The sequence below is a fragment of the Molossus molossus genome, unplaced genomic scaffold, assembly GCF_014108415.1.
Source record: "Molossus molossus isolate mMolMol1 unplaced genomic scaffold, mMolMol1.p scaffold_m16_p_5, whole genome shotgun sequence".
NCBI classification, from domain to species: domain Eukaryota; kingdom Metazoa; phylum Chordata; class Mammalia; order Chiroptera; family Molossidae; genus Molossus; species Molossus molossus.
In genome coordinates, this window is record NW_023425388.1 from 2,696,120 (window position 1) to 2,766,171 (window position 70,052).

The 70,052-nt window shown below is 51.2% G+C and overlaps 1 protein-coding gene and 1 long non-coding RNA gene across 4 annotated transcripts; one reads left to right on the forward strand and one right to left on the reverse strand.

Moving 5' to 3' along the window:
- Nucleotides 1-7,955: 7,955 nt before the first annotated feature.
- IFNAR1 (interferon alpha and beta receptor subunit 1) lies at nt 7,956-28,733 on the forward strand. 3 transcript variants are annotated; one of them, XM_036242719.1, is made up of 11 exons: nt 7,956-8,105; nt 14,163-14,295; nt 16,643-16,824; nt 19,389-19,546; nt 19,655-19,796; nt 20,423-20,537; nt 21,914-22,113; nt 22,216-22,358; nt 25,871-26,021; nt 27,175-27,317; nt 28,354-28,733. In XM_036242719.1, the coding sequence occupies exons 1-11, from the start codon at nt 8,033-8,035 to the stop codon at nt 28,606-28,608; spliced, it is 1,695 nt and encodes a 564-aa protein (XP_036098612.1). In that variant the 5' UTR covers nt 7,956-8,032; the 3' UTR covers nt 28,609-28,733. The 3 variants fall into 3 exon arrangements, with proteins under 3 accessions (XP_036098612.1, XP_036098613.1, XP_036098614.1); XM_036242720.1 differs by lacking the exon at nt 28,354-28,733 and having other exon boundaries at nt 27,106-27,190; XM_036242721.1 differs by lacking the exons at nt 7,956-8,105; nt 14,163-14,295; nt 19,389-19,546 and having other exon boundaries at nt 16,676-16,824.
- LOC118617109 lies at nt 22,257-23,666 on the reverse strand. The gene is made up of 4 exons (XR_004956797.1): nt 23,559-23,666; nt 23,278-23,412; nt 22,591-22,707; nt 22,257-22,344 (listed from the first exon to the last, which is right to left on the reverse strand). It is a non-coding gene; the product is annotated as an uncharacterized LOC118617109 (long non-coding RNA).
- Nucleotides 28,734-70,052: the final 41,319 nt, after the last annotated feature.

Below are 70,052 nucleotides of genomic sequence, written 5' to 3' on the forward strand. Positions count from 1 at the left end.
ATTGCTTTTTAATTTTTTTCCTTTGTTGATTTTAGAGAGAGAGGAAGGGAGAGGGAGAGAGAGAGAGAGAAACATCGATGAGAGAAAACATTAATTGGCCGCCTCCTGCATGCTCCCCATGGGGATCGGGCCCACAACCTGGCATGTGCCCTGACCAGGAATCAAACCGGCGACCTCTTGGTGCAGGGTCGATGCTCAACCCCTGAGCCACACCGGCCGGACTCCTGTTGCTTTTTGGAGTGAAGGGGAGAGAAGGGCTGGGAGTGGAGAGGTACCGGATCAGAGCAGAGCAAAGTGCCCCGACTGGGGCCTCTGAGTGCAGTACCTGGAAGACGGGTGCGCAGAGGAGCGGCCAGCCTGGGGAAGCTTGAGCTCCTCCTACAGGTAACAGCAGCGCACTGCTGGGCACCAAGTCTGGTGTGGAGCCGGTGGTCCCCACGAGGCCTGCCTGGCAGAGTCTGTAACTGCCTGTGGTTGGGAATGAAAGATCACACACAGGACTTCGGCTTGGAACCAGACTTCCCAAATGGGGAGCAGAATAACGGGGAAACAGTTCCATGTGCTGGTGGGTGTCAAACCTGGCTATCAGGAGAGGGATTTAGGCTGAAGACAATTTGGGGAGCCATCAGCATAAATAAAAGCCAATGAACTCAGAGAGGGGAGGAGACTGTGAAGGGAGATCACTTGAAATGAGAAGAATGGGTGGTTAGGACAAAGCAGTGAGGGGCCCCGATGTTTAGAGTGACAAGCAGTGGGTGGGTTTGCAGTGGAGACTGAGAAGAATGGCCAGAGAGATGGAAAGAACAGCAAACGAGTGCAAAATCACGAGACCCTGAGATGCAGGCAGCGGAAACCATCAGACTCCGGATGCTATGGAGAAGTCAAGGATGATAAAGGCTGCAGGAGTCTAATGGGTGTGGACACTAGAAGCTAGCTGGTGATCTTGGTGGGAACAGGGTCGGCAACAGGAAGGACAGAAAGTCAGACCTAGTAGGCTGAGGAACACACGGAAGTGAGGTCACAGACAAAGATAGGCAAGGATAAAGGGCAGCTTCTGGAAGGAGTCAAGAATGTGCCTTTTCACAATGGGAGAGACTTGAGCGTGTCTCACTGTTGATGAGAAGGCGCCAAAGAGAGAAGACGAAGTCGTGGGGAAGGGAAAACAATGAATGGGAAGCCACCTCTAAGAGGGGTTGTTTACAGGCCAGATGGAGAGACTGTCCTTCAACTGAAGGAAGGGTGTCTCCCTAATAATAAAAGGCAGGCAGGAAAGAAAGGCCGACTGAGGTCTTGGTGGTGGAGGCTGAGGTCTGATTTGTGCATTGCTCGGATTTTGCAACCAAGTAGGAGCCGGGTGAGAGAGCATCTGTTGAAATGAGAAGTGGTGGGCAGAGATTTGCAGGAAGTTCTGGTTTTCGATTCCAGCCCAGCTGAGGTTGGGGAATGAAGTTTTGACTTTTGGGGTCATGTGATCCTCCAGGTTCTCTCTAGCAGAACTGAATCTTCCCCCTCAGCCTTTCAGAAGTAAAAACAATGACCACTGTGGTCAGGGATAAAAATAGCCAGTGTTTATCGAACACCAAATGCCAGCTACTGAACTGAACTCTTTGAGGCATTGATAAATGTAACCCTCCTCACAGCCCTAGGACACATGTGCTCTTGCGGTCTCTGTAAGGAAACAAGATTCAGTGACTAGCCCAAGGTCCCAGAGTGATGGAGCTGGGGCACCAGCCCAGGTCAAGTCTGATTCGGAATTCACACTTTGTTGTTGTTAATCCTCACCCAAGGACATTTTTCCACTGATTTTTAGATAGAGTGGAAAGGAGGAAGGAAAGGAGGGAGATAACGAGAAACATCAACATGAGAGAGACACATCAATTGGCTGCCTCCTGCACGGGGATTGAACCTGCAACCCAGGTACATGCTCTTGACCGAGAATTGAACCTTTGACCCTTCAGTCCTCTGGCCGACACTCGAACCGTTGAGCCAAACCACCAGGGCCAGAGCTCACACTGTTAACCAGCAGCCCAGTGTTCCGTTCAGAGACATCACCGTGAGCCAGGCGTGGTTGTCCGCCACGCTGTCACTTGGAACCAGATCTTTCTCTCCCTGTGTGCAGCGGGTCTCACCTCTCCGCAAGCTACACTGAACACCGGCCTCCCAAAAGGAGGCTCCCTGTGCTTGGACCTCTGCCTCTCTCTTCTTTTCCTGGCTACCTCCCACTCAGACGGCGGGTCTCCACCTAACCTTTACTCCAGGTCACCTGCCAAAATCCATACTCCTCGCCACCAGAGTCCTGGAGTGTCTGTACTGTCTGCTTTATCTCTCTTCTCACTTACTCATCCGCCTGCTGGGCTGAGCAGGAGACTGAGCTGCTAAAGCACCCAGGAGAAGGCAGTGCTGGAGACTGCAGAATAGGCTGCTCCGCTGCCCCGAGCAGCCTGGACTGGTGTGTGTGCAGCCTGCAAGTGTGCTCCGCCGTGACCCTGCCATCTCTCTGCCCGAAGAGAAGTAAAACCACTCTTCTGAAAGCTTCTAGAGCAGTGGTTTCTAAACTGGGGTACACCACTCTGGGATTTGCGTTGGAAAGAGGGGCCCACCAGGGTGCAATGAAATTCTCCTTGCACCGGTAAACAAGAAGTAATTTAATGTTGACTAACGTTTGACACCTGGTGCGGCGCTAGCACCTCCATGAGGTGCAAACGTCAGAGGGTCGCATGTCACCCTCCTGATGTGGGACCTTCCTGAGCACAGAACTTCCACACGTTCTCTTTTGGAGTTTGTGACCATGTCCAGCTGTTTACTTAGCCCGATTAAGCACATTTACACAGTCTGTAGCTTGCCCAGCTGGTGTGGCTCAGTGGTTGAGCATCGACCCATGCACCAAGAGGTCGCTGGTTCGATTCCTGGTCAGGGCACATGCCCAGGTTGTGGGACAAATCCCCAGTGGGGGGCATGCAGGAGGCGGCCAGTCAATGTTCTCTCTCATCAGTGTTTCCATCTCTCTCCCTCTCACTTCCTCTCTCTAAAATTTATAAAGAGCCCTGACGGTTTGGCTCAGTGGTTAGAACGTTGGCCTGCAGTCCAGAGAGACCTGGATTCGGTTCCCGCAAAAGGCACGTACCTCGGTTGCAGTTTGTCCCCGGCCCTGCTTAGTCGTGCGGGTGGCAGCCACTCGATGTGTCCCTTTCATGTCGATGTTTCTCTCTCTCTTTCTTCCTCCCACTCTATCTGAAAAAAAATGGAAAAATGTCCTCGGGTGAGGATAAAAATAAATAAAGAAAATTAATAAAGAAAAAAAATTTTTTAAACACAGAGTATGGCCCTGGCCGATTTAGCTCAGCAGTTTGAGCGTCGGCCCGCGGACCAGAGAGTCCCAGGTTCAGTTCCCGCTAAGGGCACGTACCTTGGTTGCAGTTTGTCCCAGCCCTGGTTGGGGTCATGTAGGTGGCGACCACTCAGTGTCTCTCTCACATCGATGTTTCTCTCTCTCTCTCTCTCTCTCTCTCTTCCTCTCCCTCTCCCTCCCGCTCTAGCTAAAGATAAATGCAAAAATGTTCACGGGTGAGGATTAAAAAAAAAAGTAAAAAATAAAATAAAGCACAGAGTACGTAGCTAGCTTTAACTAAACTAACGCTCAGGAAATGGAGGTGACAAGATTCCTGCATACAAACCGGGAATTAACGATGGTTCGGTGGCAAGAATAATAAACTTGGAAAATTCTGGGCAAGTGGGACAGGGAAACACAAGAAAATCAAACAAGGCCAAACAATCTGGGCAACTTAGAGGCAGCTGGTGAATCGCAACCAAGGACACAAGGGCAAATGGTTCATGCCTGCCTCTCTAACCAGAAAAGACATGGTTCCAATTGCCCTGCCTGGGAAAATAGAGAACAAAGACCCAATTAATGTCGTCTGTACCAGCTAAACCCAAGGACAGATGAAGTTGGGGAACAAATAACAAAAGCCCCATTAAAGCCAGACCTCCCTAAGACAAAAGTAAAACAGACCAAAGAATAATCCAAAACTCCCCTATGCACTCATTTTGAAGCATCAGCATAGTAAAAATGCACCTGGAAAGCTGACAAATATCCTACTGAAACCCTCCCCTAAGAGTCTCACCTGCAGAAAAAAAAAGGATAAAAAGCCCTTAGGACAAAGACTCAATGCAGGCTCACTCCAGAGCACGCCATGCCCCTTCCGTGGCATGAACTTTTTCTTTCTAAGGGTCCCCACAAGACTTACAACTAGGGGAGCACTGGGCAGCAGCAGCTTGTCCCCAGCCCCACCCCATGATCCTATCTCCAAGGTCCCCTTCTCTCTGACTTCCCAGTGAGCTGACAGCAGCCCTGCCTTGGCTAACGTTTTTCCTGTAGCATTTCCAGAAAAGCCCAAGCAGAGCACCGGCTGTTGTTTCTTCTCCCCTAATTTCTTCCTGTATTCCACTCCCCACATTAATAAACATGCTCTCACACCCACGGGGACTGGCACTGTGAACCCACACACGACTGGCTGGCCTGAGGGAGAATGGCTCTGGGGGGTCCCTGTCTGGTAACACTCCCAGTGACACAGAAGTAAATAAGATAAGCACTGACCTTCTGTTGCAGGTATGAACTTTGTAGAGGTTTTGTGTCACATTCTGATATAAAAACAGTGACTATCTTATCAGACCCTTCAAGAAGTCAGTAAAAAAAAAAAAAAAATCATCACAATGACTATTTGTGAAATGTTTTTACACCCATTATTACTAACCACCTCTCCCTAAATTATAGTGAGCCTTGGGATATTAGCTAATGACAGTATGAAGCCATCACAGTCGGAAGACCGTAAGGCAAACCTCTACAAGCGTATTTCAGAAGTGTTGAAGTCATGATACTTATCACTCTGGTTCTTTACAGAATGTCACTGAAACTGATGGCAATGATTTGATGCTGCTTTTGATGTTCTTAACAGCAATAAACAAAAAGCCACATGTCAGGGGACACACTTGTCTTCTTGCCACGACATGACAATAGACTACAGCAGTTTCCTCTGCCGACAAACACTGTTGGGAGCCGCGGGACAAACATGGCTGAGGATGTGGAGAAACAAGAGCTGAACCGCACGGTGGGGCAGCTTGCCCCGTAACTGCATGGCAGCATTCCCGAAAGGCAGCTGTTTCTGACAGGTCCTTTCCAAAAGTGCGGGACCACTTTCCTTTGTCAGCCACCAAGGACAGATCCAGATGAAGCGGGAATTTTCTTTAATTACAACAAAAAGTTGTAGCTCCGGCCAGGTGGCTCCGTTGGTTGGAGCGTCATCCCATACACCAACAGGTGGTGGGTTCCATTCTCGGTCTGGGCATACATCTAGGTTTCGGGTTTAAGCCCATCAGGAGCATATGGGAAGCAGCCAATCAAAGTTTCTCTCGGACACTGATGTCTCTCTCTCTCTCTCAAATCAATAAACATATCCTCGGGTGAGGATTAAAAAGAAAAAAAAGAGCCGCCTCCTTTGGGCACTTCTTGGAGTCTTTTTTTTTTTTTTTAATTCACCTGAGGATATTTTTCCATTTATCTTCAGATAGTGTGAAATATCAATGTGTCACATCAATTGGCTGCCTCCTTCATGACCCCAACCAAGGCTGGGGACCAAACTGCAACTGAGGTATATGACCTTGACCGAAATTAAACTTGAGACTCTTTGGTCTAACCACTGAATCAACTGGCCAGGGCAAGTCTCTCTCTTTTTTTTAATTGATTTTAGAGAGAGAGGAAGGGAGAGAGAGAGACAGAAACATAGAGAGAGAACATGGACTGGCCACCTCCTGCATGCCTCCCCAACTGAGGTTTGGGCCCATAACCTGGGCATGTGCTCTGACTGGGAATCAACCCAGCGACCTCTTGGTACATGGGTAGATACTCAACCACTGAGCCACACCTGCTGGGCAGGGATATTTCCATTTGGATGTGATTTTTTTGTTGCCCAAAACACTGTGTACATCTATAAAAACCCTTGCTCTCCACAAAAGTGGGGGTGGGGGACAAGATATTAAAATATCTTTCAAATGAAATGTTTCAGTCGGTTTGGGGCCCAATTTCATTGATAGGATTAGTAATGTTTTAAAGGGTAAATGTAAAAGTTTGCAAAAGGCGGAAACTGGAAATTGTGTTGCTTGCGTGACCTTTGCTCAGCCTTCTGTTGAGTACAAATAAAAACTATCTGGATTGTCCACAAGGCAATGGATCACCCAGCAGATGCCGGACGAGGTACCGGACCAGCCCTACTGCAAGGTGGACAGTGGGCCAGATAAAGTACATCAGCAGGAACTGCCAGAAGGGAAAAGTAGGGTATATAACCAACACCCCAACCCTAATTCTAGGCTGAACCCTTCTCCGCTCAGCCTGCCTGCACCCAGGCGTATGCAATAAAGCCATTTTGCTCTACATTGGCCTTGCATTGTGGATGTGACCTCCCTCCGGCTCAAATCTTTTAGTCCTAAGTGTAAAAATGCAACCTATTCCAACTAGTTTGCTAGAACAACTTTTGGACAGCAGGAAATGGAGTTTTAATAAAAGCCAGCCAAGGAGTCCATGGAAAATCTGTTCATGAGTATGATTCAGTAAACCAGGAATTTCCTTCTTCGGTTTGGATTTACATATTCTCTCGGGGCATTTTCCCATCCATGGCATGGGAAAAACAAAGTACTGACACTCAGGATCAAACCAAGGAACTGCTAAATCGCAAAGTGATCATCTCAAGTTTTTAACTGGATAGATTTACTAAAAATCATTGTTCACTATAAAGAGGTAAATTAGCCCTGGCCGGTTTGGCTCAGCAGTTAGAGCATCGGCCTGCAGTCCAGAGAGACCTGGGTTCGGTTCCGCTAAGGGCATGTACCTCGGTTGCAGTTTGTCCCCAGCCCTGGTTGGGTCGAGCGGGTGGCAGCCACTCGATGTGTCCCTTTTACATCGATGTTTCTCTCTCTCTCTCTCTTCCTCTCTCTCCCTCCCACTCTATCTAAACAAAAAAAGTGGAAAAATGTCCTCGGGTGAGGATTAAAAAAAAAAGAGGTAAATTATACCTGGAAACTGTAAGTCACATTTCAACCGCGTTGTTCTCTACAAATATTCATTTTGCCATGTGACTGACCATTAATATTTAGGTGTTACGATAAACAGCTAAGCAGCTGAGTGCTTACTTCACTTCTCATCGCTTACATTTTCCGTTCTGCTGATTTTCACAATGCCCATAACCTGTTAAGGAACCTGAACCGCCATCTGAATGGCGGACTCCATTTACTGATGTGGGTCGGCGGTCCCCAAGCCCGGGGCCTGGCGATTCTCCGGCCCGTTCGCCCCTCCGCCGGGCCGTCGGAAAACGAGCGCTGGACGGTCTCCACCACGCGCCGGGAGGCAGCCCCCGCCGCAGGGCACGGCCCGGCCCGGCCCGCCGGGCAGCTTGCCCACCCCCACCCCTGTGCAATCCCCAAGGCGCCCCCATCAGGCTCTCCCAGCCCTAGTACGCGAGCAGGGTCACAGGACCTGCCTGCGCAGGCGCACTGGCAACGTGTCACGTCACCGCGAGAATCCAGAGCTCCAGATAAGCGCGGCTTTCCGAGAAGGAGGGTGCACCCTAGTGAGTACTGACCGGAAAGAGGGGGCGCGAGGAGGAGGCGGGGCGGCCCGGCACTTTCACAGGCGCGCCCTTTCCAAGGAGCGGTAGAATCGCGGCGCGTGCGCGGAGGGCGGCGCGTGCGCGGAGGGCGGCGCGTGCGCGGAGGGCGGCGCGTGCGCGGAGGGCGGCGCGTGCGCGGAGGGCGGCGCGTGCGCGGAGGGCGGCGCGTGCGCGGAGGGCGGCGCGTGCGCGGAGGGCGGCGCGTGCGCGGAGGGCGGTGCGTGCGCGGAGGGCGGCGCGGAAGAGCTGGGCGAGTGCATGGGGCGGGGCGAGTGCGGGGGCGGGGCCTGTGCTCGGCACTAGGGACCTGGGGTGGCACCATCCCGCTAGGGGTGCTCCCAGCTGTGAATGGCGGGGTCGGTGGCGAGCCGCGGACGATGTTCGCCCTCCTGGGTGTGGTGACCCTGGTTCTGGTCGCCGGGGAGCCATGGGTGCTGCCCGCAGCCGCAGGTGAGAGACGGGGTCCCGGCGCTGGTTCCAGGGCTGGGCCCGAAAGGTGGGTGGCGCGGGACCGACGTCCTTCTGGGAGCCCTCTGGTCATCTGTAGCCACCGCGCTCCGATGGAAACCGACCGCCTTGGGCTGGGAAATCAACCAAGAGAAAGCGGTGTTGAAGCTGCGGCCAGCCGCTTGCTCCGCGGCCAGCGCCCCTGCTCCGGGTCGCCCCGCCCCGGCCCCGGCGCGGGTGTCCACAGCCCTCGGGTGGAACTTGTTTTCTTTCTGGAGAATCGGACAGCCGAGCTGGCCCGTTCATTTAAGGCTGTGGCCACGAACTGCGCCGCCCTCCCTGAAGCCCACGTGGGGAGGAGCTGAGGGTGGCGGAATCTCCGTGCCCCCGGGACTCCTGTGGGCTAAGGAAAGGTAACAACAAAGGAAAACTGCACAGCCAAAATGCCAAGACTGGAGCCCCCGGGCTGGTGTGCCGCCTTGCGGGAGGGGGCACTGGGGCGCTGGCCGCTCTCACCAGGCTGTTTGCTGAGGATGTGGCCCGACGGAGCCAAAGACCGCTAGAGAGTTGAAGTCCAGATAAGAGCCGTTTATTAGCCGGCGGGCGTCTGATTCTGAACACCCCTGTGACAGAGTTTTTGGAATCAGCCTCCATGTGCTTTATTACATGCGGTTTATACCATACAGAAAATAGGATCTTCTTGATGAAATGCCCAGGCCACAGCAGTGCTGTACAGAATTAGTTTGCCTTACGGATAACAGGCACACCCAGCCTGTTGTCTCAGGTATTTCAAGGTACATTGAGTCACACTTAGCCCTCAGCTGCACAAACACAATGCAAACCTAATTCCTTGAGATTGTGGGGGAGGTTGAGTCTCTGACTCAAGACCTCCAGGCTCCATGGACTCTGTCAGACATGTAGCTGGCTCCCAAAAACTTCTTGGTTCAGGGAGTGTCCCAATTTACTGAGGTTATTTTGATTCAGCTAGAGGGCATACAGTGACTTTCCCAATCATCAATTATGGAGCAGCACAATGATTAACCAATCATCAATTATGGGGTTATAAACATGCCAGCACAAGGAGGGGTTCCGAGAGAAAAGGCTTGTAACCGAGGGCAGGAATCCAGGGGTCCCGGAGGCTGCCTAGTTGTACATGGGTGCTGGAAGGGGTCTTGGTGCAATCCATGGTCATTTCTTTGAAGTCTTTGATTCATGAAAATTTGCATTAAACTCGTGTTTGCTTTAATATAAGAAGAATTTAGCCAGGCTGGTGTGGCTCAGTGGTTGAGCATCGACCCATGCACCAGGAGGTCACTGGTTCAATTCCCGTTCAGGGCACATGCTTAGATTTTGGGCCCGATTCCCAGTGGGGAGCATGCAGGAGGCAGCCAGTCGATGTTCTCTCTCATCAATGTTTCTATCTCTCTCCTTCTCCCTTCCTCTCTAAAAACCAATAAAGAAAAAAAAACCAACAAAAATGTTTTTGAAAATTTTAAAAAATAATAACATCAGAAGAATTTCCCCAGCGTTTTCATACAGTTAACATTCCAGGAGGATGTGCATTAAGCTCTGTACTTGAAAAAAAAAATTTTTGAGATCCTAATTTTAATCTAGATTAGAGGAGAGCTGGTAAAAATAAATTTTATACACAGCATTTATTTCACTCTTAACTATATGCCAGGCACTACTTAAGTATTTTAAAGGTACAACTCCTGTAGCTTTCAAAACAACCACTAGGCCCCGGCCAATTTGGCTCAGCGATTAGAGCATCAGCCCGCGGACCACAGAGTCCCGAGTTCGGTTCTGCTAAGGGCACGTACCTCGGTTGCAATTAGTCCCTGGCCTCGGTAGGGGTCGTGTGGGTAGCAGCCACTCCATGTGTTTCTTTCACATCAGTGTTTCTCTCTCTTCCTCCCTCTCTCCCTCCCGCTCTATCTGAAGATAAATGCAAAAATGTCCTCCGGTGATGATAAAAAAAACAAACAACCACTAGGCACCGTTATCCTCATTATACAGCTGAGCAAACGGAGACACTGAGTGACTTGCCTGCGCCAGCACAGCCAGCAGCTGAGGAAGAAATCAGATCCTGGAAGTCTGGCCTCAGAGCCCAGTTTTCAGTTTACCTACTTTTTTTCTCAAAGGAATAGTAATGTTCAAAACTAAATGGAATGTTAACCCTAACTTGAGATCATAATGTTGCTCTTTCAGTCATATAAATATTCATACTTTAAAAAACTTTTGTTTTTATTGATTGATTTTAGAGAGAGGAAGGGAGAGGGAGAGAGATGAAAACATCGATGAGAGAGAACATCAGTTGACCACCTCCTGCATCCCCCCCACTGGGGATCGGGCCCACAACCTGGGCATGTGTCCTGACCGGGAATCGAACCGGCGACTTCTTGGTGGATGGGTCGCTGCTCAACCACTAAGCCACACTGGCGGGGCTAATATTCATACTTTTAATAAATGCAACTCTGGGACCCAAAATAGGGGAGGAAATTTATATTTGTATGAATGTGTGTGTTTGGATTTATATCAGACTTTCAAAAATAGTAGACTGTGTCTGGTTATCATTGTGAATGTGAAGGGTGGGAAGCAGCCAACTGTATAAATAGAAGTTCGGATTAAGTGCCCATTTATATATTTTATATGCCAAAAAGGTGAAATAAACTATCATCAGAAGGATATTGCTAGAATTAATAGAACAAAATCTGTGAAATCTGAAATCCTGTTTAATAACTCTATTTTCTGAGATTCTGTCCATTTATCAGACCATTATTTGTTGATCTCTCAATGCTAGGATGCCTCTAACTCTAGAGTCTCTTTCCTTTAGCAGGATTGCATCCCTAAGGAAGTCTCTGGTTGTATTCTATCAGATTTCCTCTTCCTATCTCATGGCTCACATTTGTAGCATTAGAATATTCTAGACTGGCTTTTAGGGTGCTGGGGACTCTGGCTGTGAAAGAAATCACAAAGAAACAAGAAATGCAGGGAGGAAATTTATTTTACTTTTCAGGGGAGGACAGGGCAGGCATTAACCATGTAATGCCACCCACCCAGGAAGAAAGAGTGTGTTGCCCTTTCCTAAGTGACACGGAAGGGAAGGGGTTGTGTTAAGTTACTAGTCGCTGGGAACTGTCTTAAAAGTTACAGTTGGCCCAGCCCGTCTGTCTCAGCGGTTGAGTGTGGACCCATGCACCAAGAGGTCACCAGTTCGGTTCCCGGTCAGGGCACAAGCCCAGGTTCTGGGCCCGATCCCTAGTTGAGGGGCATGCAGGAGGCAGCCAGTCGATGTTCTCTCTCATTGATGTTTCTCTCTCTCTCTCTCTCTCTCTCTCTCTCTCTCTCTCTCTCCCTTCCTCTCTCTCTAAAAATCAATAAAGAAAAATAATTTTTTTAAAAAGTTACAGTTTGTTTGCCTTCCAGGAGACAGTCAGGCAGATGCACTGAGGACATGTCTTACCATTTTTCCTGAACTTGCACAAGCTTACGACACAAGCTATAGAGAGTGCAAAGGGGAGAGGCCTGTCTGAAGGCAAGTGGGAGTGGAGGAGGAGGAATTCTTGGTAACCAGCCAGAAGCTGTTAAAACAGCAGTGAGGAAGGGGTGAGGGCAAGGGCACACCCTGGTCTATCCTGCTGTTCTGTTTAAAGGAGGAGCCAACAAGGGGCGGGGGTGTTGGTTACCAGTTGCTTCTCACAGATTGAGGAAAGCCACAACCAAGAGGAGAGAGGCCTGTTTCCTGTCCTTACCTGGACACTGCAGATGGCCATCAGAGCATTTGGTGACCTCTGTGACCCAGCCACTGCCCTTCAGTTGCGTGGACTCTGTCAAATGCCAGCCAGTGGGGTGGGAGTGAAGTCTAGAGTGGAGTAGGGAGCGGAGTGTGTTCAGGATAAAGTCTCGATGTGAGTGTGCGACAGAACTAGAGGCTGGGAGACCCCGTGAGCACTTCTTCAAATTAAAAAAGCCAGAAATTGTGTTCTTCGATGTCCCCCTCACGTTCTCCCTTTTTATTTATTTAGTTAGTTAGTTACTTTTATCCTCACCTGAGGACATTTTTGCATTTATCCTCAGATAGAGAGGGAGGAAGAGAGAGAGACGTCGATGTGAGAGAGACACATCAACTGGTTGCCACCCACACAACCCCAACCGGGGCTTGAGACAAACTACAACTGAGGTACGTGCCCTTAGTGGCAACCGAACCCAGGTCCTCTGGCCCACAGGCCAACACTCTAACCGCTGAGCCAAACCGGCCAGGCCCTTTTTTTGTTGTTAATCCTCACCTGAGGATATTTTTCCATTGATTTTTAGTTAGAGTGTGAGGGAGAGAGACAGAGAAAAATATCAAAGTGAGAGACACGTCGCACGTGCTCAGATGGGATGGTGTGTGGGGTGGGGGGACTGTCACCCTGCAACCCAGGTACATGCCCCTGACCCACAGGAACCCATAGGCTCGAGGGCCGACGCTCTTCCTGCCGAGCCACACCAGCCAGAGCGGAGTCCCCGCTTTGGATTCCATATCGTAGTACCTCCCACTGCAGAGTAGAGGAAGCAGTCCCAATAAGCAGTGTTCTACACGAGGACCCCAGCCGCAAAAAGTCTGCAAGGAGAAACACGCTTGCCCTGCCTGAGGCAGAAGTAAAGGCTAGAACTATTGTAGGAACCAGAAATACATTTAGAAGCTGGTCTTTTAAACGCTGAAGTTTCTCACCGTGAAAAGGCAGACCTTGGTGATGGAGTTCCCGGGAGCCCAGCCTTGTGCCAAGCACTCTGAAGACGCAGGGGAAGCATGCAGCGGCTAGACCCTGCCCTTCAGCCCCCGGCCGTTGGGCTGCAGACTCGTGTTTAACACAAAGAAGCAGTTTGTAACAAGATCTTGATTCCCCTAGTTTTGAGAGCCTACTAGATGACAAGCACTGTACTTTATTGTTCCTTTTTCCTCGCCTCGGGGTGGAATTGAGCGGTTGGTCCCTCGCACCGCTTGTGCGGGATTGCAAGGTCAGCAGGCGCTGCGCGGTTGGAGGAAGTTTTTCTAGAAGCCATCTAACTCGAGCTGGGTGTCGGAGGTTCGGGTGGTGGGAGAAATGCACACTGTAGTTGGCAGAAAGGGGAAATGAGAAGAGTGGGCATCCAGCGGGGGGGAGATCCGCACTAGAAGTGGGAGAAACAAAGTCGGTCTGTAGCTGGCAGCCCTTAAACACATGCAGAAGGAGTCAGACTTGGTTGTTCTGCTGTCAAGATGGTTTCAGGCTCCTGCAGGGCTTGGCTGACATCGTAAACATCCGTTCCTCTGTGTCTCAGTTTTGTTCAGGGAGGTGTTCACTTCCTGTGACTGTCAACTTTGAAATCACATCTGCCCAGTTCTTGATCAGAGTACATGAATCATATACTGTCTCCAAACATAGGATGTGAAACCGACCGAGGCTGTGAAACGGTCTGACCCTGTACCCTTCACAGCAAGGGGACTTCTGGACTGAACAAAAACTGTTTTTATGGAGAGAATGTTTTTTTCAGTTAAAAGACAATGCCACCATGGCCGGTTGAGCTCAGCAGTTAGAGTGTCGGCCTGAAGGCCAGAGAGTCCCGGGTTCGATTCCAGCCAAGGGCACGTACCTCGGTTGCAGTTCATCTCCAGCCCTGGTCGGGATCATGTGGGAGGCTGCCAATCGATGTGTCCCTCTCACGTCAATGTTTCTCTCTCTTTCTCTCCCTTTCCTTCCCACCCCGTCTAAAGATAAATGTAAAAATATCCTCAGATGAGCATTTAAAAAAAAAAAAAATACAATGCCTACTTTTTTACCCTTTATTTTTCCACCTTTATTGGGATCTGGTTGACATATAATGCTTTTTATAGATTTAAAAAAAAAAAAAACTCAGTCTTTTCCCAGCTCTCAGACGCAGAGATGTGAACAGTCACTAGGTGTGCTTTGGTGTTCCCATATGCTGAGCTCTGTCGTGTGTAAGTGTACTCATGCTGTAGTCAGCGGTGTGAAGGGAAGACGGACATGTCAGAAGACCTGTGCTGTATCTGTAGCTTTCCTTCCTGTACCTCTGTAGGGGGGACGCGGCTGAAGCCTCCGCAGAGTGTGGAAGTGGACATCGTGGACGAGACCTTCACCCTGCGCTGGAACAGGAGCCTGGAGCCTGCCGGGTCCGCTGGCAACACCACCTTCTCCGCAGACTACCAGATGTACGCGCCGCGACTTCCTGATTGGCCAGAACCATTCAAAACGACTTTAGCCCTGTCGTTTCTTTCCAGATTCGCGAAACACTTTGTTTTTTTATCTCTTAAAGAAATTTCACGTCTGCATAATACTTAGAGCTTTATTTCTGCAAGTAGAGACTTAGTCGAAGTTATCTTTGGGCGTTGACACGAAGAGATTTGGGGGTGGTGATGGCAAGCAGCTCAGTGACCCACAGCCGCCCCTTCTCTCTTCTGGGTGCTCCGCTGCCTTGGGCTGGAAGGCCGAGTCAGCTAGGGCGTCACTGTGACTTGAGGAGGCAGGAGAGAGCCCCGAAGGCCTGTCCACAGTTCTGGAGCAGGACACCCGGTCTGTGGTCGCACTCCCATCGTCGCCACCACAGCGTTTTCAGTGTCCGTGCAGTTTATGGACATCAGTATATGGGACCCTTCCCTACCACAGACTCCCATGTTCTTGGAGCTCCGGTGCCTCCTTCCCAGAGCTAACTCTCTACTTAGTCAAGAGGACAGGCAGGCGGGGAATTGCTGAAGGGAGGTTCCGGAAGGAAACAGCTCAGGAGGTGCAGCGCTTTGCTCTGGGAGTCCCCGGCCGAGAAAGCAGGTTGTCAGCAGCGAGGAAGCAGGTGTGGCCCGGGACCAGAGCCCACCACCCCACCTGCGGCCGCGCTCGTTCTCAGCTGGCGGTCAGTGAGATTGGTGACCTCAGCTCTAGTAATTCGTGTGGGCCTGTGTGGGCACGTGTGTTTGTACGTGTACACGCACACATGGTTTTTCTCAGAACTGGTAATGCAGGGGTGGGCAAACGTAGGTTTACAGTTGTTTGTATGGAAAATAATTAATAAATAAGAATATAAGAATAAATTCTGTGTTTCACATACTCAACTGTAATCCTATGTTTATCTCTAAATGTTTAGAATTTATCTCTAAAGCAGAGGTTCTCAACCTTCCTAATGCCGCAACCCTTTAATACAGTTCCTCATGTTGTGGTGACCCCCAACCATAAAATTATTTTTGTTGCCACTTCATGACTGTAATTTTGCTACTGTTATGAATCGCCATGGGAATATGTGTTTTTCGATGGTGTCGGCGACCCCTGTGAAAGGGTCGTTCGACCCCCAGGTTGAGAACCGCTGCTCTAGAGGTTTTCTTGAAATTGAACTTTGACTTTTTGTTGTTAATCCTCACCTGAAGATACTTTTCCACTGATTTTTTTTTTTAGAGAGTAGAAGGGGACGGAGGGGGAAAGAGAGAAACATCGATGAGAGAGAGAAACATCGATGTGAGAGAGACACATCGATTGGTTGCCTCGCACACACCCTGACTGGGGCCAGGGACGAACTGCAACCCAGGTACATGTTCTTGACTGGGAATCAAACCCGAGACCCTTTGGTCCACAGGCCGACATGCTAACCTCTGAGCCAAACTGGCCAGGGCTATTTTTGGTAATCTTAAAAAATGTTGCCTTTTTGAAAAATAAGGTAGATTTGAATTTGGGTCAGCACCAGAATTATGTGGATGTCATCCCTAGTTTTTGTTGTCATAAAGCATCCTTAAAGTGAAGTCGACAGTATTACCCAGAAAATCAGCTCGCGCCAGAGCCCTGAATTAAGCTGGACGAAAGTGCCTTCTCAGAGCGCGGTTTCTCTGCTCTACAGGAGGCAGGGCTGCTGCCTCTTACCCCGTGGGTCCTTTCTGTTTGGGGCACTGGGGACAGTTGATTTCTTCATGTGTTCGAAGAATCTAATATTAATCACTGAACCTTTTTGATGGACTAAATCCACTTTGAGGACTTGAAGTGAATGTTACTTTCCGTTCTTTTGTTTCTAGCGATGGGGTAGAAGGAATATGGGGATCAGAGGGTGTCTGGGTTTCTGAGGGGGACAGAGGAAATTCGCGAGCCGTATTGATCCAGAGGTCTTTCTTAGGGCCAGTGAATCTGTTCAGAGGAGGAGATCAGAGGGCACCCATCAGTCCAGGTCCCAGGTTTTCAGTACGAAAGAGACAGTCCAGAAATGCAGAGTAGTTGGCCAGGAGTCACGGCTGCTTTTAGCAAAGTCCGCTCTTACTGGGTCATTTCTTTTTCTGCTTCCTGGAAATCTTAAGGCAACCCCCCACAAAATTACAGAACCTGTTACAAAGTAACTCTGTATCAGAATTAATCCTTTGTGAACAAGCAGTAACTTGTTATATGCATTGAAAAAGTGGAATGTTACAAATGTTAACAGGACAGTAACTGAGTAGAAGTGACTAGCTTCATGTTAGTAAACAAAGCATGTCCGACACTCTTCTGTGTTTCTACATTCACTCACTCATTCATTTGCTTTTTTATTTAAAGACCCGGGACTATGAATAATTGGATAAAATTGCCTGGGTGTCAGTATGTTACTGGCACCAAATGCGACTTTTCTTCACTCAAGATAAATGTTTATGAAAAAATTAAATTGCGAATAAGAGCAGAAGAAGGAAACAGGACTTCTCCATGGCATGAGCTTGACGCGTTTATACCGTTTCAACAAGGTGAGAAAAAGTTGCCCGCGGGATCCCATTAGGTGGTTAAATACTGTTGGGACCGCTCACCTTCTCACCCGTTCCTCTGCGGGAACCAAAGTTCACGCAGACCTGTGTCCTTCCCATAGACCTGTGTCCTTCCCGCGTACCTGTGTCCTTCCCGCAGACCTCTGTCCTTCCCGCAGACCTCTGTCCTTCCCGCAGACCTCTGTCCTTCCCGCAGACCGCAGACCTCTGTCCTTCCCGCAGACCTCTGTCCTTCCCGCACACCACAGACCTCTGTCCTTCCCACAGACCACAGACCTCTGTCCTTCCCACAGACCTCTGTCCTTCCCGCAGACCACAGACCTCTGTCCTTCCCGCAGACCACAGACCTCTGTCCTTCCCACAGACCTCTGTCCTTCCCGCAGACCTCTGTCCTTCCCACAGACCTCTGTCCTTCCCGCAGACCGCAGACCTCTGTCCTTCCCACAGACCTCGGTCCTTCCCGCAGACCTCTGTCCTTCCCGCAGACCACAGACCTCTGTCCTTCCCGCAGACCTCTGTCCTTCCCGCAGACCACAGACCTCTGTCCTTCCCGCAGACCTCTGTCCTTCCCGCAGACCTCTGTCCTTCCCGCAGACCGCAGACCTCTGTCCTTCCCGCAGACCTCTGTCCTTCCCGCAGACCTCTGTCCTTCCCGCAGACCTCTGTCCTTCCCGCAGACCTCTGTCCTTCCCGCAGACCTCTGTCCTTCCCGCAGACCTGTGTCCTTCCCGCAGACCTCTGTCCTTCCCGCAGACCTCTGTCCTTCCCGCAGACCTCTGTCCTTCCCGCAGACCGCAGACCTCTGTCCTTCCCGCAGACCTCTGTCCTTCCCGCTCCAGCCTGATTCCTCTGCTTTCCCTGTAACGGCGCTTGGCAAGGCATGGTCCCCGGACCCTGTCAGGAGGCTGGCAGGTCAAAGCAGCTTCATGACGCTGTCACTGCCGAGCCCGGCCCGAGCTGCGGGACCGCAAGCGGGAGTGGGTGCAGAGTCAGTCTGCAGTAAGCCGGACACAGAGGATCTTGGAACAAAAAGTCAGACAGGGCCACTCTTCTTGCTAAGTGTTTGCTTGGTTGGTTTGGGAAGTAAGTTATTTTATAACAAATACTTAAATATTTGTTATAGTGGTTTTGACATTATTTTTCATGAACTAATATTTTACATTGTTACCAGTTTTTATGTTCAGTATGCTAAATCTCGAAAGATAGGAGCCATATAAGAAAAGTTCTTTGGGACCCTCAGTTTCTTTAAGGCCGTGGTTCTCAACCTTCCTCATGCCGCGACCCTTTAATACAGGTCCTCATGTCGTGGTGACCCCCAACCATAAAATTACTTTTGTTGCTACTTCATAACTGTAATTTTGCTACTGTTACGTCTTAGGCGACCCCTGTGAAAGGGTCATTTGACCCCCAAAGGGGTCGCGACCCACAGGTTGAGAACCGCTGCTTTAAGGGACCCTGAGGGCCACTGCCCTGTACAGAGCTCCCAGAGTTCCCTGCACCTCTGCTCCCCTCCGAGCCCTCTTCACCCTCTTTGAGCTTCGCCCCTCGGCGCTGCACTAAAACCACTTTTCAAGGTCACCAGTGACCTCCACGATGTCACGTGAGTTCCGGTCCTCTCTGGCTCCATTTCTCTGGCATCGATGTGGTCATCACTTCCTTTTCTTGAATCCTTGTGTGTCTGGAATCAGGGCTGCTCTCTGCTCTCCTGCCCATCCCAGACCTCTGGCTGCTGGCTGCTGCAGGCCAGGCGCTCAGCCTCCTCTGCGCTCGCTCAGACGCCGCTCCCCGTGTCCGCCCCGCCTCCCACAGTGCATCTCCAGCCCAGCCCCTCCTGTGTCTTAGGCTTGTGCCGCCAGTTCCATAGTCAGCATCTCTGCTCCAGTGTCCAAAGTCACCTCGAATCTTCCCCTCGAGACCGGCTTGTCTGTGGCTTTGTCCTTCCCTGTTGTGGCGTCGCCTGCTCAGGCCGAGAGCCCGGGAGTCTTCGACTCCTCTCCTGGCACCTGCCTGCAGCCTGCCCACCAATCCCGGACGCTCCGCCTCCAGAGGGGAGCCCGAGTCTCTGCCAGGACGCCCTCACCAAATGTAACAGCAGATCAGGCAGTCCTCACCCGCGGCCCTCGGGCTCCTTAGCACCTGGCTGCGAGCGCCCTCTCTGACCTCACTGTCCGCCGCTCAGCCCGTCTAGGCCCCTCCTGTCTCTGCAATATGGTGAGCACCTTCCCGTCTTGGGGGCCTCGCATGAGCACCCCAACCTGGAATAGACACTTTCTCCCTAGATACTCGCATGACTTTCAGCTCATGTGTCGCAGGGGCTCCCTGGCTGACCGACTGAAGCAGCTCTGGCTGCCGTCCTCTGGCCCCCACAGCTCCGTGTTCCCTCACAGCACTCATGACACACGTGGATGTTTAGGGGGTCTGCATGTCCCCAGGAGAGGGCGCCCACGAGGACTGTCTAGTTCACTGGGTCAGGGACAGGCCAACTATTTGTTGATGCTTGGCACTGTGTTAATGAAGTTATACAGTAAGTGTTTTGATTTTTACAGCTCAGATTGGTCCTCCAAAAGTATATCTAAAAGCTGAAGACAAGGCAATAACAGTAAACCTGTCTCCTCCTGGGACGATAAACAGCATCATGTGGGGCCTGGACAGGCTAAACTTTGTGTACAGCGTGGTCATCTGGGATAGCTCGTCAGGTGAAACCGTGAGCATCACCTTGTCTTTGCTTCACGCGAGAAAAAATGACGTGAATTGATTCCAAAACTTGGCTCTGTGCTTTTTTCAAGAACAAACTTCTGTCCTTCTGTTACAGAAAAAGTATACGGCTTTTTACCCCGAGATTAAAGTTGGCTCTCTCTCACCAGAGACGACTTACTGTGTGAAAGTGAAGGCAACCCTGCCCCTGCAGGGGAACTTTGCCACGTACGGACCCACGCAGTGCGTGAACACCACAGGTGAGCACCCCGTGGCCCGGTCCAGGGGCATCTTCCCGTCGTTGCTGAGATTTACATGATGGTTTCGCAGATATGAAAACAAAAGCGTTTACATAGCAAAAAAAAAAACCTGTTCAGATTCCACAAAAAGGCGGGGTAGAGTTGTTCTTCCAAAAACTATGCCTTTATAAATGACATGTTAAAATATGAAAACATCCTGATACATTTATTTAACCGGTGACATCTTGTCAACAGTTAAGGTCAAGAGTAGGACCTTAGGTGTGTTTAATTAAAAATTTCGTGTGTGCTTCTTTTTAAAGTCAAACCAGAGAAGGGTATAAAGTAGTTTCCTCCCTGCCCCCACCCCCCCCCAGTTCATCATCAGAGGGCAGCGCTGAGGGGCTCCGATCAGCACTCGCAGGCTTGTAGCTAGTTGTTCTGTTTTCAGTTCTAAAACTAGGACCTGCTAGATACATCTCACAGCCTCTTGTTTCAGCTGAGAGGTCACTGGTCTGTGTGGGGACACACGTAGGCCCCTGTCCCTTGAGCACTGTGTAGGCTGCACCATGTTCTCCTGCCGCCAAGTAGTCTTGCCACGTACTAGCTCACTAGAGTAAGCGTGCGCTTTTGTGTTCTTTGTCTTCTAGTTGAAAACGAACTGCCTCCTCCAGAAAACATACAAGTCGTTTCGGAAGTGCAGGCCTTTGTTCTCAAATGGGAGTACACGCGTGAGAACGTGACTTTTCGAGCTCAGTGGCTCCCGTGAGTTCCATCCCCTTTCACACAGTTCACTGTGCCCAGTGCACTGGGCCGCTTTCCACTCAGCTGCGGCTCCCACAGCCGCTGCCACGTGCTGCCTGGCGAGGGTGGTCGTGACTGTTGGGCACGGGCATCTCATTCTAGCTCGAGTGCTGCCCGTGGCTGCTGGTCGCTTAACCTCCTGCACGCCCCCTGCTGGGGGTGGAGCTCACAACCTGGGCACGTGCCCTGACCAGGAATGGAACCGGGACCTCTCAGTCCGTGGGACAGTGCTCCAGCCACTGAGCCACACCAGCTGGGCTAGTCCCTCCTTTAAATGAGGGCTCATCTGATGAGCTCAGGCTCTCCCAGGACAGTCGCGCGTTCAATTAACTCAAAGTCCACTGATTTGCAACCTTAATTTTATCTGTAGAATCTCTCCACCTTTGCTGTATTCATGTAACAGTCCGGAGATCGTGGGTCCCGCCCGCACTCAAGCGGTGCAGGAGTTGGGCCGCCTTGGAATTGGACCTTCCACAGTGGCGACGGGACACTGGGCGGGGAGAGAGTGAGGGAGGAAGTTGAGTAAGTGGCGGGATGATGCTGGCCTGGCAGCAGACTGTCCTGGAGGCATTTGGTGCCGCAGGGAGTGTCGCGCTGAGGGAGGGCAGTGTGAGGTCTGTGAAGGAGGTGAAGGTGGACGCACTGGAGCAGTGGGCAGGGGGCACTGACGACGGGAGCCAGGCAGGAGGCTGCTGAGTGATCGGAGCTGTCGGGGCCACGCTCGTGCCCAGCTGCTCTTGCCCGCGTGGCGTGCACCTGTGTGAGCGCGCTTGGCCGGGTGTGCCAGGTCCGTCCCATGTGCCGCGGGGAGAGAGTGTCCGCCCTGTCTGCCAGGCTGCGTGGTGTGAGCGCTCCGGCCCGCCGCTGTCGGCTGCTCGCGTGATGTCACTGACCGTGGACTTGGGAAGAGACGCCCAGTAGCTCCCCATTGGCTTGGTGTTGCCTCATCTGAGTACAATAAATTAAATGTAGCAAAATAATTAAGAAGCTGAGTTTTGAGTATTTGTTACTCTTATTTTTCTTACAGTTTATTTATTTGTAAGTTTATATCATTGAATTTTTAATAGTAGCTATGTTAGCAGCTGGCTCTCAGCATTCCTGAGCATTGGACTGTCGTCCGAGCCCAGCCAGCCAGCTGCAGACGGCGCGCTCTGTCGCCCTCGGAAGGAGCTCTCGTCCCCTGCAGCCCCTTTTCCGGGGGCAGCGAGGCCTGTCCGCACAGCCTGAGCCCCTAACAGAGTGTCTAGCCTGTTACAGGTTCTCAGTACAAATGTTTATTAAATTCATGTGTTTGGAATTTTAGGGAAAAAAAACACAAAACTTTTTTTGTCTTAAAGTGCCTATATGAAAAAGTTTCCTGGAAACAATTCAGAGAAATGGACACAAGTACCGAACTGCGAGCACGTCAGCACCGCGCAGTGTGTGCTGCCTCGCGACACGTCCGGGGTGGGCATCTACTTCGTCCGCGTGCAGGCGTCCAGGGGCAACGCCACCTCTCCGTGGTCCGAGGAGGAGAAGTTCGACGTCGACAGACTGAGTGAGCCGTAGTTCCTACTTCAGATCGTCCCTCTCCCACTGGACACACATTCTTTAAATTCACTTTCTACTCCAAACTGACGCGTGTCCGCACGTTTCGCAGCTGTCATCCCGCCTCCGGTCGTGACCGTGAAGCCCGTGAACAGCTCCTTGCGCGTCTACCTCGGCTCTCCGAACGGGTCTGCGTTCCAGCACCACCCGCTCACCTACGAAGTTTTCTTCTGGGAAAACACTTCGAATGCAGAGGTGAAAACTAGTGTCATTTTGTAACTTAGAGTTATAATTGATTGGGTTAAAAAAGAAGCTTGAAGTTAAAATTTTAGGGACATTTTTAAATTCCCTCCCAGGAGCACCCCGTGCCTTCCCCTCCCCCTCGCCCTCCCCCACAGGCAGCATCTCCTCAACTCCGAAGGGCCCACAAGACCTGCAACCAGGGGAGCAGTGGGCAGCAGCAGCTCATCCAGGCAAAGCCCCTGACCTCTGACGTCCCAGGGAGCCAGAGCAGCCCGCCCAGGTCTCCCGTTGCTTCTGTGCTAAGCCCTTCTCGTTTCACTGTCCCAGCTTTAACAAATGTCCTCTGAAGACAAAAGATAAACTAAAAAAAAAAAAAAGGACTGTGATTACCTCAGGTAGTTACAATATGAAAAAGGCTAGCATTTTGCCATGTTTTACACCGCAGTTACAGTTCACCTGCCTCTGGCCCGGGTTGTTTTCAAAATTTAGAGCCCTGCCCTGGCAGTTAGCGTCGGCCTGCGGACCAGAGAGTCCCGGGTTCGGTTCCCGCTAGGGGCATGCACCACCAAAAAACAAAAACAAAAATTTAGAGCCCTGAGCCTGTTCCTGCTCAGTCAGAATCTCGGGGGTGGAACTCAGGAATGGACATGTGTTTGTTTGTTTGTTTTTTATTTTTTTGGAGAGAGAGAGAAACATCGATCTTTTGTTCCACTTATTTATGCATTCTTTGGTTGGTTCATAATATGTGCCCTGACCGGGGATCAAACCTGCAACCTGGGCTCATTGGGACAATGCTCTAACCGACGAGCTGCCCGGCCAGGGCAGGGATTCGAGTTTTTACCGTGATTCCCCAGTATTCACCTTAAACCATTGTTTCTCAACACTGCTGACTGTGGGTCGGACTGTTCTCTGTCGTGGGGGCTGTTTTCACCTGTGGGTACTCGGCCACATCTCCGGCCTCCAGTGGTCTGTGCCCTCTGGGCGAAAGGCATGCTTGCCGGCAGAATCTCATCTCTTCGTAGACGGCCTCATTGTGGGGACAGCTAGAACAGAGTCCAAAGGGCTCCTTGTGGGGGTAGTGATGAAAAAAAGGGTTGAGAAACATTGGTTTAAACACTAAAATTCAAAACGCTGACAGATAATCCACAACATCAGATAATCCACATTATTTCTAGATCAATTTTCCCCATTGAATTACAATCAAGGAATCACCCTTTAAAAATCTTACGCGGGAGTCACCAGGGCAGGGCAAACAGTGTGAGCCAGGTTGCTGGAGTCCCAGATATGGTGGCCGTCTGCCGCCCCAGGGAAGAGTTCACCAAAGGAACAAAGGCTTTCTGTCCTGGAGAAAGCTGCCTCTCCAGCCCTCACCCCAATGCCAAACAGCTCAGTTCCTCCCCATATGTCTCCGGTGCCTTTCAAGTTGCCTTCCCCACGCTGGAGCCTGGATGGTGCGAGTCTGAGTAAGTCCGTGCGCGGGCCCTTTAAGTGGAGCTGCCTGGGGCTCCAACCGCCTCAGCCTCCCTCAGCCACAGTTCCCACTGGTTTTTCCAGCCAGAAGTGATGGGGATTCTCTTCCTGGCACTGGAACCCTGAGTGGGGCACCTGGTGTGGGACGGGGACCCCTCAGTCCTCAGGGGGGACCTTCCCAGCCCAGGTGTCCTCCTGATTTTTATCCGCCACACGTGGGTGTGGGACCAGCCCGTCTGCCTCTGCCCTCCTACCAGTCTGGCTGTGGCTGCTGCTTTAATTCCATAGTTGTAGGACTTCATTCAGCTCAGTGTCAGGCGGTTTTGAATGATGGTTGTTCTGTAGTTTAGTTGTAACTTTGGTGTGGTTTGGGGAGGACGCGATACCGCGTTTACCTACCCGCCATCTGGACCAGAAGTGTCTCATAAGTTAAGTATTTAAGATAGAATCATATCAGTAACTCGGCAGAAATAAAATTTGAGGAGTGAGCTTCTAAAAATAAAAATAAAAATAAAAATCTTACGCCATTGTGCTGGTAAATTCTGCAACTTCATTTTCTGTTGGAAATCTAAGAAAATTCCAGTTACTTGGCTACTTTCATTTTAACCATCTGAACACACTGTAACCATAGCATACTTCAACCCAGTGATAATTGTGGTCAGTTCTCAGTTGTCCCCAGTTCAGGAAAACCTCACTTTGGTTTCAAGCTGCCAAATGGTCTCACCTCAGGCAAGGTGCTTCACCTCTCTGAGAATATTCCTTTTCTCTGAAGTGGTGGAGGTAACAGTAATTAAGTTTATGGAAGGATGTTTATAAGGTTTAAAATGAGATAACATGAGAAGTAATATCTAGCGCAGTGCTTGCTAAATGGTAGAGATTCAGTAATTTTTAGTTGCCAATCTGTCCTATGCTGGATAATTCATCAATAATTACAGTAATAATAGCAGTTCATATTTATTGAATACTTATCTATCAGTTATGTGCTAAGAAGTATTTTACATGAATTGTCTCAATCATTCTTCAAAACAATGCTGCCAGACAGTATGATCCATTAAATGACTGTTCAGCAAACACTTGAAACGAAGCCGCTGCTTCCCTGGCTGGGCTTCAGACGTGGCACGTGAGTGGATGTGAGGTGAGCAAGGCTGAGGTGCCAGCCAGGTCCAGCTCAGCTCTGGTGCGCCTCCTGCTGGCCGGAGGAGCACATGCCCCACAGGGCTCTGGTCCATGGCACATTAGAGCAGCTGACCCTGACCCACAGCCTCAATGACAGCCCCTCTGCCAGTCAGGACTCTGGTGAGTGAGAAAAAAGAATAGGTCTGGGGTTTTTTTGTTGATTTTTTATTATTATTATTATTATTAATTTTAGAGAGAGAGGAAGAGGGGGAGAAACATGGACGTGAGAGTGAACCATCAATCGGCAGCCTCCTACACACACCCCAACTGGGGATTGAACTCAAAACCTAGGTATGTGCCCTTGACTGGGAATCAAACCTGAGACTTTCCAGTGCCAGGATGACACTCCAGCCAACGGAGCCACCCGCCCAGGGCCAAACAGGCTCTGGGCCCCCTGCCCAGGGCCAAAGAACAGGCTCTGAGCCAGGGAGTGTTTTGTCGGGCTGCAGGGCTGTGTTATGTTTCGTCCGTCACACAGTGTGTGACAGTCCTCACTCCCCGTCGGACAGGAAGCAACCTGCCTCCGGCCACAGCTGGCAGCGATTCTTTAGCACGGGCCGGCTGAGGCCCGGTCCCGCTCAGCCCTCTGCCACCAAGCGGAGGTCACGCAGCGGCGGTTAGATCGGGTCAGCTTGTACTTAATGAAACGGATCGGAGTTGTCTCACAGGTCATCACACTGCTGTTCGGCAGCAGCGTCTTACTTGCTGACATGGTCATGCTGTGTTGTCCAAAACAGAGGAATGTTTCTTAACCACTTACCGGCTGTGCTTGGGAGGGGCCGATCTGAGGCTGAATATTTAAAGGCTTCAGAAACTAGACATTCCCCATCTGGTTTCATGAGGTGGCTAATTTCATCAAGGATATACTTATTTTTTAGAGGAAAATTGAAGAGAAAAGAACCGATTTCACGATCCCGAGCTTGAAGCTGCTGACGGTGTACTGCGTGCGAGCCCGCGCACTGCTGGAGGACGGCGTGTGGAGCCGGGCCAGCGGCTTCAGTGACCCCGTGTGCGAGAAGACAAGGCCAGGTCAGCGTCTCACATGTCCTTCAAGATGCAACGTGAGCCCCGGTCAGTGACAGCCCAGCAGTTAGAGCGTCGACCCACGGACCAGAGAGTCCCGGGTTCGGTTCCCTCTAAGGCAGTTGTTCTCAACCTGTGGGTCGTGACCCCTTTGGGGGTCGAACAACCCTTTCACAGGGGTCGCCTAAGACCATCAGAAAACACATCTTTCCCAGGGTCTTAGGAACCGAGACACCGCTCCTCTGTCTGTCTCCAGGCGGGTCCGCCCACGTGCAGATCCGCCCACATACAGCATGATGAGGACCTGTGTCAAAGGGTCGCAGCATCGGGAGGGCTGAGAACCACTGCTCTAAGGGCCCGCACCTCGGCTGCAGTTTGTCCCCAGCCCCAGCTGGGGTTGTGTGGGTGGCGACCACTCGATGTGTCTCTTGCTCCCTCCCTCCTGCTCTGTATGAGGGTGAATGGGGGGTGTCCTCAGGTGAGGGTAAAAAATAAATTAAAATGCAACTGAAGAAAAATAATTCAGTTTATTGAAAATTGAACAATACTTTGTTCTTACTGCAGAAATATACACAGAGACTATTTTCTTCATGAACTCCATGAATTCAAAGTAGACCTTCAAGCTGAGGCTTTTAGTTTTAGGAAGTATTGCTGACACACAGCTTAGTGTTTTTTGAATGCTTAGTATTTCATTCAATATTCACATAATTAATTTCCCGTAATTATCACCCGTTAGCTTGAAATGTTTCGCACACTCGTTAAGGCAGCTGCCCTGTGGGGACCCGTTGGCTCCACCGTGGACTCGGCTTTCACATGGGAGGGGCATGGTCCAGTCTGGACTTGAGCTCCTGGCATAGACTTGCAGGTGCCTGGTCACCGGGCATCTGTCCCCCTCTGCAGGCCGTGTGGTGGTGGTCCTGGGGGACATTGCATGTCGGGAGCTCTGGGTCAGCACCGGATGTCACTAAGGTGTCTGCCCTTCCCAGCCTCTCTGCCGTCGGCTCAGTTCTACGAGAAATACTTCTAAAGATACTATTTAACAGACATTTATTTAATAGATTTTCTTCACACACCTGTTTCTTTTATCCAGGTTGTCAGCACTTGGAACATATCTGTTGTCAGAACATGCATTGACGTGATGTCCTGTGTCTGCTTTTAGGACCTGCTCCCAGAACCTGGCTCGTGGGGGGGGTCATTGCTGCGATCGCTGTGCCGCTTGTCCTTTGCATGGTGGCCGCCCTCGTGAAACTGACCAGCTACGTGTTCTTCCCATCAAGCAAACCTCCCTCCACCATCGACGAGGTTGGTTTCTTCTTTGTCTACAGCTGGATTTTTCTTAAAACGAATGGGAAGTACATGTGATTTCAACAGAATATACATGTTTTCTTGCTCTTTAGAAAAATGATACAGGCTGATCTGGGTATTTTCTTCGAAGTGCCAGTAAGTTAAGTGTGGTATAACGGAGGAGCAAGGTGTGGCCTTCACCCACTGTCCTGGCCGCCTGGGGCCTGTGTCACCATCGCAGGTCTGGTGGTCACAGAAAGATGAAAACACTGTCATCAGTGCAGAAACGGGATTCCACAGGATTCTGTGGATGAACTCACAGACACGAGTGTCCTTCTGTGACACCTCTCAGCTGGGGGTCGGGCACTCCTGAGGTCAGGGTATTTAAAGAAAGACAACATGATGAAGGTGTGAGCCTGGGCTCTGCCCCGGGGGCGGTATGTCCAGCTCGGGTTGGCGTTGGTGCCTCTCCTGGGAGACCTGCAGGGGGAGGTGCCGAGCCTGGGGTGGTCACAGTGCAGCCGCGGCCCCTCCAATGCCCTCCTGGCTGTGGGGCGGAGCCAGGAGATTGGGAGCAACAAGGCCTACCAGGAAGGCTTAGCCCCAGAAACATGCTTTGCAAATATTTACTGTTTTCACTCTTTTGTCCTTGAGTTTTTAAAACCATTCCAAATACTCTAATACAGCTGTTATTTAAAGAACTTCAAATTAGCTGGTGACAAAGGCCACTCCTAGTTGAACAGGAAAAAGTAATGTATCATTTGTGCTTCTGGATCTTTGGGGATTGGCTATGAAATTTGTTCTTATTTCATAATGAAATGGGCCCCGCTGTCCGAGCTCCGTCCTCTGCCCTGCTAGCAGGCGCGTAGGCCCTGTGCGCACTCACCAAACGCCGCCCGCCGCCCGCCCGCCCAGAGGGGCTTGTTCTGAGCGTCACCGTGCGGGGCGCACGCTCTCGGCTGCTGCTTACTAGGAAGCTAAAGCTTTGAGAACTAGAAACTGACTTCTGTTATTTTAAGTGATTCGTTTCTTTTCTCTTCCTTTTCTAAATTAGTATTTCCCTGAACAGCCGCTGAAGAACCTGTTGCTTTCCACTTCTGAGGAACAGACCGAAATATGTTTTATAATCGAAAATACAGATACTGTCTTTACAGAGGAAACTGGTCAAATTGACCAGGATCACAAAACATACAGTTCCCAAACCAGTCAAGACTCGGGACACTACTCCAACGAAGACGAGAACAGTGGCAGCAGAGAGGACGACGACCTCGGGCAGCCAGAGCCCGGGGCCGCCCCGCGCGCGAAGTAGCCGGAGTCGGTGGCTCAGCGCGAGCCGAGCCCGCCCCCACCAGGACGTCGGGAGGAGCCTGCTGTGGGACAAGGAGCATCCTCGGATCACGGTCCTAAAAGCACAGGCAAGCACTTACCCTGTTTACAGACGAAGTCACCAGAATCGGGAACAAGTCTTCCACACCCTTTCCACGTGTGACCTGCCAGACCAGCCCCGGGCTCGTCCACAAGTCCATTCCGGAAGGCGCCACCTCCTGGCGGGGCTGAAGCAGCTCTGTGCTGGCGCGGCCGGGCGGCCGGTGTGTCCTGCTGGTTGGAGCTGTCACGTGCTCCTGGGGCTGCTGTCACCCGCCTACCCTGCGTCCCAGGGGACATCCTCAGCTTTCAGGGGAGATCAGAACGTTTGGTCTTTTCTCTTGATGCTGCAGCAAACCCTAGGGGGTTTCCTTAGGGAAGCTGAATACCACTACCACTAAAACATTTTCTGGAGAAAAGTTTACTCTAGAAAACATCCGCGGATGCCGGAACCTGGTACTTAAAGCTTTTCAGAGGAATTCTGTCCATTTGTCCCAAGGACATTGGCTCCTGTATTACAGTTACCTGTGCCTCTGTGGCATCTGCCCTGGCCAGTTTGTCTCGGCAGTTTGAATGTCGGCCCTTGGACCAGATTCACGGGTTCAGTTCCAGTCACGGGCATGTACCTCGGTTGCAGTTCGGTCCCCAGCCCCAGTTGGGGTCATGCAGGAGGCAACCAATCAATGTGTCTCTCTCACATCGATGTTTCTCGCCCTGGCTGGTTTGGTTCAGTGGTTAGTGTCAGCCTGTGGTCCAGAGAGACCCGGGTTCGGTTCCCGCTAAGGGCATGTACCTCGGTTGCAGTTTGTCCCCAGCCCTGGTTGGGTTGTGTGGGTGGCAGCCACTCAATGTCTCTCTCTCTCTCTCTCTCTCTCTCTCTTCCTCCCTCCCTCCCTCCCTCCCTCCCCACCCCCATTCTGTCTGAACAAAAAATGGAAAAATGTCCTCGGGTGAGGATAAAAAAAAAAAAGTCCATGTTTCTCTTTTTCTCTCTCTCTCTCTGTCTCTGCCCCCCCCCCCCTATCCCGGGGTGAGGGTTAAAAAAAAACAGGTAATCTTTACAATACAGTGAGACTTCCTGAGTCCTACCTTATTAGAACAATAGCTGCTTATCAGAATCCATAATCACTTAAGTTATAGAGAAATGGAAAACTAGTGAGTTACTGTGATGTGTTGAGATGGGGCGTGAGGTTCGTGCAGTGCGTGGAGAAGCCTTGGGACCAGGAAACGCAGCTGGTAAACGTGAGGGGTAGTTCGGAGGAAGGACTCGGCCGCCTCGGTGAGAGGTAAGGGCGGCAGTCAGCTCTCACTGCGACCCAGCTGTTTGCTTCAGGTCGGGCCGTGTCGCCCTCCACCACCGTGTGTGCCCACGCAGGGCCAGCCCGTGTCACCCTCCACACGGCCTCCACCGCCCGTGTGTGCCCACGCAGGGCCAGCCCGTGTCACCCTCCACCGCCCGTGTGTGCCCACGCAGGGCCAGCCCGTGTCACCCTCCACACGGCCTCCACCACCCGTGTGTGCCCCACGCAGGGCCAGCCCATGTCACCCTCCACCACCCGTGTGTGCCCACGCAGGGCCAGCCCGTGTCGCCCTCCACCGCCCGTGTGTGCCCACGCAGGGCCAGTTGCTGAGCATCGAGGAGAGGGGGAATACAACTGGAAAGAACACCTAACTTTAAAAGTTACATCGTGCTTTTCAAAGGCACCTGTGCTCATTTTCATGTTACTTGATGTGTGGGTGGTTCATGGAGATCCTCGTGGGAGGAGGTCTGGGGGACCTCGGGCAGAACTGTCAGCTTCCCTGGCTGCAGCAGGGACCAGGGCAGGAGCTGGAGCTGCCCGGAGCCTGCTGGGATGTCATAATTTCGGGCCAGTGTTTACCCAGGAGTCTCTGCGGGTAGAGGAGGTCCGCGGGACCTCGGCACGTCTGCCACGCCGCTGGTGTCATGGGGACCGGGAAGGCCTGAGGCGGTTCTGGAGAATCCCCACGCTGACCAGAGGCAGGGAGTTGAAGGCACAGCTGTGGGTCGGCCTCCGTCTGTGGAGGAGGAGGTTAGGAGCATGTCCTGGACCACGCCACAGCCACCCAGGCGCCCTGCCCCAGCCAGTGTGTCTGTGCAGCACGCAGGCCCTGATTCACCAGACAAGCTGTGCCCACTGCATCCCCCACAGACACAGGGAGATCTCAGGCGCTATCAAAGTCGCCGGCACGGTTAGGTCCCTACGGCTTGGGAGCATCTTCACGTCTGAGACCCTGTGTTTCTGAAGGGACAAGCGTTGGGCAGCACCAGCAGACCAAGCCTCCTGGTGTTGACCTGTCTTCAGGACGGGACCCTGCAGCCCCTCCCTCCTCCTTCACACCTTCCTGAGCCCCCGTAGCTGAGCCTGGGGGTGCTTGTTTGTGAGCTAGCGGGACTTTTCCTGAAACACCATGTACTCCAGAGCAGTGGCCTGCCTCAAATTAGTGTTGATCCCTGGCTGTGAGCTCAGTGGTTAGAGCATTGGCCCATGGACCGAAGAGTCTCAGATTCCGTTCCAGTCAAGGGCACATACCTGGGTTGCAGGTTCAATCCCCAGCCTGGTTGGGGTCATGTGGGAGGCAACCAATCGAGGTGTCTCTCTCACATTGATGGTGTTTCTCTTACATCAATGTTTCTCTCCCTCCCTCCCTTCCACTGTAAAAATCAATGGTCAATGGAAAAACATCCTTGACGGAGGATTAACAAAAAATAAAAAGATATATTCAAACAGTGATAGTTCTTGGAGAGGCTAGCTAGGATCTAGGCATTCATGTGGAAGGCTGTGTCCTCAGCCAGAACCAATGCTGTGTTGACATGTAACGCAGGTGGATGTGCTCTCTCCCACGCGCACCTGTTCTAGGCATAGACCTAAACTGGCAGTGCTGCTGACTTCAGCCGACAGCACGTCGCAGCCCACAAAGACCTATTTGAAACACATGATTCTGAGCACCCTTCTCCCCGCTGTCTGACGTATGGCAGGTCCGAGCGCAGCTCTGGAGTTTGGGGACCAGAAACCTCTCACCTGTGACCTTGGCTGCCTGGCGTGTCCTGTCTCTTATCTGGTGTCTGTCTGCCCACTCAGGTCCGCGGGTGGGGGCTGTGCAGGGAGGGTGTGCAGGACGTGGTGATTGAGGGAAGAAACAAACTGAACCAGGGGCATGCCTCCGACTGTGAAGCTGTGGAAGGACATACCGACGTTTTCGATGTTTCTATGCAAATATGTTTTGTTACAGTAATTTCATTTGTATTTGTGTCTTAAACCCTGTTGATGTCAAGTGTTATATAATAAAACTGGGACCAAAAGTATTTGATTTCGTTGTTGTGCTTGACCTTAGTAACTTGTGTACACCACAGGTGCCGCAGCTGGGACCCTCGGGGATTCCCTCATAGAGGGGCCGGCGGGCCTCGTGCTGGGGACCTCATCTGGGGGCAGCGCGGCTGCAGCCACCCCGCCCTGGACGGGGCCCCTGGCTCTTCACAGCCTCCGCTGGGGACTCCTGAGCAGCCCGGCCAAGTGAGCGCGGGTGCTCGCCCTGCTCAGGCACCGGCTGCTCTCCTTTCCAGACACTTCTCTCAGGACCAGCTCCTCTTAAGGAGACGCCCAATCGCACCTGTAAAGCCATCTCTCCTGCCACCCAGACTTGGAATCTGAAGCTGAACACAACTGACGTTCAGTTGGGAACCCTCTGTATTAGCGTGTTTAATAAGCTTTCTCAACAGTTTTCAAAACGTACAGGAAGCAAATATTTAACCAATTCTCTGATGCCAGAGAAAGGCCCCGCTCCTTACGAGCAGCAGCACCAGTCACGCGCGCTGTGCCCTGCCCTTGCTGGGGTTCGGTGTGCACCGAACACCCCGGGCGGCACGCACAGGCGTACGTGCTGCGGATCCTAGTGGTGGTGTCTCCACTGCTGGAGGGCATAAATATTGTCTCCCCCACCTGAGGGAAAATGCAGGGAACGGAAACTGGGGGTCTTCCGTGCAAGGCCGTGCCAGGTCCCTGCCCTGCCAGGTCCTAGTGTCCTCGGGTGTCAGCGAGGTAACCAGAGACGGAGCCGGATTGTGCGCTTTGTTACACCGGCGGCTGGGGGCTCTCGCCAAATCCTCAGCAGCCCGCCTTCTTTGTTGCCCACTTTTAAAGGCACAAACTACAGAGGAAAAAAAAAAACACTACGTTTTCTCGGCGTCGCTTTTGGCACCGTTAAGGGGCCTGATACAGAGAAGGGGGAGAGAGGAGCTGTTAGAGGTGAGGGAAACCACTAATCTCGTTTTTCTCATGGTTCCTCCGAGTCTCCCAAGGCCATCATTAACCCTTATCTTATAGTCTGCTTTGGGTTTCTCAAGGCCCTTATGTTTACAAGAAAGAGTCTGCCCGGGTGTGTACGTGCGGTAGCAGAGGGTCAGAATGGAGTTATTACATCCCCACTGGTTTTACGTACAAGTCAAATCATTGACTTTTTTTTCTCACTAAGGATACTAACGCTGCCCCTGTATTATTCCAGAATTATTGGCATAGAAATAGCAGGTTTTGCCTAGTGCCACACAGAGTCCTCCCTGCTGGAGGAAAGGGAGATCTAAACCTCGCCTGTTTTGCCCTGGCCGGTTTGGCTCAGCGGTTGGAGCGTCGGCCTGCGGTACAGAGACCCGGGTTCGGTTCCCACTAAGGGCACGTACCTCGGTTGCAGTTTGTCCCCGGCCCTGGTTGGTCGTGCGGGTGGCAGCCACTCGATGTGTCCCTTCACGTCGATGTTTCTCTCTCTCTTCCTCTCTCCCCCTCCCGCTCTATCTGAACAAAAAATGTAAAAATGTCCTCGGGTGAGGATTAAAAATAAATAAATAGATAAAAATAATAAACCTCGCCTGTTTTGTATTGCCCAGAGTTATACTTAGGTGGGTGTATGCAAGTCCCTTGCCCCTGGATATCCCTCAAAGTTAACTTGGGCTGGTCCCATGTACAGTTGTCAGCATTTGGGGTCTGGGAAATTGGCTCCGAGAGGCCTAGCCCTGTATAATAAGGTGGCCTCGAATTTAGGCATAACCAGCAGTCAGCCCCTATGCCCTTCCTGTGGCCTAATAAAGGTCTGGCTAATGACATCAATCTGAATGGGGTCAGAGTTTCCCATAGGGAAACCCTTGGTCTTGGTTAACCTTCTAAGATCTATATGAGGGTCCCTGCTTCTCAGATAGCCCTTAGGAGTAAACATGGTGTCACAACCCCGAGATGGACAAAAGTATTCACTTGCATTCAGCAACTTGCAGTGACTATACCGCCCCCTGGGCATATAGAGATCCCTACCCCTTGTAGTCCCCATTCCCCCGTAGGCGTCCCACAACCCCAGGGAAGGGGCCCTTCTATGTCTTCTGTACTATCCTCAGTAATACCATCTATGCCTATGGTGTCCTTCATGAGGTCACATAGGTCGAGATTGAAAACAGGATTTTTCATTCCCTTTGTGGTGACATTTCTTAAGGCCTCCCCTGATATTCCATTTCTAAGTTCCCAGTTCCATTGGGGCTCAGATCTATACAGATTGCCCTGTACAGTTATAATCAGAAAAATCAGGGTCCCGATAAATGCAAGAGTCTCATCTTTAAGGGACCTGGAGAGGCCTGGACCGTCCATTCTGCTCTTTCCCCTTCGGCCAGGAATGGTGCAGCCAGGTCGGGATGCCGTTGACCTTGACAGCCGTCCGTGTAGTCAGGATGACAGTGTATGGTCCCTTCCAGGCCGGAGTTAGTCCCTGGGTGGTGAACTTCTTTACCCACACTGAGTCCCTGGGCTGGAAGAGGTGCACAGGGTCCGAGTGAGGTGGGCACAGGCAGGGCATCACAGTTGTGTTTATGGATGGCCTTCTGGGTGGACTGCAGAGCCTGCAAGAACTTGAGTAAGAAGCAGTTGTGAATTTCAGCCTTCAATTCTTCCCTGAGCTTGGGAAGAGTGGGAAGAGGCCTACCATACATAATTTCATAAGGGAAGAATCCCTCCCTGTATGGGGTACACCTCAACCGTAAGAGTGCGAGGGGGGGGCAGAGTAGTCCAGTTTTCACCGGTTTCCAGAGTAAATTTGGTTAAGTTTCCTTTAAGGTCCTGTTCATGCGCTCTGCTGCCCTGAGCTCTGGGGTCAGTAGGCACATTGGCGTTTCCAATTCATATTTAATACCTTGGCTATGTCCTGTGATATTTTTGCTATAAAGGCAGGTCCATTATCTGACCCTGGAGTTATAGGGAACCCGAATCTAGGAATTATTTCCTGGAGTAATTTCTTAATTACAATGGTGGCTGTCTCTGTTTTAGTAGGGTAAGCCTCAACCCCAGAGAAAGTGTCTAAACAAACTAGGAGGTATTTATATCCTGACACTGGGGGCTTAATTTCTGTAAAATCTATTTCCCAATGTTCCCCTGGGGATGCTCCCCGGGCCCAGATTCCTAGGGGCGCTTTTCTACCCTGCCTGGTATTAACCTGGGCACAGGTCATGCACCTGGATACAGTGCTACCCACTATATTATCTAACTTGGGTATGAAGTACCTGCCTCTCAGGAGTTCACTAATCTTGGTGTGGCCTAAACGAGTGGTTTGGTGCAGCTGGTTGACTACAGTCCTCCCTGGAGCCTCTGGGACTAACAACCTCCCATCAGGCAGAGTCCACCATCCACTGATTTCCGTTGTGGCTTGTTTCTGCTTGGCTAAGTCATTTCTGACCTAGTGTGTCTGGAGAGGCCCCACTGGTTTTGGGGCTGCCTCCTAAGCTCTCTGATCTGCAGTAGATCTCCCTTGCCCCATCCGAGAGCCTGGATTAGGGCTCTGAGTTCAGCCCATTGGGCTAAAGTTCCCCTACTTAATGACTGTGACCAGATGACACAGTCCAGAGTTACTACTGCTGCCCCAGCATACCTGGTCTCTTCCTGGACATAGCGGCTCCCGTCCGTGAACAATACCTCATCTGATGATGGCAGTGAGTCATCCCTGAGGTCTGGGGGCCATCTGCAGTGTCGATTGCCCCCAAGCAGTCCTGTAGAGGTTTCTCCGGGTCATCATCTGGAGGCAGGCTGGCAGGATTGATGGCCAATGTCTTGTGGAACTTGATGCAGGGGCTGGCCTGGAGTGGCAGTAGCCAGCAACTGAATGATCTCTGGAGGAGGTCACGTCCAAGTAGGGGGTATGGGCACTCCGGCATGACCAGAAACAAATGAGTCACAGTATTTTTCCCAAGGTCTATAGTCCTCTTTGAAGTCCAGGGGTAGGTTAGGGGCCCACTGGCTCAGTCAGGACTGAGTCTGCTGCACCAGTAGCTACCAGGAAACTAACTAGTTTGTCCCCTATTGTCGTGTATTATTCTGGGCTCCGGAGGGCTTAGTTGGAAGGAGCCCTAGCCCTGTCATTTTCCTAAATTAAGGACAGCTTTTTACTTTGTTTCTATACACCTGACTTTGCCCTTGTCTTTTTTATCCCTAACTGGGACCTCGGCCTGCCGTCCTGACCCTTCCTCATGTTTCCCTTCCGCGGGCCCTGTTTCCCTTAAGGCTGTTATTATTACCTTTGCTATTTTATTATCTTGTTTTCCCCCAGGGGTGTCACTTTATTGTATACCTTTGAGCTATTTCAAACAGTTGGGCCTCTAGGCCTAACAGGAGAACACGGTGAAAAGTGTCCAAGGAAGCCCTCCTCCCAGCAGGATGTGGGTCCCACAGTGGGCAGAGGGATGGGAGAATTTCCTCTGACCCCAGGTTTTCAAAAGGACGCAGGAAAGGGAAGCGTCCTCCTAGCGTGCTTGTTTACAGGGGGCAGAGTGTTTTTGAACTCTCTTTAAAAGCACTTTGTGCCCGCGCCTTGGATCCCTATTTTCAATTCCCCAAAGTTCAGAGAAGCCTGTTGGAAACTTGCTGCGGACGAGCAGCCCCGGGGGCACCCAAGGAACACGCCTCTTCCACGGGGAGCTCTGTGGCCCCTGTGGCCCCCAGGTGAGTGCCTGTGCACCCCGCTGCCCGTCTCCTAGGACGAGGAGCTCTCTGCACCGGACCCCACGCCGGTCCCCACACGCGGTGCTATGCTGGATGCACACGGAGGCCCAGGGCAGGGACGGCCCCCTTTCCGGGCTGCTCCTCTTCTTGGTGCATCTGCTGCAGCTGTTTGTATGGTGGGGCCTGGGTGTGAGGGGGGATTCGCCTCCTCTGAGGGGGCAGAGGGGCGGGGTCCCGTCCCTAGAGATTAACAGGCAAATGACCTAAAATATAGGATTAAAAAAAGCAAACTAGTGTTGCCCTCAGTCTTTCCATTTGATAAACTGTGCACTTTGTTGGGGCCTGGAAACCTGTCCTATTCCTTGTAAATAGGCTATAGAAACATCTGCTCCTGTATCTAAAATACCTTTAAATTTCTTTCTATTCAAACTGAGCTCTATTCCCAGAGACCTTGGGTAATTAGCTGTGCCCAATAGGCTCCAGGTGTGGAGCTGAATTCTCCCTGTTCCTGCATTTCCTTGTCTGATGGATATAAGATCTAGCAAAGTTTTCCCTTTTGCTGGGAGCTCTTCCCAGGCCTTCAAAGCACAAATATTAATCACAGCTGGAGGGAAGGCAGTGGGGGAGTCTTTAAGGACTCATAGCCTTTCTCGGCTTTTTGTCAGGTCTTTCACTACACCCTGTTTTCCTCCCTCACAGCCTCCTGCACTGGATCAAGGGAATCTCTACTTAGGGCCCAAAGAGTAAATGTTTGTGCCGGAACCTTGCTCAGGCCTTTTGCTGTCTCGCTTCTTTGTAGGAATTTTCCTACTTTTCCACACGTTTCTCTTGGGGCCTGTCCGATTGCCTGGGGACTGGCGCCAGGCAAAGTGCTCGACCGCTGTCTCCTGGCTCAGCCTCGCCTCCCACCCTGAACGGCCTGCCTGGAGCTCATAGATTAACTCCCATCTTGCTCTTATCGACTCACATTCCAGAGGCTCCATGCAGAGCCCCGCAGGGCCAAACCCTAAGGGACAAATTCCAGCTGCAGCAGGCAGATATAAAAGACACAAGCCCCGCCCTGGCTGGTTTGGCTCAGCGGTTAGAGCGTCGGCCTGCGGTCCGGTCCGGAGAGACCCGGGTTCGGGTCCCGCTAAGGGCATGTACCTTGGTTGCAGTTTGTCCCCGGCCCTGGTTGGGTCGTGCGGGTGGCAGCCACTCGATGTGTCCCTTTCACGTCGATGTTTCTCTCTCTCTCTCTCTCTTCCTCTCTCTCCCTCCCATTCTATCTGAGCAAAAAATGGAAAAATGTCCTCGGGTGAGGATAAAAAAATAAAAAAAAAGACACAAGCCCCTACATTGAGCGCAGCTTCTCGGACTCCTGTCCCCCGAGTCGGTGAACCCACCCGGAGTGTACCCAATAAACCTGAACCTGTTTTTATCTAATTTGTTGGCCTCTCTGGTTCGTTTTCCCTTCGCGGCGGCTGCTAAATTTCTAACAGGGCCCATTACCAGTATTTGTGCCCTGGTCTGGAGCGCCTGGCTCTTTAACTATGGGCGTAGATGTCTCATTAAATCAAGCCACTGATCAGTATAGGGGAATGGTCCGGTGTCCTGGCTCCCCTGTGACCTGACTCCAAACTGCCTGCACTTACTCAGGGTTAAAGGATCCTGGCCTGGCCGGTTTGGCTCAGCGGTTAGAGCGTCGGCCTGCGGTCCAGAGAAGGATCCTGTACTGGGCCATCCCACCCCCAAAGCGGCCATTCTACTTACAGAGCGCGCACAGCGGACCTTGAGACTTTAATCCCACACCCACATTTGTCTCTGAAAGCTCCCTGAAATGCTGGAAGAGGCATCCGAGGGGGTCTTTTGTGAACTCTGCCTATTTCCCATCCTCCCTCAGTAGATAAATTTTAGCTGCAAGCCGGCCTCAGATTAAACAGAAAAACAGGAAAAAGGAGAAAACTGAGAACTCCCAAGGGCTCAAGAGCTGTAGGCTTCCTTGTAGTAGAAGGTCTGTAGCCAGGATCAAATACCCTCAACCCCTAGTGAGACCGGCCGGCACCCATGTATCCTCCAGGAGACAGCGGACAAACAGGCTGCAGCGACAGGATAGGCACTCGGACCACGTATAAGGAAGAGACAAAAGAAAACACACGAGACAGAAACTTCTCGCTTCGTCCACCTGGCCGTTTCCCTCGCGGAGATTTAGACGCCCCTTGGCATCGGCAGGCAGGTGTAACCCCCAGCACGGATCAGGTTCGCAGATGGAGACCAGAATGTCCCCAAGAATCTGATACTGCCCTTAGCTTTGTGAGGTCGTCACGGGACCACAGGTAAGGACGCACACAGGCTCCATAACAAGTGTCGTGGAGCAGGGTCACTCACACACAATTGCATCCACACAGTCACATTCACACCAGAAGTTCCCGGGAGGTGATCAGACTCCCCTTCAGCCCCAGCGGTGGGCCAAGGAAAGTTCCTTATCCAGTGGGAACATGATGAACCCACCTAACGTCTTAGGGGATCCCGGAGAGGAGAGGTGCGCTGTCCAGCCCTCACTGTCACCCAGAAAGACCGGTCACCCAGAACCCACCTCCGGAGGCTTTACCGGGTCTCCTTTCATCTTTTGGGGATGTCCTTGGCATCGGAAACCTAAGTAGGATCTCTGGGGCCCTGGAACGTCTCAGAGGGTGCCCCCCCCCAGAACTACAGGCATCCGGTGGCCGGACCCGGAGAGGTCGTTCATCCTCGGCCTCCATCCCCCCGGTGTCCCAAAGCACCAGGGACCTCGCTGGCCTCCCAGTGCTGTAGGGTGTCAGCGAGGTAACCAGAGACCACAGCCGCATCGTGAAGGAGCACATTATTACACCGGCGGCTGGGGGCTCTCCCCAAACCCCAGCAACCTGCCTTCTTTGTTGCCCGCTTTTAAAGGCACAAACTACAGAAAAAAAACTACATTCTCTTGGCGCCGCTTTTGGCACCGGTAGGGGGGCTGATACAGAGAAGGGGGAGAGAGGAGCTGTTAGAGGTGAGGGAAACCATTAATCTCTTTCTCATGGTTCCTCTGAGTCTCCCAAGGCCATCATTAACCCTTATCTTTATAGTCGGCTTTGGGTTTCTCAAGGCCCTTATGTTTACAAGAAAGAGTCTGCAGGGTGTGTACGTGCGTGTGGTAACCGAGGGTCAGAACGGAGTATTCTTACACTAGCAGAGGGCATTCCTTTGAATGAGGAAGCAGTGAAGACAAAGAAAACTCTAGTGGAGCAGTATTCCGGCTTAGGGGAAGAAAAGGTCGTGAGAAGAAGGAGGAAATAGAAAAATTATACCTCCAGTACTGGTTGAAATTAAACATTTCTCCCCCCAGTGATGCTCCCAGCCCTCGCCCGTCCTGAAAATGTCCTGGGTCATCAGAGAGGAAGGGCTGAGGGGAAAGGGGATGAAGAAGAAGCAAAACCTTTTCCTCTCTCTCCGGAAGAAATAGGAGACGATTCCCAGTGTTTATAATGCTTTAGTACTCTGGAGTTTTATTTGTAAAAATAATTATGAATTTTATAGACTAAAAGTGCACCGTTCACTCTGAAACCTCCCTGAGGACCTGCACAGGTCCACGTGCGAGTCTGTGAGTCCATCTGCAGGGGGACGGATGTTGGTCTAGCTCACGCCCTAGGAGAGATTTTACAGCGTTTGCCCACATAGATCTGCTAGGTGGTGAGCTCCATGAAAGCAAGAACTACCTTTCCTTAACTTTGCAGCTGACCCTTGAGAAGCGGTCCGTAAAAGATGAAGTGGGGCGCTGGAGGTAATACATTGGCTAGATTCACCACTGAGCGGAGACACATCACCCTGCTTAGATTCACAGCTGGTTACTATTTCAGAAATCGATTCCTAAATGGTTGACACGAGGAGACATGAAAGTCGTGTGTAGCTGAAGGCTGTGTATATCATTTAGAGTTGCTAGAGTTAACCAATAAATATATAGGATGCCCAGTTACTTTTTTTTTTTTTTTTATCCTCACCCGAGGACATTTTTTGTTCAGGTAGAGTGGGAGGGAGAGAGAGAGAGAGAGAGAAACATCGATGTGAAAGGGACACATCGAGTGGCTGCCACCCGCACGACCGACCAGGGCCGGGGACAAACTGCAACCAAGGTACATGCCCTTAGCGGGAACCGAACCCCGGTTTCTCGGGACCGCAGGCTGATGCTCTAACCGCTGAGCCAAACCGGCCAGGGCCCCGGTTACATTTTAAGTAAGCAATAATTTTTTTTTGTTCGTTGCCAAATATTGCATGGGACATATTTATACTAAAAATATATTTTTGTTGTATAATGCTTTGCCTACTCTCCATTTTACTTTTAGAGAGAGATGAAGGTGAATGTTTTAGTATAAAAGTATATTGTTCCCTCTTTGAAATCGTCTAAATGATTTCTACCACATCAACATGTGGAAGTTATCTCTGCATTTCTCTGATGGTTTGTGACATTGAGCATCTTTGCATCTGTCTATTGGCCACCTGTATGGCTTTTTGGAGAAGTGTCTATTCAGGTCCTTTGCACTTTTTAATTGGATTTTCTTCTTTTGGTGTTGAGTGGTATAAGGTCTTTATAAAATTTAAATATTAACCCCTTATCAGGTGTATCATTGGTGAATATGTTCTCCCATTCGGTGGATTGTCTTTTCATTTTGTTGATGGTTTCCTTCACTGTGCAAAAACTTTTTAATTTGATATAGTCCCATTTGTTTATTTTTTCTTTTGTTTCCCTTGCCTGAGGAGTTACATCAGAAAAAAATATTGCGATGAGAAATGTCTGAGATTTCACTGCCTATGTGTTCTAGGATTCTTACGGCTTCAAGTCTAACATTTAAGTCTTTAATCCATTTTGAGTGTGTTCGTGTGTGCAGTGTAAGAAAACGGCCTGGTTTCATTTTTTCACATGTATCTGTCCAATTTTCTCAACACCATTTACTCAACAGACTACCCCATTGTATGTCCTTATCCCCTTTGTCCAGTATTAGTTGACGATAACCAGGAGGGTTTATTTCAGGGCTCTCTTATATGTCTTTTTATGCCTTTACCAGGCTATTTTGATTACTATGGCCTTGCAGTATAGCTTGATATCGGGTAGTGTGATTCCTGCAACTTTGTTCTTCTATTGAGCCTTTAGAAAGGAAATCCTGTCACATGCTACAACGTGGATGTACCTTGAGGACATTGTGCTGAGTGAAATAAGGCCGGTCACAAAAAGACAAACATTCTGTGATTCCACTCACATGTGGTATCTAAAGAGGTTAAACTAAAAGACACAGAAAGAGTGGCTGTTGCCAGGGGCTACAGGGAGGGGGGATGGGGAGCTGCTGTCCAACATACACAGTTTCCGTTTTACAGGGTGAAACAGTTCCAGAGATGTAGAGCCTGGTGGTAAACAGAGGTAACACTGCTGAGCTGTGCACGTAAAAATGGCCACGACGTGCCTGGCCAGTGTGGCTCAGTGGTTGAGCATGGACCCTGCACCAAGAGGTTGCTGGTTCCATTCCTCGTCAGGGCACATGCCCAGGTTGTGGGCCTGATCCCTAGTGGGGGGCGTGCAGGAGGCAGCCAAACCATGTTCTCTCTCATCGATGTTTCTATCTCTCTCTCTTTCTCTCTCTCTTTCTCTCTCCCTAAAATTGGTGAAGAAAAAATATTTTTAAAAAAAACAGTCTAGGAGACATCCGGTCCAGATGGCAGGTAAGTAAACGCGGTATCGCGTCCTCCCACAACCACATCAAAGTTACAACTAAACTACAGAACAACCATCATTCAAAACTGCCTGACATCAAGCTGAATGAAGTCCTACAACTACGGAATTAAAGCAGCTGCATCAAGACTGGCAGGAGGGCGGAGGGGACGGGTTGGGCCCACACCCACGTGTGGCGGATAAAAATCAGGAGGACACCTCGGCTGGGAAGGTCCCCCTTGAGGACTGAGGGGTCCTTGTCCCACACCAGGTGCCCAGCTCAGGGTTCCAGTGCCAGGAAGAGAATCCCCATCACTTCTGGCTGGAAAAACCAGCGGAAACTGAGGCTCAGGGAGGCTGAGGCGGCTGGAGCCCCGGGCAGCTCCTTAAAGGGCCCGCGCACGGACTTACTGGACTCTCTCCCTCTAAGCTCGGAGGGGAGGCAGCTCGAGGGACGCCAGAGACACACAGGGAAGAACTGAGCTGTTTGGCACTGGAGCGAGGGCTGGAGAGGGGGCTTTCTCAAGGACAAATGTGCTGTCAGAGGCCTCTGTTCCTTGGTGAGCCCTTCCCTGGGGTGGCAGATGCCCCCATATCTGGGACTCCAGCAACCTGGCTCACACTGGTTCCCCTGCCCTGGTGATTCCCTGAGACCCCGCCCCGCCCCACCCAACTTTCAGGCCCACCCAAGCTGTTGCCACTTGCTTTACCATAGGATTGGCCTGTCTTGGATCCTGCTTCAGGTTTTTCCTAAATTCTTTCAAACGAGCAGCATCTGGTCTCAGCGAGCTCCATACCTCTCGTTAAGTAATACATAGAAACAAACACAGGGCGGCAGCCAAAATGAGGAGACAGAGAAACAGATCCCAAATGAAAGAACAGAACAAAACCCCAAGAAAAGAACTAAGCGAAATGGAGATAAGCAACCTAACAGATGCTGAGTTCAAAATACTGCTTATAAGGATGCTCAATGAACTCAGTGAGAACCTCAGTGAACTTAGTGAGGACCTCAAGAGCATAAAAAAGGGCCAGTCAGAATTGAAGGAGGCATTAACTGAAATAAAGAATAATTTACACAGATTCAATAGTAGAGTACGTAAATCCAAGAAGCAAACAATCGATTTGGAATATAAGGAAGCAAAAAACGCCCAATCAGAACAGCAAAAAGAAAAAAGAATCCAAAAAAATGAGGATAGTGTAAGGAGCCTCTGGGACAACTTCAAGCATGCCAACATTCGCATCTTGGGGGTGCCAGAAGGAGAAGAGAGAGAACAAGAAATCAAAAACCTGTTTGAAACAATAATGGCAGAAAACTTTCCTAACTTGGTGAAGGAAACAGACATACAAGTCCAGGAAGCACAGAGAGTCCCAAATAAGATGAACCCCAAGAGGCCCACACCAAGATACATCATCATCAAAATGCAAAAGGTTCAAGACAAAGAGAGAATCTTAAAAGCAGCAAGAGAAAGGCAGCTAGTTACCTAGAAGTTCCCATAAGGCTGTCAGCTGATTTCTCAAAAGAAACTTTGCAGGCCAGAAGGGAGTGGCAAGAAATATTCAGAGTGATGAAAAGCAAGAACCTACAACCAAGATTACTCTATCCTGCAAAGCTGTCATTTAGAATTGATGGCCATATAAAGACTTTCCCAGACAAGAAAAAGTTAAAAGAGTTCATCACCACCAAACTGTTACTATATGAAATGTTGAAAGGTCTTTTTGAAGAAAAAGATAAAATATATGAACAAACAAAATGGCAATGAATACATATCTATCGACAATGAAATCTACAAACAAAATGAACAGGTAGAACAGAAACATTCTCATAGATACAGAGAACATTCTGTTGGTTGCCAGATGGGAGGGGGTTGGGGGAATGGGTGAAAAAGGTGAAGGGATTAAGAAGTACAAATTGGTTGTTAGACTGACAAACCTCAAAGGGAAAGGGGTTGGGGGGGGGAATAAACTAAAGAACTTATATGCATAACCAATGGACACACACAACAGTGTGGGAAAAGGCAGGAGGGGCGCGGGAGTGGGGAGGAGGGGGGGTCAATGGGGGAAAAATGAGGAACATCTGTAATACATTCTACATTCACAATAAAGATTTGAAATTAATTAATTAATTAATTAATTTAAAAAAAAAAAAAAAAAAACAGTCTAGATGAGCCCTGGCCAGTGTGGCTCAGTGGTTGAGCATCATCCCATGCACCAATTGAGGTCACCAGTTTGATTCCTGATCAGGGCACATGCCCAGGTTGTGAACCAAATCCCCAGTAGGGGCGTGCAGGAGGCAGCCCATCCATGTTCTCCCTCATCATGTTTCTCCTCCCTTCCTCTTCCTCTAAAATCAATAAAGAAAAAAAAAAAACAATTAAATTAAATGAAAAAAAAAGATTTAGCAGCTTTACAAGTCTGGATTTCATATTTGGCTTTTGTTGCTAAAGAGCAAACCTTCACGTTTTTCATGGGAGATTCTCTGTATTTTGTTTCTTTCTGATAGTGAGAGTCAGGAGTCAGTTGGAGTGTTTTCCGTGATCTTATTGAAAACACTGGGAGAACATTGAGTCATACACAGAGTGAGTCAAATAGACCGAGCAGAAACTCTTACATAGTCCGAGGTGAAAGGCTAATGAATGAAAAAAAAAAAAAAGTGTCATGATTTTAATGAAAAAGAAATGTGGGGCAGACTTACAGTCACCACTTCATCCTTGGTTCCTGAGACACAGTTTCCTCCTTTCTCCAGAAGGAGTCTGTTCTCTTGCCTGCGTTATTGCAGCTGCCCAGAATTCAAGAACAGAAATGTAATTAGCTTTTATTACATGCAACTCTCTTTGGAAAGCAAGCGTGCAGTGCGTCGCATGGGCTTTTGCTGATGTTGATCTAAGCACATACTTCCTCCTTGCTCTTACATACTGAAGGACCAGCCTGCCGGTGTTCTCAGACTGAGAAGGAAGGCCTGTCGTTTTCAAACAGTTTGTATATTCCCTAAAAGAATTGCTAAGCCCTGTGCTCTCTCACACCTTTTCCCTGACAGCTAAAGTAGTCCCTGATATACTTCAACAGCTGCAAAGGGTATACTCTCCCACAGATTGTAAACGTTAACATTTAAAAATAAACATTCTTCCTCACTCTTAAAAACTTCTCCGATGGAATCTAACGCCAAAGCAACTGACCCCACTATCATCTGCTTCGAAATGACAGACACTCTTCTTTATTGGGTCTGAAATTTGTATCACTTCCTTGTTCTCCCTGAATTCATAGCCTCCTTTCCAAAGATGTTTATCTTTTTTTTTCTTTTTTTCCTGAAACGGCTTTTTATTGAAGAGCAAGTCCAAAGGACAACACAGCTTGAAATGTCTGTAATGAGGCGCAAAGGGATGCAAACGTGCGCTGCGCTGAGATCGTACGTTCTCGCAGCTCAGGTCAGCCATCGGCTCCGACACCAGCACAGACACGAGGTCGTTCCACGATGAAGAGCAGCCCACCTCTGGTAACCGCAGTCTATATCAATGAATGTCTTCCGATGGAACATTTTAACACGACATCGGATATTAATTTCCTTAGCAAAAGGAATCTGCAAAATAAACTTGAAGAATGACGAACGCTGTATACCAAGGAGTTGGGCCCACAGAAAACTCTGGGAGAAGCAGTGACAGAACAGAGGACAGCCCGGCCGGTGTGGCTCAGTGGTTGAGCGTCAACCCTGCACCGAGAGGTCGCCTGTTCGATTCCCGGTCAGGGCCCAGGCCCAGGTTGTGGGCCCGATCCCCAGGGTGGGGCGTGCAGGAGGCGGCCAATCCATGTTCTCTCTCATCGCTGTTTTTCTCTCTCTCTCCCTTTCCCTTTCTTTCTCTCTAAAATCAATAAAGAAAAGAAAATTTTCTTTTTAAAATACTGAGAACATTATCGATTAGCATACATGTAACTCGCCCATTTCATTCATGATTCAGGTACATTCCCCAACAGATCTAACCTGTGCCAGAGACAGTACAAACCTGGATGAAACGTCGGGCCGGTTTCTACTATTTACCCAGACTTTTCCCATCCTGTTGCTCTTTGTCCTCAGAATCTGTTTCAAACACACAAGCAGAGCTCATCTTCTCAGATACCAAGTTATTTTATGTAAAAAGAAGTTTTCAGCAACAAATTTTCCCAATTCGATAATTCAGCTTCAAGGGGGAAAAAAATCTTCATTTTCATAGCGTCTGTTTCCAATTGATTAAAGAGAAACCAATGTGCCTAAGTCCCAGCACCGAGCACGGTCCCCACAGGCCTGTCTAAGTCCCAGCGCTGAGCAAGGTCCCCACCGGCCCGAGTCCCAGCGCCGAGCACGGTCCCCTCAGGCCCGAGTCCCAGCACCGAGCACGGTCCCCTCAGGCCCGAGTCCCAGCACCGAGCACGGTCCCCTCAGGCCCGAGTCCCAGCACCGAGCACGGTCCCCACAGGCCCGTCTAAGTCCCAGCACCGAGTACGGTCCCCACAGGCCCGTCTAAGTCTCAGCACCGAGTACGGTCCCCACAGGCCCGAGTCCCAGCGCCCAGCACGGTCCCCACAGGCCCGTCTAAGTCCCAGCACCGAGTACGGTCCCCACAGGCCCGAGACCCAGCACCGAGCACGGTCCCCTCAGGCCTGAGTCCCAGCACCGAGCACGGTCCCCACAGGCCTGTCTAAGTCCCAGCGCCCAGCACGGTCCCCACAGGCCCGAGTCCCAGCGCCGAGCAAGGTCCCCACCGGCCCGAGTCCCAGCGCCGAGCACGGTCCCCACAGGCTTAAGTCCCAGCACCAGCCTCTCACCACCAGATGAGGCTGCGTCCTGAGCACAGCGTCACCGTCACCGGGGAGCTTCGTCAGGAGCACTTACACAGCCCGATGGTACACACGACCCACCACACAGCTGGGCCACCTGGGTGCCGCCCGGCCTCCTTCAGTCTGCCCCCCATGGACGTCTCGCGGGGCACATGGCTGCATAACAAGCCCTAACTTCTGGATACGTTTCCCCAGTAGAGTTCGGGTCACTCTCATAAATGATGAACTACTAAAATTCGCTTAAAAATGTGAAACTAATTTTTCCTTCGGGAGACGGGAAACGGGGAGGAAGAAGCAGATGAAGAGGCAGATGAAGATGAGATGTTAGGGCACAGAAAGCTGTGCGCTCCGTACGTGGTCTGGGTCACTTTTCACACCATGGTGGTTATTGTATCTCCTGCCATATAATAAAAGACAGCGCTAAACCTACAGGTCAAAGCAAATTTGATAAAACTTTATCAAGTTTCATAAATATATGTGTTTCTAATTATCAAGTCGCTACAGTACATTTTCTTTTCTTTTGTTTAATCCTCACCCGAGGACATATTTTCCATTTTTTGTTCAGATAGAGTGGGAGGGAGAGAGACAGAGAGAGAGACATTGACGTGAAAGGGACACATCAAGTGGCTGCCACCCGCACGACCAACCAGGGCCGGGGACAAACTGCAACCGAGGTACGTGCCCTTAGCGGGAACCGAACCCGGGTCTCTCTGGACTGCAGGCCGACGCTCTAACCGCTGAGCCAAACCGGCCAGGGCTACAGTACATTTTCATGTTTTCATAAACTAACATAATACACAGACTCAAGGAAGTCTCTGCTGTGCTCTTAATTGTACCTGGGCCTAACAGTATCTTGATAAATATTCAATGAAGCCACAAACAAAAGTCGGGCATGTCCCTGCCTCAGGGCCTTTGCACTTACCAGTTGCTCTGCCCGGAGTGCACTTTCCCCAAACAAAAGGACTATAACTTCTGGAATCTATCCAAGTTTTAAAGAAAAAAACAAAGAGCAGCAGCAATTCCCTAGGACAGAAAGGACATCAACCCCTTACTTTCCTTTGCTCTGTGTGTCAGTTGTTTGAAAAACGCTGGAAGCTGACATGAGATTTTCCATAGATTGTCCAAGAACTTGGTTTTCTGATGTTAGCGTCAGATGTTCCTCCTTAACTGCCTCGACTCTTGCAGAGGGATCTCCGAGCGTGTGCTGGAGTTCCAACACTCGACTCAGTAGTCGTGTTTCTTCCACCTGACTTTCAGGATCGACGGCAGCTGTGCCAGCATTTGTCCTCGGGGGTAACACGCTTCTGGACCTTGGCTACCAGATCCTCGGTGACTGTTCTACCATCTGAAGCTCCAAGAGGGAAGGTGTCTGGGGGATGCTTCCGGCTGGGACACTTGGAGCAACTGGCAACTGACCCAAAGATGTTTATCGTAATGTGTGGGAGACGTTTTGCATGGCATCCATTTTGTTACAATCTGCTCTGCCATCTCCTGCCCCAAGGCAGGATATCTCTGCTTTATCTCTGCATTTTGAACCATTTACTCGGTCTTTTGTTCCATCCGGCTTCGGGGTGGTTACTCAATCACTATCGCTTGACAACAAATGATCTTGTTTTTCCTGCCCTATATATTGTGTGAATTTCCCCAGAATAAACGAGACTTGATCAGAGCGCTGCCTTGTCTCCATTTCTCGTGTCTCTTGTCCCTCCTCATCCTCACTCCCCCTCTAGAGTCCTCGTTGCTCGACCTGCGGGACGGGTCAGTAATGTAATATATTTATTGATCACCGATTGTATGTCCTTGCAACAAAAAAAGTATATAAATTGAGATGCTATTTTGTTTTTTATTTTCTATGACTATAGTCTCTTGCTTAAAAAAAAACAAAAACAAAAAACAAAAAACCACCACCTCAGGGCGCGAAACAAGTGTGTGACATACCCTGTGCTTCCCCACCAGGCGGGTCATAGGCCCAGAGGCTGCAACCCCGGCTGCAGAACCTGCAGCACACTCCTACAGTCCTTGTGGCCACGTGTCCCTGTTTCTCCAGAAGTGGAAATGGGTCCATGACATTCTGCCAGACAAACAAAGAAGGTGACGTCCCGGCAAAAGCATCACTTTCTAACCTGAATGCTACGAGGATGAAGAAGAGGCCAATGAAATGAGCAGGCAGGAGGAGTTCAAAACGTGACAACGACCACTGTCTTCTGGATTGCACTATCATTGCCATGGTTAGCAGCTTTCCCTCGATCCAAATATAAATATTTCACAACTTTCGATCAATCGTTTTTAAGCATGAGAAGTAAAATTTCCCTAGAAATGCATCTCCTCCGGAAATGGGGCCGTGTCCCCGATCCGCGCGGGTCCGCCAGTGCACGGTGCTCCGCGCCGGGCTGAGCCAGGGCTCGACGCCTCGTTGGGCCTGTGTGCCGAGTTTTGGGGTGAAGCCTTGAACTGGAGGAATCCCTGGAAGGTGTGTGGCTGGGCCCCTGCTGCTTGTGTCTTTAATTCTCTCCGAGTTACAGGTCAAAAGCTACTCAGTGAACTCGCATCAGTCAGGACGTGTAGACACTCAGCGTGAACAGCTGCTGACGTCGCAGAAGGAGGCAGGTTACTTCTGCGGAGCAGTCTCACCGAAAAGCCAGTCCTGAGCCGGTCAGCCGGTCAGCCTCCTCCAATGACCAGCCCCAGGAGCTGGGGCGCAGGAAGCACGCAGATGGGGGCGCCCTGCTGTGTGTCAGCAAAGCCACCGCAAAGGAAAGGAGAGAGGGAAGTTTACGACATTCAGGAGGCGATTAAACATTTAAGCACTAACTGCACTTTTATAATATGAATTATTAATTTATTTTAGGTGATGGAATCACGGTTCCCTTACTTTGAAGACACATAATATAGAAACACTGATAGGTGGCGTCATCCGGGAACGTTTATAAATGACGTGATGTGATATCTGGGCTTTAATTCAAAATAACCCCGGATGGCCCTGGCCGGTTTGGCTCTGCGGTTAGAGCGTCAGGCTGTGGACCAAAGAGTCTCGGGTTCGATTTCGGTCAAGGGCACAATCAACTGCGGTTCTGTTCCTGGCCCTGGTCAGGGTTGTGCGGGAGGCAACCAATTGATGTGTCACTCTCATCAGTGTTTCTCTCTCTCGCTCCCCCTCCTTCCCACTCTGTCTGAAAACAAATGGATTAAAAGAAATAAATAACCCTGGATGAGTGGGAGTGGGCTGCGGTGTGCCCATCAGAAGTGAACAGCTCAGCCCTGGCCAGTCTAGCTCAGCAGTAAGGGCGTTGCCCACGGACCAGAGTCCCGGGTTCGATTCCAGCCAAGGGCACGTGCCTCGGTCGCGGTTCGTCCCCAGCCCCTGTTGGGGTTGTGCAGGTGGCAGCCTGTCAGTGTGTCTCCCTCACATCAATGTCTCTCTCTCTCTCTCCCCCTCCCTCTCACCTTCCAGCTCTATCTGGAGATTAATGTGAAAATATCCTCAGGTGAGGATTAAACATTTTTTAAAAGAAGTGAATTGTTCATTCTCTCACCAGCGGAAGGGTTGCCAACTGGCAGCCCCTGCAGGGGTCCCTCGCTGAGGAGCTGCCTCACCCACATCTGGGTCTTGTCCACGCAGGGCTGCCACCCTGGGGCGCCCCTGAAGGACCCTCCCCGCTGCAGAGCTCCCCCCACAGGCAAGCCGCCTCCACCCCAGAGCTGGCTCCCAGGGAACCCACCCTGCACCAAGAGGACACGAGGCCGGCCCTGCGGTGAGCCTTCTCGAAGCCGGGTGTGGTCGACAGAATTCAAAGAGGGCCCACAGAGCTGCACACCTGGTGTACGTGCCTGTTTGAGCCCCAGCTCTGAGAATAGGGTGGATCTCAGGCCCGTGGTTAGGTTAGGATCTGTAGCAAGTTGACTGTGACACCGGGAGATGCTCCCGGGGGCCTGAGCTGCAGAGGCCGCAAGTCTTCTCTGGCTCATCATGGAAGAGGAAGTCAGAGAGGAGTGGACACGCCCCTGCTGGCTTGAGGAGGGAGCCCCGGGGAGTGCGTGGCCTGCAGCCACTGCCCACAGCCAGCTGGAGAGCGGGGCCAGGTCCTCAGTCCTACCGCTCTGAGGACCTGGAGTCTGCTAACAACAAGAAAAAACTCCAAGGAGGATGTGTTTGGTTTCTCCCAGAGCCTCCAGACAAGAACTCAGTCCAGTCTACACCTGAGTTCAGCCTCGTGCCATGCTGAGCAGAGGACCCGGCCACGCCTACGTGGTGTGGGCAACACACCTGCAGCCTTAGACGTTGGAAGGGTTCATCTTAAACGACCAATTACTCTCAAGGTTCAAGCACACAGTTACCCTGAGCAAGAAGCGTTCGTGTGACTCCCTACAAATCATGGCTGAGGGTTGTTTATTTTTAGAGAAAGGAACTGATGAAAAGGAACAGCTCTCCGCATGCGTTGCTCTCTGAAACCAGTCTGAGGCTGTACCCTGAAGCGTCCCTCTGGCCCTGTACCCGCTGTGACTGGCAGCCGCTTCCTGCCACGCACATCTTTCTGATGATAATCACCGAGAAGGATGTGAACCGAAGCAGCCTTCCTACGGCTGGTCTGTCATTTCAGGGAAAGGAAGTCGAACAAAGGCCAAGAGCAGGCATCGTCCCACAAAGCTCGCACGCCGGCCGCTCCGCGCAGCTCCCACGGCCGGGCTCGAGGACCCTGCCCAGCCGAGCCCACTCGGGCTACTGTCCTTGCGCGTTTCCTCCGAGGGAGACAGTTACGGTGCAGAAGCGTCAATCTCGCCGACTCCTGGGCCTGTTGACCCACTGGCCTGCTAACCCACTTCCTCAAATGTGTGCTGCCTTGTGCTCAGAAATCCCCCTGACGAAGCAGTAGCTGGTTCTGCTTCCTCTAACGCAGGAGCGGTCCTTCGTGTGTGCAGCTTCGAAGGCAGACACCCAGCTGGCCCAGACCAGCGGGTAGAGCGCCTCTCGGGGCCTGGACCGGGCCGCTCAGCGTCACCGGCAAGCGCTTCAGGGTCGCAGTGAGGCCCGGACAGCCTGCCGGGAAGACGGGGCGCCCAGGTCCAGCGCGGTCCGGTCCAGCTGTGCACCCCGGCGGTGGGAGAGGGCGGGCGGCTCCCGTGTGCCCGCAGCCCCGTCTGCTGTGGCTCCACGGCTGGCCCAGGGCCCGGGCGGAGCGGGAGGCCGCGTCTCACACCGGTCCCCGCGGTGCGGGACGGCAGTTCCCACGACGTGCACGGTGTCAGGTTATCCAGAAGAGTCTAGAATCATGTGCTTCGGACACATTATCTCTCTCTCTCTTTTTTTTTTTTTGGTACGTGCCCTAAGAGGGAACCGCAACCCGGGACTCCGGGCCACAGGCCGACGCTCCAACTGCTGAGCCGAACCGGCCAGGGCCACACTCTCTCTTTGAAACATGTCTCCCGTGACTGCCATCCCCAGACAGCAAGTCCTTCCTTCCAGTTGCCAAGACCAAAACTCGGTGCCGCTCTGGACCCCCACCCCCACCCCCACCCATGTCTCACTCTCCGTCTGTCGGGAAATCCTGCCACACTGCCACCCACTTACCCCGAACCTGACCACTTCTGCCACCTCCCCAGCTGCCACCTCGTCCAAGCCACCATCATCTCTCCGTAGAAGGTGCAGGTGCTCACAGGCTGGCGGGGCTCCCACCTCCCCAGCCCCTTCCCTCCTCGGTCATCTCAAGAACCTTCTGGAGTGTAAACCAGACCACAGCACTCTAACCCCAAACCCTCCCTCTCAAAGTGAACCCCAAACCCCCCAGTGACCTGGGCGGCACCTCATCGCCTCTCTGAATCCATCCCGCCTTGCTCCTTCCTCTCCAGCCGCGCTGGCCTCCTTGCTGTCCCCCTTGCTGTCCCTCAAGCACATCAGTGTGTTCCTGCCTCAGGGCCTTTGCACGTGCCAGTTGCTCTGCCTGGAGGGCGCCTCCCCCACACAAATCCTGTGGCTCACACAGGTCTTCATGCAGATGTGATTTTCCCAGGGAGGCCTGTCATGCTCACTCTCTGAGTACCCCACACCCACAAACATATTTTTATCCTCTTTCCCTGATTTATTTTTCTCTCTGGAAAAAAAAATAAAACTTTTCACGTACGTATCTTGGATAGTGTCTGTTTCCCCCACTGCTGTCATTATATAAAACCAAGAAGTCATTTGCCTTTTTCACTCACATTTTCTCACAAGTGTGCTGTGCAATTTCCCAGCCACTGCGTTGGGCGTGACCACACACCTGCTGGGCCCAGAGCAGACAGAGGAACCTAGCGGCCATCCCATAGGCCAGGGGTTCGAGGGTTGTAAAACTGCCCAAGAATGGCTCTTTCCTCACCAAATGCTTTTTGTTTGGGGAAAATACAGTGAATTTTTATAAAGTTAGGTTAACTTGTAAATTCATTTGTTAATTTTTTTAAAAAATATTTTTTCTTTATTGATTTTTAGAGAGAGAGGAAGGGAGAGGGAGAGAGATAGAAACACTAATGAGAGAGAACATCGATTGGCCGCCTCCTGCATGCCCCCCACTGGGGATTTGGCCCACAACCTGGGCGTGTGCCCTGACCAGGAATCAAACTGGTGACATCTTGGTGCAGGGGTCAACACTCAACCACTGAGTCACACAACACTCAACCACTGAGTCACACTGGCTGGGCTCATTTGTTAATTTTTAATGAATTAATAAGTAAATATTTTACTTTTTTTCCCTGTCTTCATTTCTAACATGATAACTATATATAACCCTCATAAACAAGTCATTTGGGGTCGTCAGTAAATGTGAAGAGGGTAAAGGGGTCCTGAGGCCAGAAGGTTTGAGACTTGCTGTTCTGGAAAACAGTATTACTGCATGCAAATAGTGGGCATTTTTAGTCTTGTTTCCAAAGATGAAGTTTTACTTCTCATTTTCCTAGCCAGCTCTTCTGGCTGAGAATCACTAAGCCATTTCGGGGAGAGGGTGGGGGCTAACTTAGTGTCTGGGCTGGGCTGGCAGCCGCCCGAGGTTCCCAGAGCCCGCCGCGTCTCCTGCACTGTGCCCTGGGCCAGGAGGTGTTGACAGGCGTCCAAAAGATGCACTTTGTGCTGCTCTGCTCTGGGGTGCCAGTAGTGTCTCAAGATAAAGATTTTTCTGTTGATATTAAAAATAATTCTTTTATTGCTAGCAACTGTAAGATTTTGAGCAAACCTTTCTGCCTCCTTGAGCCTCCGTATTTCTCGCCTGTACATGGGGCTGTTGGACAGGATCCAGGATCAGTGCTTCTAAACCTGGTTGGTTGACATTAAAATCACCTGTGAAATCAATGAGGCAGAACTTTCTAGAAGAATTCCAGCTAGTAAAGGCAAAATCAGTACACGATGGTAAAACTGGCATTCTGCGTCTCCGAGGGGAGCAACTCATTCAGGCAGGCTCCCGGCGGCTGTGCAAACCGTTCAGGGAGAGTTAGGGAGTGGAGTTGGTACTGGGACAACCTCTTCCTGCACCCACTGCAATGGGAAATGGACCTTCCCCCGGCCGGTGTGGCTCAGTGGCTGAGCGTCGACCCTGCACCAAGAGGTCGCCAGTTCTATTCCCGGTCAGGGCACATGCCCAGGTTGTGGGCCGGATCCCCAGTAGGGGGCCTGCAAGAGGCGGCCAATTGATGTTCTCTCTCATCCATGTTTCTATCTCTCTCTCCCTCTCCCTTCCTCTCTCTCTAAAATCAATAAAGGAAAAAACAACAAAAAAGGTAACTTTAAAAAATAAAATTACATTTCCTGGCCAGTGTGGCTCAGTCGGTTGAGTGTCGTCCCCTGCACCGAAAGGTTGCCAGTTCGATCCCCAGTCAGAGAACATACCCAGCTTATGGGTTCAGTCCCCAGTCCGGGGTTGGGGTGTACAGGAGGCAACCAATCATGGATGTGTTTCTCTCTCTCCCTCTCTCTTCCTCTGTCTCTAAAGTCAATAAAAACCTTATAAGAAAAAGAATTACAAGTTACAGATCTCAAAAAGGGGTCATATATCATGGACATCACAAAGCCCAGGAAAATAGTGTAAAATTTGTATCAATTACCTGCCTGACACATCTCTCATACTTTTTCTCTGTTTCTGTGAATATCGTTTCTGTAGACCAGAAGTTCCCAACAGTCGAGGCAGGGGTCCTGCCTCCCATCCCAAGGGACTCGGGGGCTCTGGGGACAAGCCTGGCCACTCCTAGACTTTACACAGGCCCAGACATTGCTAAAGGTCAGCCAGAGCCGAGAACAACCAGACGGGCCACCTCAGGGCCTCCCGTGTCCCCAGCTAACTTTTTAAAAAATTTTTATTGTTGAATGTACTACAGATGTTCCTCATTTTTCCCTCATTAACCCCACTCTCCCCCACTCCCGCCCCCCTCCTGCCTTTCCCCACACTGTTGTCTGTGTCCATTGGTTATGCATATAAGTTCTTTGGTTTATTTCTTCCCACCTCCCAACCCCCCTTCCCTTTGTCAGTCTAACAACCAATTTGTGCTTCTTAATCCCTTCACCTTTTTCACCCATTCCCCAACCCCCTCCCCTCTGGCAACCAGCAAAATGTTCTCTGTATCTATGAGAATGTTTCTGTTCTGTTTATTTGTTTGTAGCTTCCATTGCCGATAGATATGTATTCATTGCCATTTTGTTTGTTCATATATTTTATCTTTTTCTTCAAGAAGACCCTTCATCATTTCATATAATAACGGTTCGGTGGTGATGAACTCCTTTAGCTTTTCCTTGTTTAGGAAAGTTTTTATATGACCATCGATTCTAAATGACAGCTTTGAGGATAGAATAATCTTGGTTGTAGGTTCTTGCTTTTCATCACTCTGAGTATTTCTTGCCACTCCCTTCTGGCCTGCAAAGTTTCTTTTGAGAAATCAGCTGACAGTCTTATGGGAACTCCCTTGTAGGTAACTAGCTGCCTTTCTCTTATTGCTTTTAAGATTTCTCTCTTTGTCTTGAACCTTTTGCATTTTGATGATGATGTGTCTTGGTGTGGGCCTCTTGGGGTTCATCTTGTTTGGGACTCTCTGTGCTTCCTGGACTTGTATGTCTGTTTCCTTCACCAAGTTAGGGAAGTTTTCTGCCATTATTGTTTCAAGTAGGTTTTTGATTTCTTGTTCTCTCTTCTCCTTCCGGCACCCCCAAGATGCAAATGTTGGCACGCTTGAAGTTGTCCCAGAGGCTCCTTACACTATCCTCATTTTTTTGGATTCTTTTTTCTTTTTGCTGTTCTGTTTTGTTTTTTATCCTCACCCAAGGACATTTTTCCATTTTTTGTTGTTCAGATAGAGTGGGAGGGAGAGAGAAAGAGAGAGAAACATCGATGTGAAAGGGACACATCGAGTGCCTGCCTCCTGCAGGACCCAACCAGGGCTGGGGACAAACTACAACCAAGGTATGTGCCCTTATCGGGAACCTAACCCAGGTCTCTCTAGACCACAGGCCGATGCTCTTACCGCCGAGCCAAACCCGCCAGGGCTGTGTAAATAATTCTTTATTTCAGTTAGTGCCTCCTTCAATTCTGACTGGTCCTTTTTTATGCTCTTGAGGCCCTCACTAAATTCACTGAGGTTCTCACTGAGTTCATTGAGCATCCCTATAAGCAGTGTTTTGAAGTCAGCATCTGTCAGGTTGCTTATCTCCATTTCGCTTAGTTCTTTTCCTGGGGTTTGGTTCTGTTTTTTCATTTGGGACCTGTTTCTTTGTCTTCTCATTTTGGCTGCCTCCCTGTGTTTGTTTCTGTGTATTACTTAACAAGAGATATGGGGCCCTGGCCGGTTGGTTCAGCGGTTAGAGCGTCAGCCTGCGGTCCAGAGAGACCCGGGTTCGGTTCCCACTGGGGGCGCGTACCTCGGTTGCAGTTTGTCCCCGGCCCTGGTCGGTTGTGTGGGTGGCAGCCACTCGATGTGTTCCTTTCACGTCAATGTTTCTCTCTCTCTGTTCCTCTCTCTCCCTCCCACTCTACCTGAACAAAAAATGGAAAAATGTCCTCGGGTGAGGGGAAAAAAAAACAAAAAACAAGAGGTATGGGGCTAGCTGAGACCAGATGCTGCTTGTTTGAAAGAATTTAGGAAAACCTGAAGCAGGATCCAAGACCAATCCTATGGTAAAGCAATGGCAACAGCTTGGGTGGGCCTGGAAGTTGGGTGGGGCGGGGCCTCAGGGAGTCACCAGGGCGGGGCTACCAGTGTGAGCCAGGTTGCTGGAGTCCCAGATATGGCGGCATCTGCTGCCCCCGGGAAGGGCTCACCAAAGGAACAAAGGCCTCCGAAAGCACGTTTGTTCTGGAGAAAGTCCCCTCTCCAGCCCTCGCTCCAGTGCCAAACAGCTCAGCTCTTCCCTGTGTGTCTCTGGCGCCCCTCAAGCTGCCTCCCCTCCAAGCTTAGAGGGAGAGAGTCCAATAAGTCCATGCGCGGGCCCTTTAAGGAGCTGCCTGGGGCTCCAGCCGCCTCAGCCTCCCTGAGCCTCAGTTCCTGCTGGTTTTTCCAGCCAGAAGTGATGGGGATTCTCTTTCTGGTGTTGTAGACCAACGAGACAGACCAGACTCAGACTCCGAACGCGCGGCGACTGTCCCATCCTACTCAGAGGAGAGAGCAGCCCCGAGCTCAGGGGGTGGGTTGCTTATATAGTTGTCTTATCCCCTGTTAAGGAATTTGGGTTAAGGGTATGCGAGCAAGCAAGCAGCACAGAAGCAGATATTTGCAGTTAGCCGTTATGCCTGAGGGGACAGTCAGTTTCTGTGTACTCAAAGCAATGGTTATCCATACAATGCAGTGGTTATCTATTAGCAGCTAGTTCTTGCCATTCCCTTAAAATCCAGGGTCATGTGTTTGTCCTTTACATTCCCCACTGGTCTTAGGGTTAAATCAAATCTTTGATTCTAAAGTGTCTTCAGTTTCTTCCATTGTGGCTAGCCTCTGATAGGGAGTGCTAAGGACCATGAGCTTAACAGCCTGTACTTTTTCTCTAAAAAATTGCATTAAGCGATTAATCAGGATTGGGCCACAAGTTAATATAAATAGGAGGAGGATTAAGGGGCCAGTGATAAGAGTAGTGAACCATGGGGGCCAATTAAAGAGGTTCTCATACCAGTTCTTAGAGGTGGATAGAGCCTGTTCTCGTTCATCTAGTCGCCGTCTAACTAATTTTATGCTTTCTCTAAGAATACCAGATTGGTTAGCATAAAAGCAACAGGTTTCTCCTAAGACTAAACAGAGAAGAAATAAACCTGTGGAATAATGTTAGCAAGAGTCCTGAGGCGCAAGCAAACCAAGTCCTAGGGGGTGCAGTTAGGACCCAAGTCTCTTGTGATGAGGGGCTTAATGGGGTTCAGGTGGTAGCGTCCCCGCATGAGTCCGCATAAGGGGAAGAGCTTAGGTCGTAGTTGCCGATGATGAAGCATGTCCCCTGTCCTTGTAGGACTCCGAGGGTCAGGTGGGGGCCGTACCTTCATAGCAGTGGCCGCCCTTTAGTGCATCTAAATTGGGGAGGTGCTTTACTGGCAATCAGAGTCAGGAAAGAGACTAGTAGGAAACCCTGGAGAGCTTTATCTTTAGGGGATCCTCGGTCCGCCGTAAGGCCCATTGTTCAGGTATTTGCTCAGGGTGTGCTTTCTTTACCTGAGTGTGGTGAATCCAAAATTTCTGTCCTGCTACCTTCAGAGCGGTGGGCGTGGTCAGGATAACAGGAGAAGGGCCAGTCCAGCGAGGCTCGAGGGAAGCAGGCTGATGTTTCTTGACCCAGATCTTGTCACCAGGGGTGAAGTCGTGCGGTGGTATCTGGGGTGTCCCCGGTTGGGGTCTGGTGTCCTTGATTGGCTGTCGGGTCTGTTCTCTCAGCCTCTGGATTGCCTGCAAAGAGCTGAGGAGGTTATGGTTACCTAGGTTGGCTAAGACCTCACCCCGATTTGGGGTAGAATAGGGGGAGGTCGGCCAAACATGATTTCAAATGGGGTGAAACCCTTACGATAAGGGGTACAGTGCACATGAAGGAGGGCAAAAGGAAGGAGCCTTACCCAGTTATCGCCCATCTCAAGGTGGAGCTTAAAGTTTCCTTTAACGTCCTATTCATTCTCTCTACCTGTCCTGAACTCTGAGGCCTATAGACACAATGCAATTTCCAAGTAATCCCTAAAGCTTTAGCTAACAATTTTGTGGGTTTAGCAATGAATGCTAGGCCATTGTCGGACCCCAGAGCTAGAGGGAGGCCAAATCGGGGGACTGTCTCAGAGAGCAGTAACCGGGCTGCCGTGTTGCAGTTTCAGTCTTGGTAGGAAAAGCCTCAGTCCAGCCGGAGTAGGCATCCATGAAAACAAGCAGATATTTATAGCCATATTGGCCAGGGGCAACCTCAGTAAAGTCAACTTCTCAGTGGTCACCAGGAGCTGTGCCTCGTTCTCGGGTCCCGAGGTCTGTTGTTTCCCGAGGGTGAGAGTTGACTTGGACACAGGCAGGGCATCTCCTTATTTCAGATTCTGTCCATCTGTCGAGGTTTGGGACATAAAGGTCCTGGGCTATGAGACTGGAGAGTGTAGTCTTGCCCAGGTGGGTGCCCTGATGCAGCTGAGAGATCAGCTCTCGGCCCAGGGCCGCAGGCAAGAGGATCCTCCCCTCGGGGAGAAGCCTCCAGCCGCGCGGCCCCTGGTTGCAGCTGAGCCTCCGTCCAAGTTCTCCCTCCTCTTGGGTGTGGGCGGGCTCCTTGGGGAGGCTTTTCCCTGGAAGGACAGGAAGGATCTCTAGTGGCCCCACTGGTCTTAGGGCAGCCTCCTTGGCTGTCTGATCGGCGGAGGCATCCCCCTTAGCTTCAGGGGTGTCGGAGTTCTGGTGGCCCTGACAGTGGATAATGGCCACCTTTGTTGGTAGCCAAATGGCCTCTAGGAGGGCAAGAATTTATTCTTTATTTTTTATCTGTTTCCCTCCTGAGGTTAGGAGTCCCCTTTTTTGGTAGAGGGCCCCGTGGACGTGGGCTGTGATGAAGGCACAGCGGCTGTCAGTGTAGATGTTCACTGACTTGCTTTTCACCCATCTTCAAGCCTGAGTGAGAGCAATTAGCTCAGCCCTCTGAGCCCTAGTGCTGGGCCCAGATGACCTTGTCTTGCATGACTACCGCCGCTCCCGCATACTGGACCCCTTCCCGGATGAAGCTGCTCCCATCTGTACAGAGAGCATGCTCTGGAGTTGGGAGAGGGTTGTCAGCTAGGTCAGACCTCAGGTTAGTTAGAGTCTCAGGAATGTCTGAGCAATCATGAAGGGGAGCCTGAGGGTCATCATCAGGCAGCAGGGTGGCTGGGTTGAGGGCAGAGGTCTTCAGGAACTGGACTCGGGAGGAGTCTAAGAGGAGTACCTGGTATTGGGTGATTTGGACATTAGACATCCACGGGTCCGGAGGGCTCCTGAGGAGAGCCTCAACAGAGTGCGCCCCAATAATCCAGAGGCCTTGCCCTAGGGTCAGCTTGGATGCTTCTTTAACTAAAATAGCAGCAGCTGCTGTGGCTCGCTGGCAGCTGGGCCAGCCGGAGGCTACCGAGTCTAGTCTCTTAGATAAGTAGGCAACTGGTCTCTTCCAGGACCCTCATGATTGGGTTTGGACCCCTTTGGCAATGCCTCGAGTCTCAGAGATGAAGAGCTGAAAGAGCTCAGTGATATCAGGCAGAGCTAGGGCCGGCGCAGACATTAAGGCCATTTTTAGTTTCCCAAAGGCCTGTTGTTCTATCTCAGTCCAGATGAAGGCATTGTCCTGTCCCCCTGTGCTGGTAAGAGAGGCTTAGCGATCTCGGCAAAGCTAGGGATCCAGAGGCGGCAGTACCCTACAGCCCCAAGAAATTCCTGTACCTGTCTCTTGGTCGTAGGGGTAGGGATTTTCATGACCGCCTCTATCCTGCCATTGGGGAGCGACCGTTTTCCTTCTTTGAGTTCATAACCTAGGTAGGTCACGGTGATGGTGCACAGTTGAGCTTTCTTGGCTGAGACCCGATACCCTAGGTGTTCTAGCTCTAGTAGGAGTGCCTTCGGGCCTCCTCACATTCAGGAAGAGAAGCGGCTGCTAGAAGCAAATCATCTACATGCTGTAGCAGGGTGATGTGTTGGTACCTTTCCCGGAACAGTTGGAGGTCCTTGCTCAAGGCCTCATCGAAGATGATGGGAGAGTTCTTGAATCCTTGAGGCATCGGGTCCAGGTCAGTTGTCCTGAGAATCCCCCTTCCGGATCGACCCATTCGAAGGCGAAGATGGGTTGGCTGAGAGGCGATCAGGGAATTGGAAAGAAGGCGTCCTTGAGGTCCAAGACAGTATAGTAAACACGGTCAGGCGGATCAGGCTCAGAAGCGTGTAAGGGTTCGGAACCGTGGGGTGGATGGTTTCCACCCGCGTGTTTACTTTCCTTAAATCTTGGACCAGCCTAAAATCCTCAGTCCCAGGCTTCTTAACCGGCAAGAGGGGAGTGTTCCAGGCCGACTGGCAAGGTTTTACAATGCCAGCTTCTCTGAGTCTATTAATATGCGTAGTTATTCCTAGCTTGGCCTTTGTGGAGATCGGGTTGGCGGACCCGAATGGGGGAGGCATTGCTGCTTGGTTGTACTATAACTGGAGCCTGATGCTTAGCTAGGCCAGGGGGTTAGTCTCTGCCCAAACCCCCGGTATTTCTTTTTTCCATTTTTCGAGGACAGCATTAGAGGTTTCTTTAAAAGGCTCCTCTAGTAGGAGGTATTCCTTGGATAGGGGCACAGAGAGCAGGAGAGAGACCACCAGTTCCCCAAGGGTTAGGGTGGAGCCCCCCTGTTTGAAGGAGATCGTGGCCTGCAATTTCTGGAGGAGATCTCGGCCAAGGAGGGGTAGGGACTGTCCGGCATGACTGGGAAGGAATGAGTGACAGTCCCTTTGCCCAGGTCAGTTATCCTCGCTGTAATCCAAGGGTAGGATTGGACTTCCCTGTCGCCCCTACAACTGGCGTTTTCTCAGATGAGAGTGGCCCTGTGGTCTCCTTTAAAACAGAAAAAGTGGCTCCAGTATCAACTAGAAATTCAACAGGATGGCCCCCAACTTGTAATGTTACCTTGGGCTCCGGGGGGCCTTATCTGTAGGAGCCCCCGACCCCCTCACTCAGTGTCTCCCAAGAGGATGAGGTCCTTAGGTTTCTGTTGGCCCCCCTGTAGGGCAGTCCTTTTCCCAATGACCATAGTCTTTGCAGTAGGCACATTGGTTAGGGTCAGGAAGTGGCCGAGGTCGTTGCCTAGGTCTCCGTGGGGTTGGCCCTGTGTTTTTAGGCCTATTTCCTCGTTGCCCTTTTGATTCTCTTGAAGAGCAGCTATGATGACTCTTGTGACTCTTTCGGTATTAGTGGTTTCTGGGTCGTCCCGGTTGTTAAATACTCTCTGAGCTATTTCAACGAACTCACTAAGATTCTTTCCTTCAAAACCCTCTCATTTCTGGAGTTTCTCCCTAATGTCTGGGGCCGACTGGGTGACAAAAGCAATATTCATTGCCCACCTGTTCTCAGGGGCCTCCGGGTCTATGGGAGTAAAGAGGCGATAAGCCTCCATGAGACGGTCAAGAAAGGCCGCTGGGGAGTCCCCTGCGGTGTGAACAGTCTCACTTACCTTGGACAGGTTAGGTGGCTTTTTGGCTGCTCCGCGGAGGCCCTGGAGTAGAGATCGGCGATACTGGGTTAAAGCCTCCTTACCTTGATCAGTGTTCGGGTCCCAGTTGGGTCGGGTAGTTGGGAGGTAGGCTCCTATCTGGGCCGGATCTGTGAGGGGTTGGCCGTCTGGCCCGAGGACGGATTTTGCTGCCTCTCTGTGGACCCTGTCCCTCTCCTCAGAGGTGAACAGGACCTGCAACAATTGCTGACAGTCATCCCAAGTGGGCTGATGGGTGTGGAAGACTGTCTCTAGGAGAGAGATCAAACCTTGGGGTTTATCAGAGAAGGAAGGGTTCTGTTGTTTCCAATTACACAGATTGCTAGTTGAGAAGGGGACATAAACCATGAAGGGCCGAGTCTGGTCTCCACCTGGTGGTGGAGCGACCTGACGGAGGGGCAGGATGGCAGCCGAGGAGTCTGGCGCCTGCGGAGGGGTTAGAAGGGGAGCCGCCACGGGTATGGGGAGGACTGAGCGGCTGAAGGGCTTCAGCCTCTCCGGCAATGGCGGTGGGTGGCAGTGGCCGAAAGGGGGTGACCCCCAGGGTCAGTGAGGGGACTTTCTGGGGGACCTGAAGGAACAGGGTAAAGCCTTTGGGAGGGAGCAGGAGCGAGGGCTTCTGAGGCTTCCGCGGAGGCCCCCGGAAAGTGGGCCACTCCCATCCGCACAAAGTGCGCGAGAACCCAGGGTCTGCTGAGCTGCTGTAGCCTGAGAAGTTACCAAGGAGACATTGAAGAGGGTCTTAGGTCCTGAAGGTCCCTGGCCCATTTTGAAGGACACAGGCCGGCACAGCACAGAAACATAAAACACAAAACACAAAAGGACAAACAAACAAGACAGACAAAAAAACAGACAAACCGAACCGGGGCCAAAAGCGACGTCTCGCTACGGCCCTGGGGCTGGATCTCTGTGCTGCGTCCAGCAGATCCACTTCCCCTCACTCCGCAGAGTTTTCAGAAACAGACTTACCGAGGGACGGCCCGTCTGCCGAACCTAACCTGGGCCAGGGTTTCCAGATGCTCTCTGGATGGAATTTGGAGTGGAGACAATTCCACAGCAGCCGGGGCAGAGGAACATCTCTCCGAGGCCTCCCCGTAGACCCCCCGTCCACTCCCAGGATGGACCTGTCTCCTGGGGTCTGCGGAGGTCAACCCACCGATGTGGGGGACCTTGTTTGTCTATCTCGCTGGGGCCTCCAAATGTTGTAGACCAATGAGACACACCAGACCCAGACTCCGAACTGGGTTCAAATTGAGAGCTTTATTAGCCACGCCTATGCAGAGGAGAGAGCAGCCCGAGCTCAGGGGGAGGGTTGCTTATATAGTTGTCTTAGCCCCTATTAAGGAATTTGGGTTAAGGGTATGCAAGCAAGCAAGCAGCACAGAAGCAGATATTTGCAGTTAGCTGTTATGCCTGAGGGAACAACCAGTTTCTGTGTACTCAAAGCAATGGTTATGCATACAATGCAGTGGTTATCTATTAGCAGCTAGTTCTTGCCATTCCCCGAAAATCCAGGGGACGAGGTCATGTGTTTGTCCTTTACACTGGCACTGGAACCCTGAGCTGGGCGCCTGGTGTGGGACAGGGACCCCTCAGTCCTCAGGGAGGACCTTCCCAGCCGAGGTGTCCTCCTGATTTTTATCCGGCACACGTGGGTGTGGGACCAGCCCGTCCGCCCCTCCTACCAGTCTGGATGTGGCTGCTGCTTTGATTCCATAGTTGTAGGCCTTCCATCCAGCTCGATGTCAGGCAGCTCTGAATGATGGCTGTTCTGCAGGTTAGCTGTAACTTGGATGTGGTTGGGGGAGGACGGACACCGCGTTACCTGCCGCTGTCCTGCCCGGAAGCCCCCAGCTAGGCCTTTGCTGTAAGGGCGGAGGACGTGGGGTCTGCAGCCGCCGGGTCGCTCCCTCTGCCACATGCTCCTGCGGGAAGAGCTGGTCTTCAGGCAGAAACAAACCCGGGGATGAAGGGCCCACACGGTTAGACCGCATGGCCCTAGGGGCACACTGGAGGAATGGGTGACCCCAAAAGTGATGGTCTGAGCCTGTCACGGTCATCCCCATGGATTCGCCCATTCCATAGGCTTCACACCAAGAGAATCGCACCCTGTGACCTTCTGCGCCGGTTTCTCCCACTGAGCACATGTCTTCCAGGCTCGTCCGCGGCGGCCAGGCGCCAGCGCGTGTCGTTTTATTGCTGAATAGTTTCCACGGTTTCTTTCTGCCCTCACAGATGGACGGGCATTCAGGGTGTTCCACCTCGAGGCTCTGGTGACTAGGGTGTTAGCTGCCTTTTTTTTTGTTTTAATCCTCACCTGAGGATATTTTCCACTGATTTTAGAGAGAGACAAAGAGCGCGCGCGAGAGAAACATCGATCGGTTCCCTCCTGTATGTGCCCGACCTGGAAACGAACCGGCGACCTTTTGGTGCTCGGGGCGACTCTCCAACCAGCGGAGCCCGGCCAGGACTGAGCTGCCCGCTTTTGATTCCCAGGCAGCCCCTTCCGGAAGGCACCTGACAATGCGCAGGCAGCCTGCCCCGCACAGGCTGGCCCAGACCGACGCTCCCCTTAACTACGTGCTGGTCCTCACCCCATCAGATGCCTGGCCCCGAGCCTTCTCCCCTCAACCTCAGTCTCCGCTCCCCCATTCCTCCAGGCAAACGCCAATAGCCCTGACTTTCAGGAGTCAAGTGTCCCAGTCTCTGTTTCTCCGAGTCTTCCCGGCATCTCGGTTAGCCCATCTGCGTCTCCCATAATGAGGCATCTCCTAATTCCACCGCCAAAAGCCTGAGCCCTAGGCCCCCGTGCGGCCCAAAGTGTTCTGCCAAGCTCCTAGTGCCGCCACCAGCACGATCCCCAGAAGGTGGCCTGGCATCAGAGTCACTGAAGGGGCCACTCCTGATGTTAGCCTTTGACTGTTATAACTCAGTGCCATTGACCTAAACTCCCAGAGGCCTTCACAACAACCAAAGGGGTTGTCAGTTTACTCATTTACTGAAGAACATTCTTCATTAACTAATCCCTAAGTAATCACTAACTAACCCTGGGGTAATAACGAACCCTTAAGTCATCCTGGGGTCGGCGCCAGGAATGATCTATTGAAAACATCTTGACCTTTGAGATGTCTGGGAAACTGAGTAACAGGTAATTAACTAACTGCTAAATTCCGCTTCTGTAACATGCTTGCTTACACGTAGCACCCCCCCTTACAAAATCCTATAAAAAGGAGCCATTTTAGCTCTCCGAGGCCGCAGTTACTCCTGTGTGGGACATACTGCAGGTGCCTGCGGACTTAGCTCAATAAACTCCTTTTGTTAAACCCCATCTCGGCGTCTGAGTTTGGCCGATCTCCTGGGTTACAACATGACCTCTCAGTGGGCCTCAAAGCAAATGCCAATTTCACTCCGGCAGGAGGAGATGCTGCCGCCCCTCGTCGGATGCTGTGCCAGCTTCACCAGGCTGGGACCCAGGCTCCTCCCCAGCCCACACAGCTTTGTTGCACATCCCGGCAACGTGGCCGTGACTTGGAGGGCCGACGGCCCCAGTGGAGCCTGAGCTCGTCCCCCAGGATGAGGCAGACAGCCTGGCCTTCTGCACCCCGTTTAACCCGTGCACAGGCTAGGCAATCAGCTCATCCGGTTCACCCGGGACGTTCCCGGGTCCCCACTGAAAGTCTCCAATCTGAGGACACCCCTCAGTCCCTGGCCAACCCAGACAGTGGGTCACCGGGCGGAGCACAGGACATTTAGCCGCAGCGTCGGCTACAGACCAAGGTGTGATGCTGGAGGAACTGTCACGCAATGCCCACATGAGGACAGCAGGAAGTCAGTCCCGGCCGTGTTGTGTCAGGTGGTTAACCCGCCCAGAAAGTGCTAGGATCCCTCTTTCGGAATCACCACGCTGTGGACGGGTGGCCTGGCCGCGGCCGCAAGGCTGCTGAGCAACAAATCCTCGAAGGGAGGCGCACAGAGGTCAGCAGTGGGCAGGGCATCATTTTGGGCTGGGGTGATCGTGATGCTGATGGAGATAAAACTCACGTGACAGAAAATTCACCCTTTGAAGTGGACAGTTCAGCAGCATTTACTACATTCACAACATTGTGCAACCACCACCACCTGTCTAGTTCCAAAATATTTCCTTCCTCCCTAAAGGAAACCTCATCCCCCTCAAGCACTGACTCTCCTCTTCCCCTCCCCCGGACCTCCGACACCAACCTGCTTTCTGTCTCTGGGAATTTACCTGTATAAATGGAATCATACAAAATGTGACCTTCTGTGCCTGGCTGCTTTCTCTTCCCATCATGTTTTCAAGGTTTACCCGTGTTGCAGCATGTATCAGTATTTCGTTCCTTTTCGTGGCTGAATATTCCATTGCATGGGTAGTTATGTTTATTAAAGCTTTATATTTATGTGTTTATGCTGTAAAGGACGAACACATGCTATGTGAATGTACAAAAAGATTTTTCCCATTAGGCAGACCTCACTCCCTGGACTTTAAGAATAGTAAGAACTAGCAGCCAGAGTTAATAGTTAACCATTATATTGTGTAGGTAACACTTGCAATTGTACTGACCGAAACTGCTTGCTCCCTCAGGCATGACAGCTGACCGCAGATACCTGCTTCTGTACGTGCTCGCTCGCAAACCTTTGGCCCAATTCCTTAACAGAGGCTAAGACAACTGTATAAGCAGCCCTCCCCTGAGCTCGGGCTGCTCTCTCTGCGTAGGATGGGACAGTCGCCACACGGCTAATAAAGCTCTTAATTTGAACCCAGTTCGGAGTCTGAGTCTGGTCTGTCTCGTTGGTCTACAACAATGCATAGTTGTTATGTTTGTTAAAGATCTGAACTGAGCCCTGGCCGGTTTGGCTCAGCGGTTAGAGCATCAGCCTGAGGACTATGGAGTCTCAGGTTTGATTCCCAATCAAAGGCACATACCTGGGTTGCAGGTTCGATCCCCAGCCCCGGTCGGGGTCATGTGTAGGCAACCAATTTATGTGTCTCTCTTATATCAATTTCTCTCTCTCTCTTTCTCTCTCTCTACTCCCTCCTCCTCTATCTAACAATCAATGGAAAGATATCCTCTGGTGAGGATTAAAAAAAAAAATTTTTGCTCTGGCCAGTTTGGTTCAGTGGTTAGAGCGTCGATCCGTGGACCAAAGAGTTAAGGGTTTGATTCCAGCCAAAGGCAAGTACTTGGTTGCGGTTCATCCCCAGACCTGGTCGGGGTTGTGTGGGAGGCAACCAGTCAGTGTGTCTCTCTCACATTGATGTTTCTCTCTTTCTCTCTCCCACTCTATCTGAAGATAAATGAAAAAATATCCTCAGGTTGTTGTGGCGCGAGAGAACCAAGAGACCACCAGAGCCAAGTTAAAGCCAAATAGAGAGCAAAGCCAGCCAGCGACTGATCCTGAGTTCCCGGAGACCAGCCCTGGGGCCTCCAAATGTTGTGGCGACAGAGTCAAAGAAAGACCACTGGAGCCCTGGCCAGTTTGGTTCAGCAGTTAGAGCGTCGGCCTGCGGTCTGGAGAGACCCGGGTTCGGTTCCCGCTAAGGGCACGTACTTCGGTTGCAGTTTGTCCCTGGCCCTGGTTGGTCGTGCGGGTGGCAGCCACTCGATGTGTCCCTTCACGTCGATGTTTCTCTCTCTCTCTCCCTTCCTCTCTCTTCCTCCCACTCTATCTGAACAAAAAATGGAAAAGTGTCCTCGGGTGAGGATAAAAAAAGAAAGACCACTGGAGAACTGAAGTCCAAATAAGAGCCATTTATTAGCCAGCCGGGTTCTGGTTCCAAACACCCCTGTGACAGAGTCTTTGGAGATCAGCCTCGATATGCTTTATTGCATGCCTCTTCTACCTTACAGCAAACGTTTAATGATATAAGAAAATAGGATCTTCTTGATATAATGCCCAGGGCTACAACAATGCTGTATAAAATTAGTTTCCTTGCAGATAACAGGAACACCCAGGCACACCCAGGTATTTCAAGATACATTGGGTCACACTTAGCCCCGAGCTGCACAAACACAATGCAAGCCTAATTTTTTTAGATTGTGGGGAAGGTCACTTCTTGGTTCAGGGAGTGTTCCAATTTACTGAGGTTATTTTGACTAAACAGGTTCAGCTAGAGAACCTACAGTGACTTTCCCAATCATCAATTATGGAGCAGCACAGATTAACCAGTCATCAATTATGGGTTATAAACACGCCAGCACAAGGTGAGGCTTTAAGAAAAAAAAGATTTGCCCTGGCCGGTTTGGCTCAGTGGTTAGAGCGTCGGCCTGCGGTCCTGAGAGACCTGGGTTCGGTTTCCGCTAAGGGCATGTACCTCGGTTGCAGTTTGTCCCCGGCCCTGGTCGGTTGTGCGGGTGGCAGCCACTCGATGTGTCCCTTTCACATCGATGTTTCTCTCTCTCTCTCTCTGTTCCTCTCTCTCCCTCCCACTCTACCTGAACAAAAACTGGAAAAATGTCCTCGGGTGAGGATAAAAAAAAAAGAAAAAAAAGATTTGAACTGAGCTCCAACTTGCCCCAAGCCCCTCCAGGAAACAAGGTGGACCTCGGCACATGTGGGTGCCAGCCATTGTTTGTCACCCCACAAATAAAATATCAACACGTTCTCCTTGTAAAACAAACGCAATTCAAACAACACTCAGCACTCGATGAAGCACCGCGACCTGGACGTGCGCACGAGGTCTGCGCTTGGGACACGCGCACCGGCGGGCGGCTCTGTCCTGTGGCTGCACCCCCAGCCCCACCTTCAGGCATCCTTCAGGCACGCTCAGGACTCCCTCGACGTAAAGAAACAAACACACATTCCCTCTGGCCCACCACTTCCTCAGCTCAGCAGCTTCACCACAGCCTTCCTCACGCCCACTCACTGCTGCTGCCCCAACTCTGCTCTCTGAAGGCCGGGCTCCGCTCCAGCCTCCTGCCCTTCTCCTCTGCCGCGGTCCCCTCTGCTGACAGCCCCTCCTCTGCCTCATCTCGGCCGTGCTTCTCGGGTCCTCTCTTCTCTGGTCGGATGGCGAGATCCTGGAGTGGGTATGTGACGTCACCTCCTTATCAGTTCTCAGTGAATATTTGTGGGTGTGGTTCGGCGGTGGGGCTCAGTGGTTGAGCGAGGGAGGGCCCACGCACCAAGAAGTCGCTGGATGATTCCCAGTCAGGGCACATGCCCAGGTGGTGGGCCTGATCCCCAGTAGGGGGCACGCAGGAGGTGGCCAGTCGATGTTCTCTCTCATTGATGTTTCTCTCTCTCTCCC

Excerpts from the sequence above, each read along its gene's own strand:
- IFNAR1 (XM_036242719.1), top strand. The coding sequence starts at position 8,033 with ATGTTCGCCCTCCTGGGTGTGGTGACCCTGGTTCTGGTCGCCGGGGAG. Across the intron at positions 20,538-21,913 it reads TTTCGAGCTCAGTGGCTCCC|TGCCTATATGAAAAAGTTTC; the intron begins GTGAGTTCCATC and ends TTTGTCTTAAAG. Across the intron at positions 27,318-28,353 it reads CTCCCTCCACCATCGACGAG|TATTTCCCTGAACAGCCGCT; the intron begins GTTGGTTTCTTC and ends TTTCTAAATTAG.